We start from the raw sequence: 72,089 nt of genomic DNA on the forward strand, positions 1-72,089 counted from the left end.
CCACCCCAACCTTTTAAAACTAATCCCTTAGCTTCCCCCCCCCCCCCCAAAACCTTTTACAGGTACTCGGTGGTCCAGTGGGGGTCCCGGGAGTGATCTCCCACTCTCGGGCCGTCGGCTGCTACTAATAAAAATGGCACCGATGGCCCTTTGCCCTTACTATGTGACAGGGTATCCGTGCCATTGGCCGGCCCCTGTCACATGGTAGGAGCACTGGATGGCCCGCGCCAATTTTAAAGATTGGGCCGGCCATCTAGTGCTCCCTCCATGTGACAGGGGCCGGCAATGGCACGGATACCCTGTCACATGGTAAGGGCAAAGGGCCATCGGCGCCATTTTGATTAGTGGCAGCCGACGGCCCGGGAGCGGGAGATTGCTCCCGGGACCCCCACTGGACCACCAGGTACCTGTAAAAGGTTTTTTGGGGGGTCGGGAGGGTGGGGGAAGCTAAGGGATTAGTTTTAATGGGTCAGGGTGGGTTTAGGGGTTATTTTTGTGTGCTATTTTTCCCGCCCTCCCCCAAAACGATAAGAGAAACCCACAAACAATTTCATGGGGTTTTCCTATCGGTTTCGGGGAGCCCCCGATTTCTGATGATTTTGAAAATATCGTACAATATTTTCAATCATCAGAAATACGATTCACATCCCTAGTATCTGAAGCAATAGAGAGTGAAGTGACTTGCCCAAGGAGCAACAGTGGGACTTGAACGCTGGTTTCCTGGTTTATAGCCCATGCCTCTAACCAATAGGCTACGCCTCCACTCCAAGAGTTACAAGAGAGCCCAGCAGCAGGTGCCCTGTGCTGACGTCACTTCCTGGCCTCGTAGTCGGTCGGATTTGGCCGCCTCACTCCGTCTCCAGGCCGGCCAGCTGTTCCGGGACCTCCGTTGTTACAGGCACCAGAAGCGGCAACAAGGTCTGGGGTCTCCTCACTCCTCGACCTCCGGCTCCCAGGTATTTCTCCATCTGCTGCTGTCTTTATAGCAGCAGGCGCCCTGTGCTGACGTCACTTCCTGGCCTCGTAGTCAGTCGGATTTGGCCGCCTCACTCCGCAGGGCGCCTGCTGCTATAAAGACAGCAGCCGACGGTGCGTAGCTGCCGTCGGCGCGCTGCCTAAGCCACGCGCTCCGTAAGGGGCGTGTGGCTTGGACCGGCTTAGGCCGGCGAAGGCTGGGAGGCTGCTTGGGCTCTTCGCCCTCTGACTTGGGAAGTTTTCTTCATTCCGAAGCCAAAACGTTTGAAGTGACAGAAAGTGAGTACAGATCAATTTTGTTGTAATAATATTTTCGCAGTTACGATGCCGCACACTAAAAGAAAAGGCAAAGTGAGGCAGGATGCCTTGACCCCAGCCAAACCGAGCCTAGTGCAAACAACACTAACTGATATATACTCACATACAGATAAAAAGCCCTCAGAGTTTCCCATTACAGTGGAGGATGTAGAGCATATATCTCCACTGTCGGGAGAAGTCAGTCTAAGTCCTGGGGTGCCAACAACACCAGCACCACCAATGGGCATTACAACTATCAACGGACTAGGTTCACCCATAATACGGACCGCGTCTAGTGGGTTGAATCCGTTCGAGGAAGTAGAAGATAGGGTGGTAAGGCCGAAGGAAACGGGAAGGGCCTCCTCCCCGTTCCAATTGGTGGAGCAGAAGAGAGATAATCCTGAGAGTCAGCTAAAGGAATCTGGAGGAAATATCCTGACCCCTTCTCCTGGGCATGTTTCAGGACAGGTTTCTCCTGGTCACTTGAAAGGTTTCCCCATGTTTAATGCAAATGCCGGAAGTCCAAAAAATGTATCATTGGAAATGTTATGGTCAGCTATACTGTCATTACAGAAAAATATTGTGTCTTTAAACATTAATATAAAAGATATGCAGACCACCTTGTTAAGTATTAACCCTTTGGTAACGAGTAATGAAGTGTCTCTTGTAAAGGTTAAGGAAGAATTAAATTTAGTTAGAAAAGTACAATTATCGATTATAAAAGGAGAAAATACTCTATTAAGGAAAGTAGAAAATTTGGAAAATACAGCTCGATATAACAATTTAAGGTTTGTTAACTTTCCCACGTGCAGGATGATCTCCCCAAGGGAGCAACTTAAGAATTATTTCAGAGAAATACTGTTATTAACACCTGAAAGTTTCCCTTTAATTACGAATTTATATTTCTTGAATGAAAGAAATCAAAATTTGAATATAGCTGTGCCTCAACAAGATGACACTTTGAACGTCACAGAATTACTGGAAACCTCATGTACTGCCCAGATTGAAAGAAGAGGGACATTAATGGTTAAATTTTCCCAGTCCTCGGATAAGGAAAAAATTTTAAAATTGTTTATGCAAAATAGAACCTCTTCTTATCTGGGTCAGAAGATATGGGTGTTCCCAGATGTGGCGAAAGAAACACAGATTAGAAGGAAAAAGTTTATAAGTTTAGCCAACATTGCTAGAACATTTGGTATTCGGATATATATTAGGTTTCCCAGCAAATGCATAATGTATGTAGATGATCAGAAATATATTTATTATGATCCAAATGATCTAGAGAAATTTTTGGAGGAACGTAGGAACCAGAGTAGGGGAGTGGGGACTCCAGAAAATTGCTCAGTTGGTAATGCAATGAATGAATAATCTGTATATTTCTGTCTATATAGATAGAATTGTTTTGTTTGTTAATTGGAATTGCTCTAAGGCTCCTTTACTATTTAGTAATATGGAATCAGGAAGAGAAGGAAAAATAGTTTTGTTGTACTTTAGAAAATGTTTGAAGTTGTGAACTTATTAATATTCCTGAATCCTTAAAAATGTCAATGTAAATTGAAATACAAATATGAATGGAGTTGTATTATAACTAAAAATTCATAAATAAAGAATTAAAAAAAAAACAAAAAAAACAAGAGAGCCCAGAGAGAGACATCATGAAGAGCCCAGAGAAAATGACCATGGAGACCCCTGAGAGAGGGGCTGCCAAGGATCCAATGCATGGCAGTACATAGGAAGCTTTCAAGGTATTGCAAGAGATACAAACCCAAGTGGTGCGTTTGCAGATAAAGCTGAGAGCAGAGAAGCAGTTGCTCTACCAAGCAGAGAAGTGAGAGGAGACCCTCAGGATGGACCTGGAAGTGGTGGCATTAGAATTAAATATCTGCCAGCAGACCAGAGATGACCATGCAGAGCTCAAGGACTAGAATTCCATGCTAACCTCCCAAGTCTGGAGGATGTCTAAGTGGCCAGTGAGTAGCGGAGGCAGAAGCTGGCAGTCACAGTGCATTCTCAGCATGAGTTACTGTGGCAGCACACTGCACTAAGGAAATCATATGAGGTCACAACCACTGGCCTGGAGGTAACAAGGAAGCAAGGAAGAAAAGGAGCAGCTCTTACAGAGTATAGGCCATCTGCAGGCAACCTACTTTCCACCGGACCTGCATGAAAAGGAAACTGCTCACCTTCAAAGTAACATGGTATGACTTTAGGGACAGCTGGAGGAATTCATACAGAGCCATGGCCAAGAGCAAGCCAAGAGATAGGAATTAGAGGTTGCTAATGCTGAGCTTCAAGCCCATGTGCAGGAGGTAGCCCTCAGGGAGAAGAGTCTCTGAGAGAGAGAAGATGCAACTCAACAGACATACACACAGCTGATGGAAGCATATGTGGCTTACAGACTTGCAGCACTGGACCAGCACATAGTACATGAATGTGGCAGTTCTGGAAAGACAGGTGACACAGGCACAGGAAAGACTGGACTGTGATCTAGGGAAGAACATAAGAACATAAGAACATGCCATACTGGGTCAGACCAAGGGTCCATCAAGCCCAGCATCCTGTTTCCAACATTGGCCAATCCAGGCCATAAGAACCTGGTATGTACCCAAAAACTAAGTCTATTCCATGTTACCGTTGCTAGTAATAGCGGTGGTTATTATCTAAGTCAACTTAATTAAAAGCAGGTAATGGACTTCTCCTCCAAGAACTTATCCAATCCTTTTTTAAACACAGCTATACTAACTGCACTAACCACATCTGGCAACAAATTCCAGAGTTTAATTTATTTATTTATTTATTTTTAATTTTTATATACTTGTGCGATGAGTGAAAAATAACTTTCTCTGATTAGTTTTAAATGTGCCACATGCTAACTTCATGGAATGCCCCCTAGTCTTTTTATTATCCGAAAGAGTAAAAAACCGATTCACATCTACCCGCTCAAGACTCTCATGATTTTAAACACCTCTATCATATCCCTCTTCAGCCATCTCTTCTCCAAGCTGAAAAGTCCTAACCTCTTTAGTCTTTCCTCATAGGGGAGCTGTTCCATTCCCTTTATCATTTTGGTCACCCTTCTCTGTACCTTCTCCATCGCAATTATATCTTTTCTTAGATGCGGCGACCAGAATTGTACATAGTATTCAAGGTGCGGTCTCACCATGGAGCGAATCAGAGGCATTATGACATTTTCAGTTTTATTCACCTCCCTTTCTAATAATTCCCAACATTGTGTTTGCTTTTTTGACTGCTGCAGCACACTGAACCGACGATTTCAACATGTTATCCACTATGACGCCTAGATCTCTTTCTTGGGTAGTAGCACCTAATATGGAACCTAACATTGTGTAACTATAGGATGGGTTATTTTTCCCTATATGCATCACCTTACACTTGGCAAAAAAAACAAAGAGACAACCTTATGCCGTGGAAAGATTTATTATTAATTGTATTACAGAGCCCGACTCCGGCCGAGTTTCGCCAATTAAGGCTGCATCAGGGGATAACTTCTGATGTGAAACGGAACTGCATAAGTACATTCTTTTGTCAAGTTTCTTAATCCTGCATATAGTTATTTCCACTTCACAATCTGTCAGCATGTCACGCTCAAAATTGTGCAGAACTAGTGCAAAATTAGATCGATGTGTCTATAGTATTTTGCAATGTCTCAAACGCAATGAGACAGGTCCTCGTATGACATAGTGAGGGCAAAGGTAGCGCCGGCGCCATTTTGAAGATTGGCAATACGGCCCGCGTGCAGGAGGTCACTCCCGGACCCCCGCTGGACTTTTGGCAAGTCTTGTGGGGGTCAGGAGGCCCCCCCCAAGCTGGCCAAAAGTCCCTGGGGGTCCAGCGGGGGTCCGGGGGCGATCTCCTGGACATGTGACATCGGGAACCAGGAACCAAAATGGCGCCGGCGCTACCTTTGCCCTGTCACATGATAAGGGCAAAGGGCCACCGGCGCCATTTCTCTCAACGCAGTCGTGGCCAGAGAGAGGGAGATCGCGTCGGGACCCCCCCCACTGGACCCCAGGTAATTTAAAACATTTTGGGGGGGTTTGGGAGGGTGGGGGTTTGTTTTAAAGGTTTGGGGTGGGTTTTAGGGTTTTTTGGTGTGCCAGTTTTCCCGCCCTCCCCCGATTTATGATTTTTAACGATTTAAAAAAAAAAAAAAAAACAAAACACAACGATTAGATTTCCCTCCCCCCCAGCCAAAATCAATCGTTAAGACGATCAATCACACGATTCACACCCCTACTCTCCAACATCCTCATTTGTAAACACGGAGGCAAAGAATTCATTTAGTCTTTCTGCAATGGCCTTATCTTCCCTAAGAGCCCCTTTAACCCCTCTGTCATCTAATGGTCCAATCGACTCCCTCACAGGTTTCTTGTTTTGGATATATTTAAAAAAGTTTTTATTATGAGTTTTTGCCTCTATGGCCAATTTCATTTCAAATTCTCTCTTCGCCTGTCTTATCAATGTTTTACACTTAGCTTGACAATGCTTATGTTTTATCCTATTTTCTTCAGATGGATCCTTCTTCCAGTTTTTGAAGGATGTTTTCTTTGGCTAAAATAGCCTCTTTCAACTCACCTTTTAACCATGACGGTAATAGTTTTTCCTTCCTTCCACCTTTCTTAATGCGCGGAATACATATGGACTGCGCCTCTAGGATTGTATTTTTAAACAATGTCCATGCCTGTTGAACACTTTTAACCTTTGCAGCTGCACCTTTCAGTTTTTTTCTAACTATTTTTCTCATTTTATCAAAGTTTCCCTTTTTAAAACTTAGTGTTAGAGCTGCAGATTTACTTATTGTCCCCCTTCCAGTTATTAGTTTAAATTTGATCATGTTATGATCACTGTTGCCAAGTGGCCCCACCACCGTTACTTCTCTCACCAAATCTTGCATTCCACTAAGAATTAAATCTAAAATAACTCCCTCTCTTGTTGGTTCCTTAAACAATTGCTCCATGAAGCAATCATTTATTACATCCAAGAACTTTATGTCTCTAGCGAGTCCTGATGTTACATTTACCCAGTCAATATTGAGGTAATTGAAATCTCCCATTATTATTGCACTGCCAAATTGGTTTGCTTCGCTGATTTCTCTTAGCATTTCATCATCTGTCTGACCATTTTGTCCAGGTGGACGGTAGTATACTCCTATCACTATACTCTTACCCAACACACATGGGATTTCTACCCATATAGATTCTACTGAGCATTTAGTTTCTTGTATGATATTTATCCTGTTGGACTCTATACCCTCCTGGACATAAAGTGCCACACCCCCACCAAGTTGATCCTCCCTATCATTGCGATATAATTTGTACCCTGATATAGCACTGTCCCATTGGTTATCCTCCTTCCACCAAGTCTCTGTGATGCCAATTATGTCAATCTCATCATTTGCTGCTATACACTCTAACTCTCCCATTTTACTACTTAGACTTCTGGCATTGGCATACAGACATTTCAAAGTGTGTTTTTTGCTTGTTTTAACAACCTGCTTTTCAGTTGTTTGGGATAATTCGGAAATCATTAGCTTTGGTGATTTTTTACATATAGGTATATGAATTATGTTTGCATTTAATGGAACCTCTCTGTTGGGATGCCCTAACTCTCCTGTTTCATTAGTATCCTTCAAGGATACATTTCTCCGAACCATGCACTGCTGAGTGACTGTCGGCTTTCCCCCTTGACTGTCGGCTTTCCCCCTTTAAGGTCTTTAAGATCATGAGAGGTCTTGAACGAGTAGATGTGACTCGGTTATTTACATTTTCAAATAATAGAAGGACTAGGGGGCATTCCATGAAGTTAGCAAGTAGCACATTTAAGACTAATCGGAGAAAATTCTTTTTCACTCAACGCACAATAAAGCTCTGGAATTTGTTGCCAGAGGATGTGGTTAGTGCAGTTAGTGTAGCTGGGTTCAAAAAAGGTTTGGATAAGTTCTTGGAAGAGAAGTCCATTAACTGCTATTAATCAAGTTTACATAGGGAATAGCCACTGCTTTTAATTGCATCAGTAGCATGGGATCTTCTAGGTGTTTGGGTAATTGCCAGGTTCTTGTGGCCTGGTTTGGCCTCTGTTGGAAACAGGATGCTGGGCTTGATGGACCCTTGGTCAGACCCAGCATGGCAATTTCTTATGTTCTTATGCTCTGTGTGTGTGTGACCATGATGAGAGATTCTGCTAGCATAGGGATCTATAGCAATCTGGTTTGTTTTGTTTCCTCAGCAGGTGGTGTATTGGTATTCTAGGACCCAGTGTAATATTTACCCTTGCTTTTTCACAGGTAGGGTTATTGTTGTTTGAGTCCTTGGTGTTATTACTGTTATGTTACAATGGGATTGCAGTATAGATTTTGAGTGTCTTTTTTGCGAGGTTTTGTCTTAGTTCACAATGGGGCGGATTTTCAGACTCCGCGAATAGGCGCAAACAAAAGTACGCTGGATTTTAGTAGCTATGCGCGGAGCCGCGCGTATCTGCTAAAAACCTGGATCGGCGCGCGCCCCTAGCACCTCCTCGACAGCGCGAGCCCTAATTTAAATATTGCATTGCGCCCCCAGGAGAGGTGCCTGGGAGTGCATTATGAAAGCGGGCACTGAACACACAGCGCCCGCTTTCAGCAAAACCTTTTTGCATCAGCCCCATAGTGAAGTAGTAAAGGTGAGAGGATGATAAAATGATAATGGAAATGGAACATCTCTCCTGTGATGAGAGGCTATGTAGGCTAGGGTTCTTTAGCTTGGAAAAGAGATGACCTGGAAAAGAGAAGGCGCATGATAGAAATTTATAAAATCTTAAGTGAGGTTGAATGGGTAAATAAGGGATGATTACTTACCATTTCAAATACTAAAATGAATGGATATTCCATGAAACTTAACAACCAGCAGATTCAAAGGAAGTTGTAGAAAGTACCTTTTCACTCAGCACATTATCAAACAGGGCAATCTGTTCTTAGAGAACGTGATCATGGGCTAGTTCCTGGAGAAAAAGTCCATAACACATTATTAGCAAGGTAGATTAAAGAAAGCTATTGCTATCCCTGGGAGTGAGAAACAGGAATTAGATCTACTTCATGGGATTTGCCAGGTACTTGTGACCTGAATTGGCCACTGTTGGAGTCAGGATACTGTACTTGATGGCCCTTGGTCTGAAGCAGCAGTTCTTATGTTCTTATCAGCAGACATATCAAATCTCACCAAATCATCAAAACTACAGGCTTACAACTGATCCTGAGCTTCCCGCTATTTACCCCCCCTGCACCCTCCCCCCTCTAAATATGCCAAGCTTAAATATCGTTTTTCGTACGGAAAATGGCGCCGGCAGGAGATCGACTGCAGGAGGTCGTTCAGCGGGGGTCCGGCGCCATTTTCCATACGGAAAATGATTCGCGGCAGGAGATCGCTCCCGGACCCCCGCTGGACCCCAGGAACTTTTGGCCAGCTTGGGGGGGCCTCCTGACCCCCACAAGACTTGCCAAAAGTCCAGCGGGTGTCCGGAACGACCTCCTGCGTTGAATCGTGTTGGTCTATGGCCGCCGCCATTTTGCGGCGGCCATTTTGCAAAATGGCGCCGGCTGAAGACTACACGATTTAGTGTGCCGGTTTTCCTGCTCTCCCCCTTCCCCCGATTTAGCTACGGACCCCCAGGTAATTTAAGGCTACGGAGGTAATTTAAGGCTACGGACCGCCGCTACGGACCCCCAGGTAATTTAAGGCATTTGGGGGGGGGGGTTCGGGAGGGTGGGGGATTTAATTTAAAGGGTCGGGGTGGGTTTTAGGGGGTTTTAGTGTGCCGGGGGTGGGTTTTAGGGTGTTTTAGTGTGCCGCTGGACCCCCAGGTAATTTAAGGCATTTGGGGGGGGGGGTCGGGAGGGTGGGGGATTTAATTTAAAGGGTCGGGGTGGGTTTTAGGGGGTTTTAGTGTGCCGGTTCACGATTTTAACGATTTTCATGATACTCTAAACACCCAAACGGCGACGATACGATTCCCTCCCCCTCCCAGCTGAAATCGATCGTTAAGACGATCGAGGACACGATTCACATCTCTAATCTCTATTATGAAAAGGAAAATGGCAGCATCACTGCCAAAGCTAGGTCACCTTCAAGTGAACTTTTCAGAAAGATACAACACAGAACTGTTGTGGGTGTGGACCCTTGGACTGAGGTGGAGTTGATACAACCAATAGGGTGGAGCCCTGCTGGTCTCCACCATCAGCTGGCAGAATTGGATGAGGCAGAGTCCCAGCTGGAGCTTCACTTAATCCATCCCTCATTCCCCTTGGGTAGAGCCTTCAAGTGCTAGGGTGGGCAGTTCTTAGGTGGGGCCTCTGCTGATGGTCAGAAGATCTGTTGAAGAGGCTAGGATGAACAAATGAAGTCAGAGTCAGGTTCGGGTCACTGGTAGGCAGTGTAAAGAGATGTTCAGGAAGCAAACAGAGGTCAGAGGTAGATAGCAATCAGGAGTCTCCAGGGGTAAGCAGAGGTCCGAGGCAGGTGGCAGTCAAGGGAGGACCAGGAAGCAAGGTCAATACTGAGTATCCGTCCATGGGAAGGTGGAATAGGTAGACAGGGTATGAAGACCAGGAGCAAAACAGGAGACAAGGCACACTGAAGAACTGAGGAACTGAAGACTGACCTTGGGAACTGACAGACAAGACAAGGACCACAAGAACTGAAGAGCAAAGGTGCTGGAACTGAAGACAGGAACAAAGACCAGGAACTGAAGACCAGGGACTGCTGAGGCAACTCACAACTACAAGGACCAGGAGACCTTTTGCCGAGGCGAGGAGGAGCTGCTTCCCTGGCTGTTAGGGAAACTGCAGAATCAGCTGCAGCACTGACATTCGGCCTGGAGTAAGGATGACCTGACTATCTATCCTTGAGTATTGTTTAGACTGGAACTGCTGGCAAGGAGTAATCCTGTCCCACAAACACACAGTCTAGTTTGGCACGCACACTAGTTGACATTGGGCTATAAAGGACGAACAGCTATGGCTGCAAAACGGGGAGAGCGAGAAACATACTTTCGCTTGTGGGAATTATAAGCTTTGCCAGCAGGCCAATTCGGGGTTTAAACACTAACTTCCCTTCTCCCTGACCTTTGCGCTGAATAAAGCATCACTTGTGCTTAAGCCTCTCTGCCTAGGAGAGGATACCTGACTGTCATGTATTTCTCTGGCTTATAATTAACCCTGATTGCCTGAAAGAAAAGCTAGTTGCCCCTAGTCAGGGGCAGGACAAGACAGGAGGTATAGAATTCAGCAGCCAATGAAATGATCCATACACACCCCCTGAGCCAAGCCAATAGTGTGGTGATACGTCTGTTGCTATGTGGAAAGGAGCCAATCATGTGATGATACATCATCTGCCTTTGTATGAATGTACAATAAAAAGAGCACCCTTGGGAGTGCTCAGCCCTTTTCCTGCCTGCGATGAAACCTGCCTGATGCGTCTTCATTGCCTCCATATTCAACATCTGGTGACCCGCGCCGTGATACTCCCTGCTCATCCCGGCTGGACATAGCTTAGGTGCGCACCGTACAGCAGATTTGCAATCGTAAGTATTTTTAAAGTACTTTTTAGTATTTTTTAAGTATTTGTCAGCAAGTTTGTTCCCCACATTCGTGAGCATGGGAAGTGATTTGTCTGTACAGCAAAGGCTACATGCCAGAGAGCTGCAGAAAATCATCAAGAATCATTATTTCATCACCAGAAGACAAAAAGCACAAATCAGCTTGGGGGACTTAGAAAAATTAATAAGTGAAATAGCTTGCCGTTGCCCCTGGTACTCAGAGGCGGGAACTCTGAATATCCAGGACTGGATTTTAATAGGCAATAGTCTTCATATGGTCCCCAGAGCTCCCATAAAGCAATTATTAATATGGCAAAAATGTACAGAGGCCATAGAACACATAGGAAAAAAAAGTTTCAAGACAGCATTTCCAAACCATGTGCTTTTAGAAGCAGGTAGACTCAATCAGAATACCCTTCCCCCATCTTATTCACAAACTCCCTCAGAGACAGCAAATTCTTTGTGTCTCCCCATACCCACACCCAAGCCCATTCACACCTCCCCTTCTTTAGAAAAGCAGCCCTTTAGCACAATTAAGCCACAACCTTGCCTGTGCACAGAATTTCCTCAGAAACAGCAAAAAGAAAACCTTACAGGAAAAGAATTATTAGAAGGACTTCAAGCCTTTCCCATCACAGAAAAGACCAATGAACTAGGGGGGACAGAATATGAAATAGAGCATCTGGGGACACACACTCACAAGGCACCGTCCCCTACCATGGCTCCTGTGGCTTCCTCTGCGTCCATCTCAGAGAAAACCCCCCCGGAAATTAAATACACTGAAATCAGAGAAGCTAGCTTCCCTCCACCTTGCCTGCAAGCCCTTCCCCATAGTGTTCTTAGAGAACTCTGCACAAGTATCAAGGAGACAGAATTGCACTCCTCTTACACTCGAGGGTTACTAGAGAGATCCCCCAGGTCTTCAAAGAAATCAGCGTATAAGACCTTGGGCCAGGCAGCTGCACTCCTGCGTTACAAGCAAAGAAAATATCAATATGAAAGAAATGATTTAATGAGACAGTACAATGACCTGTTACAAACCAGACTACACCTAGTGCTGGAGCAGACACCGCAGACTTGGAAAAAATGGTTTCTTTTGGTCTTTGATATTCAGTTACAAAAAATCTGCATACTTTGAGAGCATTTCCCCCACAGAAAGTGTATGCAGAGCCTTATGTTATAACTGTACTGAAATTTGAACAATTACTGTGTAAATTTCATGTGAAAATTTCCCTTTTGCAAAGTTAATTTGGCTCACATTTAAAATGACTCCATTTCTCGGAGATTTAAGTTTATAGCTTGTATTGCCAGCGCACAGAACTTGTATTCTTATTGTAATTTTCCCTATAGGAGAAAGATAGTATCTGTCTGCAAGAAATCAGCAAGTCCACAAGAAATTAGCAAGTCCTTGCCAGTCATTGTTTCTGATTGATTGTTATCTATTGTTAAACAAAGCTGTCTTTCAGTTCCTATTGACTGAAGGATTAATTTGTTGGGTGGAGTTCTCTGCTCTGTTTCTTTTCTTTTGAGAAACACTATTCCTCCCCCTCTTACTAACTCTTGATTGCCACTCATGGGGGGGGGGGGGGGAGGGAGAACTTTTGAAAAGAAAAAACTGGACTTAGGTTTAACTGTGCTTGCAGCTTTCAAAGGGGGGCACGAGACAGATCAGATCTCCTGCTGATCCAAATCTTTTCCCTCAACCTTCAATGCATTACTACACTAGCCCTTCCTCTCACTCTGTCTTTAATCTTTTTAATACTTTCAAACTTCTTTAATACTGAACTGAGATTACTGAACAGTGTGTTTAATTTCTTATTCTAATAATTATAAGAAGAAATTCTATTCTGATATTCCACATTGAAAGTAAGCTCAGAGTATTATTGATTGCAACCTGGAACAATGGGTGTCTCCACTAGGAGGCGCTATGCTATTCTACAAGTTATATTATATTATTATTTTAATAATTCTGTTGTATACTAGTTTTTATTTTTCAGATCTGCGGTCCTCCTGTATTGAGGAAACTTCAGTTTTATTTTCTTTTTCACAAATTTTTACAGAATTCTGAACCTTAAAAATTTTACTGACAGAGGTTGCTACATCTAAAGCAATCCCTCCCAAGCCTTTTCTTGCAAATCCAAATTGATTCTATTAAATTGAATGATAGAATTGATTCTCCAAGGTTAAAAAAGTAAAAACTTCACTTTAATCCTTACCTTAGTACATTTTTGCTGTATGCCAGTTTTTAATATTTTCCAGATTGACACTGCCATGAGGAGATGTGAAGATGAACACTTTGCAGCTTATTTTAACATTTTTCAAACATTTTTCTAACACCTTTTGACTTTTGACTTTTGATCCTTGATCTAATTTTGTTTTTAATAACTTTTTGATAAGATTTTTATGTCAAATTATGTGTTATCTGTTGTCTGTCTTGATGTCAAGAAGACTATGAATGAACATTTGCAGGATGGATGAATATGTGTCAGTTTTGTGTAAATTAATATTTGCAGGATGAATATGAATATATGTCAGTCTTGTGTAACATATGTTTAATGTAATGTCTAATATACTTGTCATTTGTGATTCAGCTTACTGCAAATGACTTTTCCTTTAAATGATTAATTTTACATTTATGCTATTTTACTGAATGAAAATTGATCACTGCATAAAAACTTTCTTGATAATGGGGTTACCCTCTGTTCTGAAAACTAATAATGGCTCTGCTTACTGCAGCCATTCCTTTGCATGAATTTCGTCAATAATTGAACATTAAATGCTTGTTTGGTATCCCCTACAACACCACAGGGCAAGCCATTGTGGAGCGAGCCAATCATACCCTTAAGAGCTCTTGACAAAACAAAAACAAAAAGGAGGGAATGCCCCTGGACTTCCCCCTAAACAGGACTGGCTGAACAAAGTATTGTTTACTTTAAATCATCTAAACATATCAAATTCAAATAAGACCACAGCCATGAGTAATCATTATGGGACTAGGGTTAGTCACCCACAGCCATCAGTTTTGTATAGAATATTTAATGTCTGGTACGGTCCCGTTCCCTTAAAATGGGGAACGAGGATATGTTTCTCTGCTTGCTTCCACAGGTATATCAAGCCGTGGAAAGATGGAAAGGTGTCCAGGTCTACAGGACCAGATCCCCAACTTCTCCCTGAGCCTCCACAGCCCTCAGAAGGACAGAGACCGGACTTCTCGCAAAAAGACAGATCAAGGCCCTATCCGACCAATCTGCACAACTCTTGGAACAGCAAGGCCTTGAGAAAACTCCAGAGAACTTATTAGACGCCTTTCCTTGCCTGAATGCCAACTCATTAACAATTGTGTTCTGCATCCTCCTCCTTTGCCTTATTTCTCCAGCTATGGCGATTTCAGAACAAGGACTCTGACAGAACAACATGTACATCCTCGATGCACAGAACTTTTCACACCTGTTGAATCGACTGATGCATGCTGTACCATTTAACCTTACAGTATGGACTAATTATCCTTTACAGAGAGGTGTTTTCATTAACTCTCCAGTTAATAATACCATACTACCCATCGGCAGCCATATTCAAGAGACTGCCGCTCTTTGTTGGGACTATGATACAGGGGATGGGAAGGGGCTTCAGGTGGGAAATATCCATATTGTAACCGAACCTTTGTATTAATCACTGAACACTTACATAATTATACCACATATATGTGCAATTGACAGATTACAGGATGTGCGGTGGGAGACCCAAGCAGGTGCAGAGAGTATAGAGGGGACGAGGGATTTACCCTTTGTAGTTATATAACCCAAATGATATGAATTACAGAGACTTACACATCCTAGCTAACTGGATGACTGCCCTATTCAATCAGACAGTCCATGCATTAAAACTACTCACAACAGAAGTTTCTCAGATTAGAGAAGTAGCATTACAGAACAGCTATACCTTAGACACTATTTTAGCTTTAAAGGGTGGTGTTTGTGCATTAATTGGATCTCATTGCTGTGTGTACATATCAGTTTATAAAGCAAACCTCACACATACCATAGAGCAGATAGAAACCATGGTTGCTAATGCACCACTTTCAGGCAGAATACCAACTTCTCCATGGGATTGGCTATGGTCCTGGCTCCCTGATATTTCTGGTCTCAAAAGGGTGATTTCTATTATAATTACTGTAATTGTCTTAATTATTTGCCTGTGCTGCTGTATTCAGTGCATACCCAACCTCATATCCATATTGAAACCTTGCTCTCAGCCCGAGTACAAAGATGTCTTGTAAGATGCCTAATAGGGAATCCTGAGCCCTGCAGCTGTTGGCACACCACGCTGCACCAGCTCTGGGTGATATGGAGATTCAGGAGCTCATCGGTGGCTGGCACACCACGCCGACTCAGCTTTTTCTCTTCATATCCCCCTTCCCCTATCTCCAGCCCATACCAAGACATAACAGATTTCAGTAAGGGTCTAAAGCTTTATTGAGCTGCCTAAATAAAAACAGAAAGGGTGAGATGTGGGAATTATAAGCTTTGCCAGCAGGCCAATTCGGGGTTTAAACACTAACTTCCCTTCTCCCTGACCTTTGCGCTGAATAAAGCATCACTTGTGCTTAAGCCTCTCTGCCTAGGAGAGGATACCTGACTGTCATGTATTTCTCTGGCTTATAATTAACCCTGATTGCCTGAAAGAAAAGCTAGTTGCCCCTAGTCAGGGGCAGGACAAAGACAGGAGGTATAGAATTCAGCAGCCAATGAAATGATCCATACACACCCCCTGAGCCAAGCCAATAGATTAGAGTCACGTCTGTTGCTATGTGGAAAGGAGCCAATCATGTGATGATACATCATCTGCCTTTGTATGAATGTACAATAAAAAGAGCATCCTTGGGAGTGCTCGGCCCTTTTCCTGCCTGCGATGAAACCTGCCTGATGCGTCTTCATTGCCTCCATATTCAACATCGCTTTGCTGGCATGCAAAGTACTGCGTGTCACTTTGTAGACGTACGAAGTGACTGGGTCCCTTTTGCCTGTACCGGGCTCTCTCTCTGAGACAGGCTGATGAAAAGGGTATTTGTGAGTATTGGCCAAAATATTGTGCACGGATTCAGATGAATATGCTTAGAATTGTTTTTGATGCTTAAGAACTGTAAGAACTGTACCTTTTAATATTAAGAACTGTATCTGTATACTTTAGTGCTTAGAACTGTATATGCTTAGAATTGTATATTTTAGTACTTAGAACTGTATACCTTTAATACTTAGAATTATTATCAATAAACATATTATTTTACTCTTACCTTATTCTCGCCTACCTCACTCCTAACATTGGCCTTTTATAAGCCTTCCCTAATGAGGTCATCACAGGGCACTGCTGGCCTTTTCTCAATGTGGGCCCTTTAAATGAGGGGCCATGGGGTGTGCGTGCAACTTAGGAGGGTCTGGGAAGTATGTTGGTGGTATCTCACCATGAAGACTGTTGGTAGCATCCTCCTGCACTGAGGAGTGGTGTCCCACTGTGCTGGAGGAGAAAGCAGTCTGGCGGCATCGGAAACCAGAGACTATGGCTCGAGGTTGGAGGTAAAAGTGGCAGTTCATGAGGGAAGCCCCCAGATCTCTGATCGCAGCAAGTCTATGGGGCTTTATCACAGAGATTGTGTCAAGGAGAGCATGAATTGGGGAGTGGGCCCTTATAAGGCTTGTCAGAAATATCTTTGCAGAATGGGTAAAAGGCCTTACATAATAAAGATCAAATGCAGCTACTCACACACACAAGAGGCAGAAAACCATCAGCTGCAATGACAAGATACCCCTTCCTCCAATGGACAACTGCAAGATATTTTGTAAGGCCCATTGTGAGGATCACCAATCAAGGTGGATGATATGTTGGACACAAGGGTCCCTGCTGTCTTTCCAGTGTCACCTTTAAGTACTACAGCCTCTACGAGGTAAAGTGCCAGCTTCATTGTAAATGTACTCAGCAAGACAAACTTTTTTGGGGCCTTTCCAGGTGAGATGTAATATGTTTGTCAGAGGTGCAGAGGTTACAAAATCTGCAGCATACACATTTTCCCCAAACATGCCCAGTCTGCCTCCTTGCTCTCCTTTTTCCCTTTCCCTCATTTTTATGCTGTACACATTTTTTCCATAGCTATTAGCAGAGACACATCTAGTCCTGCAAAACAAGTAAGAGAAGGGTTACTGTTCTGGAACACCCATGCAACATGGATGAAGTGTAAAGAATTAGCAAACCATGACCCATACTTACATGCAAAGTATCACTCAATGATTCTGTAGCTCATCTGGCTCCCAGTCATCTCCCAATGACATGAAGTGGGGCACCCAGGATCCTCTTTTAGATTCTGGTTATCCTCAGCTGGGATGCCATTCCTGACTGCTATATTGTGAAGGATGCAGCAGGCAATCACAGTCTCTGCTACTGTGGGTGGTTAGGACTGTAAGGCCCCTCCATCCCCGTTTTGTTCAAACATCTGAAGTGACTTTTCAACACGCTAAAGGCATGCTTGATAATTGAGTGAGTGGATGTGAGTGTCTCATTGTACCTCCTCTCTGCTGGTGTCCTAGGGAGAGCTACAGAGATGAGAAGCCATGGCCAACATAAACCGCTTAGCAATGTTGATAGCATACAAACTGAATAAATAAATAAACATTCATATTCCGTCACCACCTGCACAAAAGAAAGATTGCATATGAAGCTCTAGCAGCTGACCTTATGAAGTGTAACCCCCCTCTGAGGTAGTTTAAGTTTGCTGGGCCAAGGGAGGGGCAGTTAGCCATCGAAGAAATGCTATGTTAAATTCTTGCAGGTTCGCTCACCTGGAAAGTGGTAAGACAATGTCCCAGGAGCCCCCCCAAATACCTCACCCATACAGATTGTCTGAGCTGTAATGTGTCCCCTTGGTTCAGCAGATCTAAATATACTGACAACAGGCATAAGAATTCTAACTTTAAATGGAAGCAAATCAAAATAAAAACACTTGAAAAAACTGTGAAGTGGACACCCACAAGTAACAATAAGAAAGGACAAAGGAAAACACAATTCAATGAAAGACACTGAAAAAAACAGTCAAATATAGCAACTGGCTGATTACTTCATTCAACAATTTTATCAATAAACTTTTAGCATAAATATGGAAATGTTAGGTGCCCTAACATTCAGTCGCTCTTGGGGCCCATACTGAAGTGGCTTAGTGGCAAGCTGGGGTTTTATTTTTCCTTATCTTTGATACACACTTCTCAACCAGCTTTGGATCACTCTGCAGACAATTCCCAACATACTCATAGCTTCATGGGCAATTCCTTGGACAGCCAAGCAGTGCAGGAGAGTCAGAATGTCTGTGAGCCCAGGCAGAGCTAGTGGGGTTATTTTTCCTCTTTCCCAAAGCCGGCTCTGTACTCAAGCAGGCAGAGAAAGGCACAAAACTACTACCTTGTAGCATGTACCCCCCTCCATTAAAACTATGATCACTTAGCTGTTGTTTTCACACTTGGCAGGGTGCAAGTCAGATACTCTTGTCAGTCCAAACATGTGGGGTAGGACTAGGCACTCCCCTCCGGTCTCTGGATTCATTTGGAACAGCTGGTGAGCAGCTTCTGCAGCTGCTACCAACAGGAAAATCTGACACTCCTAGTCCTTCACAGCAGAGCTTGTCCTCTCTCTGCCCTTAGCTGCCCATAGGTTCTCCATGCAGCTTCCCCCTCCCTTCCAGCTATTTTATTTTGCCTATTAATCTTTAGTGCTCATTCACACGCAGTATAGCGGATCTCCTAACATTTACATGTAGGTATTTCTATGTGATGGTGACGGCAGTCCAACCTTGCAGGTGTCATAATGTTTGTTGCATTTCAATAGCACACACCAATGACACCTGAAAGAGAAGCCTCCTGCTGAGCCAAGTTTTAGTCTTCATCAGATTTGTTCAACCACTGCAGATTTTCAGACCCAGCCTATAGATATGGACCAGCATTTTTTAATTTATGGCTTATCCACAGGTCTGTATTCGTAGAGCATATCTTAAGATTCAGAGATTACTTGTGTTTTACGCTCATTTCAGAGACGTTTGTGATTCTATTTTCCAGCAATGGCATGTTTTACAATTGCATTCAGTTTTTCATAATTTTCCTTACATTGCTTTTTTTTTTTTTTTTAGATTTATATTCCACTTTTTGCAGCACTTCAAAGTGGATTACATTCAGGTACTGTAGGTATTTCCCTATCCCCAAAGGGCTTACAATCTAAGTTTGCACCTGAGGCAATAGAAGGTAAATTGAACACTGGTCTCCTGGTTCTTAGCTCACTGTTCTAAACACTAGGCTACTCCTCCACTCCATCACTTTTTCTTGCGGTACTAATTTAAGGGATCCGTTGATACATTTGGATTTGTGGAGTCTATTCAGTGTGTTTGTTACATTTTAATGCATACAAATTGCACATTGAAATCTTATTAGACTGTGTTTTTAAACTACTTGCCAGTCTATATATGTGGTATATGTCATTTGTTGAAGTTGTGACAATGTTGAGAAGACTAAATGTTCAGTCAGCACTAGAATGATCGCACATAGATGTTTAGAGTCCTTCTGGTTTTACATTGCTTGGAATATCAACATGCTTTTATTTGTAACGTTTGGCAGGTTGCAGGATGGCCCCATAACCGGCCACACTTACCCCGGACACCACCAACCCTCCCTGACACTGTGTGGACCTCTGCACAGCAGGAAACACCTCTGTTGCTGGCAATCCTGACCACACCATACTGACCACTAAGGCATGCGTGCACTCACTAGCCCGACTCTCATAAGCCTCGCGGTGGGAAACCCGCAGCAACACAGGATGATGACATCAGCACAGGCTGGAGATTTAAACCCCAGCTGCGCATCTAGATGCTGCCTCAGCAACAGGTCTTCCTGTGTTGCAGTGCGTGTTGCTACCTCTTTGTGACTTTTTCTTTGTTGTCCTTCCTTGCCTTGTCTCATTCCTGCCTAGCCTCATTGTCTCCCTGCCTTGCCTTGCCTCTCTGTTACCTTGTCCTGTCCAGCTGCCTGTGTTGAGGACCCCGGTGACTTGTCTTGTTGTGTCCGCCTGTATCTGCCTGATTTGGACCTCTGCTACGAATATTGACTTCTCTTCTGGACTGCCGTCTGCTCTGACCACAGCTTGGAACTCAACCTGCCTTCTTGCTGCCTGCCCCAACCTTGGCCTGGACCCGGATACCGCTGCTCCCGTCTCGACTCAACCTGAATGCTATTTGAAGGACTCTTGCCTTAGCACTGCCAGACCCTGGAAACCAAAGGCTCAATCTGCGGGGAACAGGACTGATAGGCGTGAAGTCCCAGCCTCAGTCTTAGCAAGTCCGAGTTGACCAGCTGTCAATGTGGACCTAGCTGGTTTGCTGTTAGGCTGTGTCAACCAGGCCACAGTCTAAAGGCTCATATCTGAAACATTATTCACCTGTGTTTTGTATTGTAGATTAGATTGTATCCCATTGGCATGAGGGAATGCCTCCAAAAAATTACTTCAGAAAGAACAATGTTGGATATACTGATAGAGTACTATTGCGCTTGGAGGTGTGAACTTGATTCAATTTTTATCAGTGTTCCTGTGATCTTTTTTTTTTTTTAATATAAACTGATGTTTTGTTACACTTTCTCAATGATCATGTTCATTTTGAATCTTGACAGTGGCAGATCACCTGATCCTGATTTTACATCATTATGCAGTTTCTAGACATAGCTGTGAAGAGTGGCGTGGGTGTGAGTCCTTTGTGCTGTGGCAGAGTTGACACAGCCTTGTAGGTGAATCTATGAAGCCTATTCCAATAGCTGGATAGTCTGGAGCTTCACCTATACCATTGGCTTCACCTGCAGGTTGAGTCCTTGGGGTCCGGTGGCCGGCAAGACATAGGTGGATCTCTTAGGTGGTGACTAGAACAAAAGTTCAATGGCACACGCAATCAGGGCAGGCAGCGGGTTAAAGGAGTCAGAGACAGGCCAAGTTCAGGGCAGGCAGAAGACAAGAGTGGTCAGGTCCAGGCAAGAGGTCAGGTTCAGGCAGCTGCCAATTGTGTTCAGTTCTAAGTAAGGCATCATAATCTGTAAGTCAGACCAAGGGTAGATGAAGACACATAGAAGATACTGGATGAGATGGACAGGATAACGCAAGGCTGGACAAAGAAGGCTGGATGAGGCTGGAGAGGCAAGGCTGGATGAGAAAAAGCTGGACAAGGCAAGGCTGGATGAGGCAAGGCTGGACAAGGAGTCAGGAATGCAAGATACAAGAACCAGGAACTTGAAGGCCACACACACTACTAAGGCAGGAGACCCGTTGCTGAGATGAGGTAATGCTACAAAACCCTTGCTTGAATAGGTCGGTTAGTCTAGCATCATTGGAGAGCACTGCTCAGCATTTCCTGCCTCAGGGCCTCCATTATATCACATATGTGCGCATACCCAAAGGAAGGCGGCGGGAGTGATGGCTGGTGGTGTTAGGCTGCACTGAACAATGTGAGTGAGGTGGCTCGTAAGGCATTCCCAAGAATGTAACACTAACCCCCCCCCCCCCCTCCAAAGCCCCTGCCCCAGTCTTCTGGGTTTGGGTTTCCAGGGGAATCTTCAGTGGAATCCACATGCTAGCTGGGAGGCTTGGAGGTTGAAGGCTGGCTCCCAGGAATTCTCCTCTGGTTCATAGTTCTTGCATGAGATCAGATACTGCAACTGATTTTGGACCCATTTTGAATCCAAGATCTCCTAGACTTCGAACTGAGTGTCCTCTTTTGTAGAGACTTCAGTTACCTGGAGAGGCAGTGGCCCGGCAAAGAAAGAATATAAAGTTTTAACAGAGATACACGGAAGATATCATGGATGTGAAGAGATGGAGGTAATTTGAGTTTATAGGCTACTAGACTAATTTGTCGTTCAATGGGGAATGGACCTATGAATCACGAAACAAATTTCATTGAAGGCATTTTCAACTGTAGGTTTTTAGTGCTGAATTAAACCAGGCTTCCTGGGTGAAGATGAGGTGCTGGGAAATGTTTCTTGCACTGGGAGGTGGACTCTTGGCCTGGTGCAGGATTGGTAGGCTCCCTGGTCAGACCCAGAGAGCGCCTGCCACCAGGAGGCAGAGCACAGGAGGAGACATAGGCTAGCTGGAGCTTCACCAATAGCAACTCGGGGTTTCCTCAGGTTGAGCCCTTGGTTACCTGGGTCACCTGGTCTTAGGTGGGCCTCGCAGGATATCCGAGAGATAAAGTTCAAGGGTGTGCCCACCACGAACAAGGGTGCATGGTCGATGTTCAGGTAGGGAGTCCAGGAGCCAGAGAAGGCCAGAACAGAGTCTCTGAAAGAAGTGCGAGGATCAAGGCCAGAGGTAAGGATAGTGTGGTCAGCCAAAGCAGGGGTCAATACCAGTGGTCAGTCTGAGGATGGTCAGTCAGGCGAAGGTCAGGTTCCAGGCGGCGGTCAGATGTAGTCAGTGATCAGGCAGAGGTCAGTTCCAGGCAGCATGCAGATGTGATCAAAGAAATAGGCATAGGTCAGTACTGAGAAGACAGTCCGAATGGTACAACCTGGGTAGACGTAGGAACAGGATGCTGGAACAGGAGGACACTGGAACAGGAGACTCGAACAGGATGCAGTTAGTATAGCTGTGTTTAAAAAAGGATTGGATAAGTTCTTGGAGGAGAAGTCCATTACCTGCTATTAAGTTCACTTAGAGAATAGCCACTGCCATTAGCAATGGTAACATGGAATAGACTTAGTTTTTGGGTACTTGTCAGGTTCTTACGGCCTGGATTGGCCACTGTTGGAAACAGGATGCTGGGCTTGATGGACCCTTGTCTGACCCACTATGGCATTTTCTTATGTTCTTATGCTGGAACAGAAGACTGGAACAAGACACTGGATCAGGAAGGCAAACTAGCTATCACAATGTGATTGACCCGATTGCCAAGGCAAGGAAGTGGGGTCAGGCCACTTCCTTTTAAGCAGCGATCAATCAGGGCATGCCTCGGAGCTGGATCCCACCCCTGGCCCTTTAAGAGGCCGGGCAGTTTACGTGCACGTGCCTAGGGGCAGGGCCGACACCTCAGAGGAAGCCGAGCCCCACCATGAGGCCTGGTCCAGAGCGGGAACACAGGGGGACCGTTGATGCTGCGAGCTGGAGCAGCTGTGGAGGGGACGTGCCCAGAGCTGGTAGAAAGCATAGCGAGGTGAGCAGGCCTGGCCGTGGAGCATACGCGGCCGGGAAGCACAACAGTATCCCCCCTTCTAGGCCTCCCCCTTACCGGCCTTGGTTTGTCAGGGTGGTCTCTGTGGAAGTCCTGGAGGAGTTGTTTATCGTAGATGTGGTAGGAGGGTTCCCACGAGTTCTCCTCAGGCCCGAAGCCCTCCCACGACAGGAGGTATTCCCAATGGCCATGTCTCGTGTGGACATCTAAAACCTCTCGTACTTGTAAGGTTTCTTCTGGTTCTGAGGAGACTTGAGGAGGAGTCCTGCGAGATGGCCATGACAGTATGAGAGGTTTTAATAAGCAAACATGGAAGGTATTGTGGATACCCATGGATCTAGGTAGCTGGAGTTGGTACGTTACTGCTCCGACATGGCAGAAAATTGGGAATGGCCCAATAAATTTAGGTGCTAGGTGCTGAGAGGGTAATGGTTGAGCACCAAAATATATTTGGTGCTCAACCATACCTTCTGTCCTGGTCGGAGGAGTGGGGCTGACCATCTGTGAGTATCTGCTACTCTCTTGGACCATTCGGCGGCCTGAGTTAGACGTTTTTTGACTTGTTTCCATACACATATGATGGTTCGCGCCGTGAGCTGAGCCGCTGGTGAAGGCATGGAGAGAGGTACAGGCAGAGGCAAGCGTGGGTGGCGGCCAAACACCACAGAGAATGGAGAAACATCGGTGGCAGTGGCAATGTATGTGTTGTGTGACAACTCGGCCCAGGGTAACAGGTCTGCCCAATTATCCTACTGGTCATTTGCATACGACCGTAGGAAGGTTTTCAGCATATGCTTGGTTCTCTCCACTTGGCCGTTTGCCTGAGGGTGGTAGGCTGATGTTGAACTTTTGGCATAGTGATCGCCAATACTTAGTGGCAAATTTCGGCCCTCGGTCTGAAATTATTTCCTTGGGCAGGCCATGCAAGTGGAAGATGTGTTTCAAGAACAGCTTGGCAAGTTGTGGAGCTGATGGAAGGCTTCATAGAGGAATAAAATGACCCATCTTAGAGAAGCGGTCGATGATGACCCAGATGACGGTGTTATCTTGAGGTAGGTCAGTAATGAAATCAATTGATATACTAAGGTTTGGTGGGTGCTGGAAGAGGTTGGAGAAGTCCCCAATGTCGACCAGTTAGGGGCTTCTGTTGGGAACATATAGTACAAGAATCAACTTAGTTGCGTGAATCTTTAACCATACTGGGCCACCAGTAGAACCTCCTCAGAATCTCGGGGGTTCTAGCTTGGCCAGGGTATCCAGCTAGCTTTGAGTCGTGGTCCAGCGGAGTACACGCTCATGTATTCAGCGTGGGACGACTGTCTTTCTGGCGGGTACCGTGGTGGTAACTGCGAGGGACACACAGGCTGGATTGACTATGTGTCTTGGGGAGTCTGGCGTATCTTCTGGTTCAAGGTAACACGAAAGTGCATGTGCGCAGAGGTTCTTCGATGCTGGCCATTAGCGCAGCTTGAAATTGAATCATTCGAAGAACAACGCCCATCGGGCTTGTCTTGGGTTCAGCAATTGTGCTTCTTTTAGATGTTCAAGATTTTTATGATCTGTAAATATGGAAAACCTGTATTGTGCTCTTTCCAACCATGGACACCAGTCTTGGAGTGCTAGCTTGACAGCGAGAAGTTCACGATCTCCAATTGTGTAATTTTTCTTCGCTGGTGAAAATTTGTGGGAATAGAATGAGCATGGTACAAATGTACCCTTGGAGGAGTACTGATTCAACACTGCCCCAGTTCCGATGGCAGAAGTGTCGACCTCAACGACGAATGGGTGGTTTGGGTCTGGATGTCACAGACAGGGACCGGAACAGAAAGCCTCTTTTAATGCATGAAATGCAGCTTGAGCCTTGGGACTCCATACCCAGGGATTGCATACCCGGGGATTGGTTCCTTTTCTAGTCATAGCTGTGAGTGGGGCAGCTAACGTGGAATAGTTAGCGATAAAACTTCTATAGTAATTCGTGAATCCGAGGGAACTTTGTAAGGTGCGGAGGCCTACTGGCTGGGGCCAGTGGTGGATCCCTTGAAGCTTTTCAGGATCCATAGTAAATCCTCGATCAGAAATGATATATCCCAGGAAGGGCAGACAGTTTTGTTCAAAGATGCACTTTTCCAGTTTAGCGTAGAGATGATTCTCTCTGAGGCATTGAAGAACTGTCCTGACGTGAGTGCGATGGGACTTCAGGTCTTTTGAGAAGATCAGGATGTCATCTAAATATATGATTACAAATAAATAAAGTAGATCTCGGAGGATCTCATTCATCGGGCGTTGAAAGACCACAGGGGCATTACAAAGGCTGAAAGGCATCACTATGTACTCGTAGTGGCCATCCCTGGTGTTGAAAGCGGTCTTCCAAATGTCCTCAGGCTGGATGCGTACGAGATTGTACACCCCTTGTAGATCTTGTTTCGTGAAGATCTGGGCCTCTTGCAGGCAATCAAACAATTCACTGATGAGGGGTAACAGATGGCAATCCTTGCGGGTGATGGTGTTAAGCCCACGATAGTCGATACATGGACATAATCCTCCATCCTTCTTTTTGACGAAGAAGAAGCCCGCTCCTGCTGGAGAGTCAGAAGGTCTGATGAACCCTTTCTCTAGATTTTCTTTGATATACTCGAACACTGCTTGCATCTCAGGAAGGGAGAGTGGATATGTCCAGCCTTTGGGAAGCATGGTGCCTGGCAGAAGTTCAATAGGGCAATTGAACTTTCGAAGTGAAGGCAGCGTATCAACCTTTTGCTTCGAGAAGACATCCTCGAAGTCAGAGTACTGGGCAGGTAGACCGGTGAGAGTCGTAGTCTTCAAGATGGTAACTGCTGGAGACACTTGTTTCAAGCAGTGTTTCTGGCATTGAGGACCCCACTGAACCAGATGGAGGGACTGCCAGGCAAATTGGGGTCCATGTATCTGGAGCCAGGGAAGCCCTAGGATGACTGGGTGTGTGGAATGTTTCAAGACATACAAGGATATTTCCTCCCATGGAGGGTTCCCATGGCGAGGTGGAAGGCCACTGTGCGATGATTGATTCATCCAGGGAGATGTTCCCCTTGGATTGATGCGATGTGGAGAGGCACCCCTAGGAGTTGCAGTGGAATCTTCAGGAGGTTGACGATATTGTCCATGATGAAGCTGCCACTTGCTCCAGTGTCAATTAGAGCAGTGGTGGTGAAGGAACAGGATTCCATGGAGAGGGAGATTGGAAGTAAAAGTTGGGGGCCAGAGACTGTGGCGCCCAAGCTCGGGACCCCCGCCGGATTAGGCTTTGAAGTTTTCTGGGCAAGCTGGACAAGACTGCCGCAGGTGTCCGGAGGCACCGCAGTATAAGCAGAAACCTTGCTTCTTGCACCGAAGATGCTCTTCGGGAGACAAACGCCCAAGGTTAACTTGCATCAGTTCTTCTGTGGATGGAGGTGGTGTCGGTAGAGCCTTCAACTGAGGGCTTGGGGCATGTGCTGGGCGTTGAGCAGGTCGGGGTGCTTTCACTTCTTGGTGCCAGTGCCGGAGGTGATGGTTGATTCTCCCAGCGAGGAAAATCAGGTCCTCTAGAGACATGGGAATCTTATGGACAGCGAGCTCATCTTTGAGAGCGGGAGTCAGGCCTTCTAGATAGAGTGCCCATAGACAGTCTTCTTGCCATCCCAGTCCTGTGGCCAATGTGCGGAATTCCACTGTAAACTCAGAGAGGGATCTTGAGCCTTGATGGAGGTGGAGAAGATGATGGCCCACAACCGCCTGACGACCAGGGTCTTCAAAGGTTCGTTTAAAGGCGGCAATGAACTGAGACAGTTGGGTGAGGATAGGATCAGAACATTCCCACAGTGAAGAAGCCAAAGCCAGGGCCTTCCCCTCAAGGCATGAGAGGATTAAGGTGATCTTGGTGGATTCCTTCAGGAGCAATGAAAGCTGAAGGGAGAATTGCAGGAAGTACTGGTTGAGGAAGCCTCGGCAGAGGCGTGGATCCCCATTGAAATGAGGAGGAGCTGGCAGAGCCAGTGATGCTCTCGGTAGCAGTGTGGAAGTTAGGCCCACAGGATTGGCCATTACTGCATCCTGCAATTGAGAGCGGAGCTCTTCTACTGAAGATGCTAGAGTCTCTAGGGCTCGTCGTTGCTCTTGAATAGTTGCGGCCAGACCCGGGATGGTCTGTATGGTGGGAGACTTCACTGAGTCCATGGCCTTGGCAACCTGTTGCACCGGGAGGTGGACCCTTGGCCTGGTGCAGGATTGGTAGGCTCCCTGGTTGGACCCAGACAACGCCTGCCACCAGGAAGTAGAGCACAGGAGGAGACAGAGGCTAGCTGGAGCTTCACCAATAGCAACATGGGGTTCCCTCTGGTTGAGCCCTTTGTTACCCAGGCCGCCTGGTCTTAGGTGGGCCTCGCTGGATCTCCGAGAGATAAAGTTCAAGGGTGTGCCCACCATGAACAAGGGTGCACAGTCGATGTTCAGGCACGGAGTCCAGGAGCCAGAGAAGGCCAGAACAGGGTCTCTGAATGAAGAGTGAGGATCAAGGCCAGAGTCAAGGATAGCGTGGTCAGCCAAAGCAGGGGTCAATACCAGTGGTCAGTCCGAGGATGGTCAGTCAAGCAAAGGTCAGGTTCCAAGCAGCGGTCAGACATGGTCAGTGATCAGGCAGAGGTCGGTTCCAGGCAGTGTGCAGACATGGTCAGTGGATAGGCAGAGGTCAGTTCCAGGCAGCCTACAGATGTGGTCATTGGACAAAGCAGAGGTCAGTTCCAGGCAGTGTGCAGACATGGTCAAAGAAACAGGCAGAGGTCAGTACTGAGAAGACAGTCCGAATGGTACTACCTGGGTAGACATAGAACAGAAGGACGCTGGAACAGGAGACTGGAACAGGACACTGGAACAAGACACTGGATCAGGAAGGCAAACTAGCTATCACAATGTGATTGACCCGATTGCCAAGGCAAGGAAGTGGGGTCAGGCCACTTCCTTTTAAGTAGCGATCAATCACCTCGTGCCGCGGAGCTGGATCCTACCCCTGACCCTTTAAGAGGCCAGGCAGTCCACGTGCGCATGCCTAGGGGCGGGGCTGACACCACGGAGGACGCCGAGCCCCGCCGTGAGGCCTGGTCTGGAGCGGGAGCGCAAGGGGACCAGAGACGCCGTGAGCTGGGAGCAGCTGTGGAGGGGACATGCCCGGAGCTGGTAGAAGGCATAGTGAGGTGAGCAGGCCCAGCCGTGGAACGTTCTCTGCCCCTGAAACAGAAGTTATGATCTGGGTGGGACTTTGCCAAGGAACAAGTCAATGGTACAGTCGTAGGAGTGATGAGTTGGCATCTGCAAATTCTGTGTATTGTGGCAGTAGACCGGAAGCTCAGAGGTAACTGAGAGAGGACATTACCAGCAAGGATATCATAGGCAACACTTTGGTAAGGCATCACTCATAACAGGTAGAGCTCCATTTGGCGATCTCTAATGTGGCCCAATTGATGTGAGGTTGATGTAGCATGAACCACAGTAGGCCCAAGAAAAATCCATTGACTGATTTGCTTCCCATGTAGAATCCCTTTTTGCATGGTGAGGGGTACAGTGGCTGTCATAACATGTCCAGCCAAGGACATCACAGGAACACTTTGGTATGGCATTACTCAAGACTATTGCCTTTTCAGAGTGTTATCTGTTCTTGGAAAGGGGAAAGAGAGGATAAGCCATATAGATAACTTCAATGATTGGCTCAAAACTTGGTATAAGGAACAAAGATTTGGATATATTTGAGGCTGGGGCTGTGTATGAAACAGTGAAAGGCTCTATGACAAAGATGGCTTTCATCTGTCTGTGGCAGGAAAAAGGATCCTAAGAGAGAAATTCAAATCCTATGCCATAAGACATTTAAACTTGACGATGGGTATGGCAGAAGAAAATTAAAATATCACCCCCCCAAATACAAATTCAAAGGAAATGGGAGAAGGGGATAACAAAAGTCATCTGAATAATACACAAAAAAAGTCCAAGAAAAGCAGTAATTTGAATGAGAAAAGATGTAAAGATATGAGCACAAATGCTCATAGTCTGGGCAATAAACTTCCAGCCCTGCAAGCTCTAATGGTGGAGGCAGACTTGGACATTGCTGCTGTCATGGAGACATGGTTCACAAAATCTCATGATTGGGATATAGTCATACTGGGCTATAACTTGTTAAGGAAGGACAGAAAGGAAAGAAAGGAGGAAGGAGTAGTTCTTTATTTCAAAAACAATATCCAAGCAACTGAGCTACAAGGAAGATGGGGTAAAAAAACGAAACATTACAGGCTGTCCTAAAAACAATATGATGGTGCATCCATTTTTACTGGAGTGGTTTACAGGCCTACAAAACAAATGGAAGAACTAGACAGAGATCTGGTTGAAGACATTCAAAAGGTGGGAAAGAAGGGAGAATTGGTGATTGTTGGAGATTTTATTTTGCCGGATCTTGACTGGAGAATCCCTTCTTCAGAATCTACCAGAAGTAGACAGATCGAGGATGCCCTGCAAGGGACTCTGTTCAAACAAATGGTAATGGAACCCAAGAAGGAGGGAGCTAGACTCAATTTAATGCTCACTAACGGGATAATGTCTCTAATGTCCAGGTGGGTGCCCACCTCAGCACTAGTGGTCATCAAATGGCATGGTTTGATATCACAAAAAGGATACAGAAAAGTCACACAAAGACCCGAGTTTTGCATTTCAAAAATACAGACTTTGTTGTAATGGGGAAGTACCTAGAGGGAGAACTAGAAGATGGGGAGAAAATGAGAGAGGTGGAACAGCAGTGAGCCAAACTAAAAGGAGCAATTACAAAGGCAACAAATCTATATGTTAAAAAAATAAACAAAAGCAAGAGAAATAAGAAACCTATCTGGTTCTCAATGGAAGTGGCTGATAAAATAAAAGCAAAAAGAACAGCATTCAAGAAATATAAAATATCCCAAAGGGAGGACACAAGGAAGAATATCTGGTGAAACTGAGGGAGATGAAGAAAGTAATCAAGAAAGCAAAAAGTCAAGTGGAAGAAAGGATTGCCAAAGAGGTAAAGTGAGGTGACAAAACATTTTTCAGATACATCAGAGAAAGGAGAAACGTCCAAAGTGGTATATTGAAATTGAAAGTTGAAAAGGATCAATTTGTGGAGAAAGATGGAGAAATGGCAGAAATATTAAACAAATACTTCAGTTCGGTGTCACTAAAGAAAACCTTGGAGAAGGACCATCACTGGTTAACAAGAAAATGGAGTGGGTTGGAGTAGACAAAACTGTTTACAGAAGAGAATATATGGGAAGATGTGGACCCCTGGGCTAAGATGAACGATGTCTCCGCCAACAGAGAGGAGCCCTGTGAGCCTCACCGTCAGCAGGCACAGTCTCAATGATGTGGGACACAGCTAGGAATTAAGACTTTATTAAATAGGAAGGAAGAATTAGTCTCTACAGAAATGGAAATGTTCGTACAGTCCTGGGCAATGGGAATTACCCAGAGAGGCACAGCTGAGAAGATCCGGTAGTGGCCCGTGGAGCAGGGTATGCCGGGAATCCCCTCTGATGAGCATAGGCAGCTTCAGGAATACAGATCCAGTAGTGGCCCGCGGAGTGGTGTATGCCGAGGATGTCTGTACCGTTAGATGTTGAAGAACTGGTAGCTATGCCGGAACCCGGAAGTGACTCCTGTAGATGGTATATAGGTATTCTGTAGAGCAGGAAGGTGAATGACTCCCACAGACGGAAGGCGGTAGTGGCCTGAGGATTGGGGTACACCGCATGGAATCTTCATTGCAATCTGTATAGTAGAAGTCAGTAGAGGTACTCACAGTGGGGTAGATTTTACATAATTATGCACACGCATACTTTTGTTCGCGCACCAAGCGCAAACAAGAGTACGAAAGATTTTAATAGACACGCGCGTAGCCGCGTGTATCTGTTAAAATCCAGGATCGACACGCACAAGGCTGAGTAAAATCGGCAGCCTGTGTGCGCCGAGCCATGCAGCCGGCCTCTGTTCCCTCCAAGGCCGCTCTGAAATCAGAGCGGCCTTGAAGGGAACTTTCCTTCTGCCTCCCCCCACCTTCCCCTCCATTCCCTTCCCCTCCCTAACCCACCCCCCCAGCCCTATCTAACCCCCCCTACTTTTATTCCAGAAGTTAGGCCTGCTCGAGGCAGGCGTAACTCGCGCGCGTGGGCTGGCTGCCGGCTCGCCATGTTCCGGTCCGGGGGCTGGTCCAGAGGCCTCGGCTCTACCCCCAGAATGCCCCTGGATGATATGCTGCTGCAACACGCCCCCCACATGCCCCCGACACGTCCCCCAGGAAAGCCCCGGGACATACGCGCGTCCCAGGGCTTGCACGCACAGGGGGGTTTGGGGTAGGTTTTCGGGGGCTATGCGCGTAACCCTTTGGAAATCTACCCCAGTAGGAGGTTCCTGGGGCGAGATAGAGACCAGAGAAGCAGGTTCAGTAGCAGTCGGGCAGGAAGGCCCTCCGAGGAGCGGTTAGCTGGGAACACAGGGGAGCGGATACTCAGAGTGTACATATGCCAAGACTGAGTCAGGAACAGGAAGTCCTTGAAGTGGAGAATTCAGCAAGAAAGAACTCCTTGCTAACTCAAGGAAGGCAAAAGCATGTCAGATAAAATACACTGGCAGGTTGATGTCATCGGGTGGGGATGCCCCCGAGGTTCCCGCCATGACATGTTCAAATGAGACCCTTGCGCACGCGTCTAGGTAACTCCGGATCGAAGATGGCAGTCGGCAGTGCCCACACTGTCCCGGGAATGCCAGAGAGGTCGGCATGGGCTGGTAGAGACTGCTATTCTTCCCAGACTTGATGGAGCGGGGAAAAAAAAGAGGTGAGCATGAGAGGTCACAGCCATCTGCGACTGACAGGCATAACAAGAGCTAGGAAAACTGAAAGTGGACAAAGCCATGTGGCCTGATGAGGTTAATCCCAGGATGCTGAGGGAGCTCAGAGATGTGCTGGTGGGTGCTCTGCATGACCTGTTCAATAGATCCCTGGAAAAGGGTGTGGTGCTGAGTGATTGGAGAAGAGCAGTGGTGGTTCCATTTCATAAGAATGGGAGCATAGAGGAGGCTGGAAAGTACAGGTTAGCCTCACGTCGGTGGTGGGAAAAGTAATGGAGTCACTGCTGAAGGAAAGAATAGTGAACTATCTACAGTCAGAAGAATTGGTGGACCAGAGGCAGCATGGATTCACCAGAGGAAGGTCTTGTCAGACAAATCTGATTGACTTTTTGACTGGGTGACAAAGGAATTGGATTGAGGAAGAGCACTCGATGAGAACTACTTGGATTTTAGCAAAGCTTTTGATACAGTCCCACATAGGAGTCTTGTGAATAAAATGAGAGAGCACCAAGGTGGTGGCCTGGATTACAAACTGGTTGATGGATAGAAGACAGCATGTGATGGTAAATGGAACCTACTCTGAAGAGAGAGCGTGTTAAGTGGAGTGCCGCAAGGATCGGTGTTGGGACCGGTCCTGTTCAATATCTTTGTCAGTGACATTGTGGAAGGGATAGAAGCTAAAGTATGTATTTTTGCGGATGATACTAAGATTTGCAACAGAGTGAACATGGAGGAGTAGAGAGAATGAGAAGTGATATAAGGAAGCTTGAATGATGGTCAAAGATATGGCAGCTGGGATTCAATTCCAAGAAGTGCAGAGTCATGCATCTGAGGTGTGGTAATACAAAAGTGCTGTACATCTTGGGAGGGCAAAGGGCTGTAGTGCATGGAGCAAGATAGGGACATTGGGGTGATAGAGTCAAGCGATCTGAAGACGGTGAAGCAATGTGACAAAGCGATAGCTAAAGTCAGAAGAATGCTGGGCTGCATGGAGAGAGGAATAACCAGTAAGAAAAAGGAAGTGATAGTCCTCTTGTAAAGGTCCTTGGTGAGGCCTCTCCTGGAGTATTGTGTTCAGTTCTGGAGTCCGTATCTCAAAAGAGACAGAGATAGGATGGAGGCAGTCCAGAGAAAGGCAACAAAAATGGTAGGGATCTCCATCAAATGACTTATGAGGAGAGGATGGAGGACCTAAATATGTATACCCTGGAGGAGGGGAGGTGCAGGGGAGATATGATATAGACCTTCAGATACCTGAAAGGTTTGAATGATGCACAATCGACAAACCTTTTCCATTTGAAAGAAATCAGTAGAACTAGGGGTCACATAATGAAACTCCAGGAAGGATGCCAAGAAATAATTCTTCATGGAGAGGGTGGTGGATGCCTGGAATGTCCTTCCAGAGGATGTGGTGAAAACAAAAATGGTGAAAGATTTCAAAGGGGCATGGGATAAACACCATGGATCCCTAAAGGCTAGAGGATGGAAATGAAAAAAAGAATGCATGGGGGTAACTTGCTGGTGTGGTGGTCACTACCCTTAAGCAATAAGCCTTCATACTGTTGATACAACTCCATCAGTGCTCTTTGCTTTTATGGCAGGGTTAACGAGGAAAAGGGAAATTAGATTCAGACAGCAACCAACAAGGACATTGGATTTTACAGTCTGGGAAAACAAACAAGCATGGGGGTAACTTGCTGGTGTGGCAGTTACTACCCTTAACCAACATGCCTTATAATTTGAATGCAACTCCAGCAATGCTCTCTGCTTCAGTGGCAAGAGGTAACATGGAATTGGACTCAGAGAGCAACCAACAAGGGCCCTGACTTTGACAATTTGGGAAATTACATAAGGAGGTGACTTGTATGGCACAGCAGATGCTTCCATAAGCTTGCTGAGCAGAATGGATAAACTGTGTGGTCCTTTTCTGCCGTCCTTTTCTATTTTTCTGGGTTTCTATGTTTTTATGACAGCTAGAGCTCCATTTAGTGATCTGTAATATGGCCCAATCGATGTGGGGCTCATGTAGCATGAAGCATGGTAGGCCCAAGATAAGATCATTGAATGCTTTGGGTAACACAGAGACAGATTTGCTCCACATGTAGGATCCCTGTTTGCATGGTGAGGGGTAGAGTGGCTCTTGTAACGTGTCTAGGTAAAGGTTCTCTGCACATGGATGACATTGAAAGTGGAGTATCTAAAGGGACTGTGGTAGTGATAGACCAAAGCCTCATGGATGAAGCTGCCACCAGTGCTGGTATCCAGAAGGCAAGAGAATCCACAGCAATGTCCCCAAGAGAGAGACCTACTGGTACTAACAGTTGTGGAGAGGTGCAAGGATGACCCAGGGTGGCCTTTCCACCAAGCCTAGGTCCTTGAGTTTCCCGGCTTATTTGGACAGCGACTGTGAAGTGCCCAGATACAGCACAATACAACCACGAACGAAGAGCAATGAGCACAGAAACTAACATGGAGACCTGTTGCCAAGGCAAGGAACTAGTGGTGGGACCTGCCTTAAGTAGCAGGGCACGATGATGTCAACATTCGGGGCCATGGGCTAGTTTCCCGCCGCAGCCCCTTCAAAGGTTGGAGAGGTGCGCATGCCTAAGCGAGGGTCCGCAGGAGGCTGGACGGTGGCGTCTCCCCGGGTCCCACGTGGGGAGACCTGCCGGGTGCTGGGGAGGTCTGCGGAGGAGCCAGGAACGGCCGAGGAGGTAGCAGGGTCTCGGGAGCGTAGGCGGCTGTCCACAGCCATGAACGAGGATGGACCAGGTCCTGGAGCAGTGCAGCGAAGGTGTGTAGGCCCGGACATGGGCGTACCATGGACGGGACATGCAACAGGATGGATGTTCAAAATAATTTTTCCTGGTATTGATTGTAGGAAAATCATTAAAGTGAATAAATACAATGTCCAAACACAGATTCCTTGCCTTTGATGCAGTACAAATTTCAATTATGTATCCTTCTGTGGAAGTGTCCCTTTTTACTGAAACTTGGAACTTATAATCTATCCATGGTATGGAATGAATGTTTGTCCCAGGGGCTTGAGTATCATAACCAGGGTGGTTGTCCCTTTTCCCAAACAATACCTGACTCCAGAAAGGCCCTCCAGATCTTCATCTGCTTGTATCCAAAGTCCCAGGATGGAAATTCCGGTTGGAGTTCTCCTGATGGCCTTTTTCTCCAAATTCATCTTTGAAAGAATAGCTCACTGACCCTACTAAGCGAAGGGCTGATTCTTGAAAAGATGTTACAATCCTTATCTGGCAAGGAAGGGAACAGTAAAAATACTTCCTTCTCAAAGATGGAAATTCAATCTGGTAAAATACTTAATCTACTTCACAGTTCTCTCCAACCGCCTCTTGTAGTAAAGAAAAAGTGTACAGATTCCCTCCTGCACCTGTGGGGAGAGGGTTACAGCCTCCCAGAAGTTGCAGGTCAAAACATCAAAAATCCTAACTCTCAGATAAGAAAAAATGGAAACACTCTTCCTAATTCCTTCTTTCCTCCAGTCTATCACCAAGAACTGGCAGGGCAGCGTCTCTCCCTTTCTTTGCTGAAGGCCTAATCTTGGGGAGTACACTGAAACATGTTCTTCTCCCTCTAAACCAAAAATCGCAAATGAACATCATACTGCTGGTCACATGGTCTACACCCCGCTAGTCACATTGACTACTCCCCCCTCCCCCCTTGTGCCTAGCATTCTGCCTATTCCAGCAAGCCTCTGGGGCAGGAATAGTACTTAATAGAATGCTTGTAATGATGTCTAAACAGGGCTGTGGACTAAGGCCATTTGGTGGAAACCTATGTATCTCTACATTAGTTTCATGTATTATTTTTTAATTTTCCCATATTAACATTGGACATTCAATTAGATGTATGCATTTATGTGATACCAGAATTCCCTGTGGCTGACCCAATAGTGAGCCTCTAGGTTTAAGCAGTATGATCTATGCAATTATATTCAAATAGTGCTCTGTGTTCTTTCTAGTGCAGAAAAAGTATTTGGTTTTGAAAACATCAAATGAGTGCCTTCTGGTCTTGAAAGTGTGCGAGCAAGTTATGCTCCCCTGATGTAGTGAACGTAAATCTCTGCTAGGGACAAGTGATGCTGAGCTAGGTGTGATTTTAGTTAGCAAGCAAACATTCTAAAAAGCATATATAGTAATATGGGCTTATGACTATACAAATTGATCAGTAACAGAATTTGGTTTATCTCATATTGTGTTTGACAATCCTAGTTAACAATAAGAGATTAATAGATATCTTGCCATACCATTATCTAATATCTATGATGTTGAACGTAAATGTGGATATTGGTTAAGGTTAGAATTTATGTTTTGTAGTTCTACATGAAATCTTCAGCCAGCGCTGGATAGCTGCCTGTGTTGCTTCTCTCTGTTACCAAGTCAGTAATGAAAGAAAGCACATGAACATATCCTTAACATCTCAAACTATACATCCTTAACATCTCAAACTATACATCCTTAACATCTCAAACTATAACATCTGAGAACTATACATATTTCATAAATTTTTCACTTTTATAATGATAAGTGTGAAAAGCTTATAAAATATACTGCTCTCCCAATATCCCTTCCCTCTACCTCAGCTGCTGAATCCAGTTTTTCTGGCAGGCCTTTCAAAGATGTCAGGACTCAGTACCTCCCTTAATCGCTCCTCCACTGGGGTCAGTGCAATAGGCTGGCATAGTACTCCTATTCTGACATCCCTTTGGTAGTTCTTTATTTTTCTTATATAAAAAAGTGTATACATTTGTTAAAGCATCAAATATCACTAAACTAGGACAAAGTGTAAAAACTGTAACTTATAATAATACCAGATACTATAACGGCAAAACAACATCATATAATTCACAAAACAAACACCAACCATGAGGGCAATTATTTACTATAAAATGGGAATCATTATCAGAACAAAATGTGCTCTTTCCAAGAATAATCCACAGGCTCTTGCCCGCAATGTGCTACAACCAGTATCATATATGAGCACTTAATTCACGTCATTTACTTCTTCCCAAATAACTAAATACCACAATCAATATTGCAAGTAAATAGCAAGAAGTATTAATAAGCCAGTGATGCAGATCTGTTTCAACCACTGCCAGTGTTCTCTATCATGGACCTCACAAACGTGTCTATATTTTTTTAGCAAATAAAAGCAATCAATTGTGTCAAATGGTTCTTCACTTGTTGACATTAATATCCCCTGTATTTTTTAAATCAATGAAGGCAGTACATTGCATCTAATATTTCACACTCATAGGGATCAATTTCCCAGATACCAGTCAATATTTTGTCCATGGGAGAGCATTGGGAAAAACCTTAAAAATTGACTTATCTGGTCATAATGCTCTGACTTTGACAGAAGCTTCTCACATTGTCAACAATTATGTGCCAACTCTGTATAATTTTGCCAACTTTTGCTTTATTGCAAGGGCAAAACATAATATAACCACTCTCAATATTTTACAATCTGACACCTGGTATAACTGGACTGTATAACTAGCAGCAGGAAAATAAGGAGTAGCAGGATTAAAAGATATATTGCAACTACATAAACGATGTTGTCACAGTCTACGTTCTCTGCCACCTTGATAGCTAAAATCTGATTTCACCAACTATCTCATAAATTAGCACTTCAAGAAAAAGCAATTCTGGATAATTCAGCAAATTCAGATGAAGTTGTAAAATGTGCCAGCATCACAATATTGCTAAGCGCATTGTATAAATCCCTGCAAAAAAAGGTAAAAGATATGTTAATTTGTTAATCTCCTCAGTCCTGCATGGTAAAAATAAATAAGCTTTCTTGATCACTGAAGATGTATACCTTTTTTGCATAAACTGACCTGTCAAGATTCGAGTTTCATGCATGGAAGTACATGCAGAAAACCGACTTTCAGATTTCTAAGGTGTGCACTATCAAAGCATAGCAAGTTGTTGCAGTCTATGATTTTACAGAACACTGTGGTCATAAACCTTGATTCAATCTTAATAATGGTTAGATCAAAAAAATAAATATGCTGCTCATGTATAGACGCTGTAAATTTCAAATGTGGATCGATGAGATTGAGCCAATAAACAAACTGATTGAATACCATCACAGACAGACACTTTTCATAAAATGAACATGTAATCTATGTACCATTTCCATATAAGTAGTGAAGACTAGAATGGATGTTGATTCATCCATAAAGATTCAAAATGACCCATGCACAAATGAGGAAAGGCCAGTCCCATGGTGGCTTTACCAACAACCTGTTTGAACATTTGTCTGTCAAAGGCATAAATTTATTTTGTCAATGCAATTTCCAATAATCATTTTACAATTCTAGTAAGCTCACGCGGCAGCCATGGATGTAGCTTTAAAAATGAAACTGCTACCTCAATTGCCAGCTGTTGTGGGATATTAGTGTATAAAGCCTCCACATCTAAAGAGGCCAAAAAATTGTCAGACATGTCATGTTGTATTGTTGATAGTTGAGTAACCAAATGCTTTTTAGCCACTAGCTGTTTTATATCCTGTGATTCGGGAAATCCAGGATATAAATCCAGGATCTAAATCAGTTTTTGTAAATACTGCCTCCATTAACTCCAAAGCAGTAATCATGTAGGAGTGTGGTTCTGATTCTGGGTGCTGTGCTTCTACAACCCTTACCTTTTGCTGTGGTAATCCATCACAAGCTAAATTCTCCCCTGCTTCAACGGCAGGGGAGAAGAAAAACTGATACTTCACGCACAACCAGCACAGCTCTCTGCTTCAACGGCAGGGGAGAAGAAAAACTGATACTTCAAGCATAACCAGCACAGCTCTCTGCTTCAACGGCAGGGGAGAAGAAAAACTGATACTTCACGCATATCCAGCACAGCTCTCTGCTTCAATGGCAGGGGAGAAGAAAAACTGATACTTCACGCATATCCAGCACAGCTCTCTGCTTCAACGGCAGGGGAGAATAAAAACTGATACTTCACGCATATCCAGCACAGCTCTCTGCTTCAACGGCAGGGGAGAAGAAAAACTGATACTTCACGCATATCCAGCACAGCTCTCTGCTTCAACGGCAGGGGAGAAGAAAAACTGATACTTCACGCATATCCAGCACAGCTCTCTGCTTCAACGGCAGGGGAGAAGAAAAACTGTTACTTCACGCATATCCAGCACAGCTCTCTGCTTCAACGGCAGGGGAGAAGAAAAACTGATACTTCACGCATATCCAGCACAGCTCTCTGCTTCAACGGCAGGGGAGAAGAAAAACAACCAATAAGGGCTGAATAACATAGTCTGGGTAAAACAAATAAGCATGGGTGTAGCTTGCTTATTGTGGCGGTTACTACCCCTAACTAATCAAGCTTGATATTTCACTTGGATGCAGCTCCATCACTGCTCTCTACATCAATGGTGGGGGTGGAAGGGAAATAGAACCAAAGAGCTAAGAGAAACAGATAAGTATGAGAAAAAAATGTGTGAAGCTTGCTGGGCAGACTGGATGGGCCGTTTGGTCTTCTTCTGCCGTCATTTCTATGTTTCTATGTTTCTATAAGGAAGCAGAGTTTGAAGAAAATGTCCAAGAGGGCATGAAACTGTTAAAGATAACTGGGTGGATAAGGTTTGTGAAAAGAATTGAATAACCAGGGCAAGGCCAAGAGTTGGTAAGTACTGTAGGGGAAGGGAATTTTGAAAGCACCAAGAAGACAGTTGGATCAGTGAAGGAAGCACCCTAAGGTACCAAGATTGGCTTGGAGTGGCAGCAATGATTAAAAACAGAAATGGTAGGAGCAGAGCAATGTAGCAAGAAGAGTACCCCCCCCCCCCCCCAAAGTATAACTCTTGGGCTGAGTCAAGAGAAATAATGATATCAAAAGCCTGAGACGTAGTGCAGCAAGTGTGCAAAGCAATGGATGACCAGGGAAAGACCAAGAGATGGCATGTACTATAGGGGAAGAGGATTTGGAAAACATAAAAAGAGCAAGAGTAGTGGAAGAAGCAGCCTAAGGTACCAAGACTGACTTGGAGTGGTGGCAACTAAAGCAGTGGTGCAGGCAATTAAAAACAGAAAAAGCAATTGATGGCTAGGGCAAGACCAAGAGTCAGCAAGTATCATAAGGGAAGGGTATTTGAAAAAAAAAAATTGAAGACAATCAGAGTGGGGTATGTCTATATCACTAGGAGGAATTTGATTGATCCTACTAGTGGAGTAGCATATGCTTCTGTCAAACTGTAAAAATTGAACTATGCACATGTCATGTAAATATAGTAACATAGTAATGACTGCAGAAAAAGACCAAAACGGTCTATCTAGTTTGCCCATCAAGCTTCCCAAAGAGGTAACTGCCACTCTGTGCAGGTTACCCCTATGTTTCTCTTAAGGGTAGTAACTGCCGCTCCGTGCCAGTTTAGCTTTTTTATTTATTCCCATCCTCTAGCCTTTTACGGATCCACAGTGTTTATCCCATGCCCCTTTGAAATCCTTCACAGTTTTAGTTTTAACCACTTCCTCCAGAAGGGCATTCCAGGCATCCACCACCCTCTCAATGAAGAAATATTTCCTGAAATTGGTTCTAAGTCTTCCTCCCTGGAGTTTCAAATCGTGACCCCTAGTTCTACTAAATTGTTTCCAATGGAAAAGGTTTGTTGTCGACCATGGATCATTAAAACCTTTCAAGTATTTGAAGGTCTGTATCATATCACCCCTGTTCCTCCTCTCTTCCAGGGTATACATATTCAGGTTCTTTAACCTCTTCTCATAAGTCATTCGATGGAGACAACCCACCATTTTGGTCGCCCTTCTCTGAACCGCCTCCATCCTGTCTCTGTCTCCTTTGAGATACGGCTGATACAGTGAAATCGTGAATGGCTCATTAAAATAGTTATGGTTCTGTTACTTGTATAACTTTGGTAATTATAGAGCTTAAAAAAGCTGACAAGTACTGACCCCTAAGGCTTGGAGTGTGAGGAATCACAGCTAGCACAAGTACATAAAAAAACCTTAAGGTATACAGTGCTGGGAATTGCCAACTGCACAAAGTTGTCAAAACCTCCAAGGAGAACAGAGTAGAGAATTGCAAACAGCATAAGGTTGACAAAACCTCCAAGGCATAGAGTGTAATCGATTACAAACAGCACAAAAGTGTCTAAACCTCCAAGGCATGGACTGTGTTCCATCACAAACAGCATAAAAATGTCTAAACCCCCAACCATTGAGTGAAGTCCATCAGAAAAAGCACAAACATGTCTAAAACCAAAAGAAATGAAGGGAGATCAAATAACAAACAGCACAAGGTTATCCAAACTGTCAAGGCATAAAGTGCAGTTCATTTCAAACATTACAAAGATGTCTAAACCCCCAAGGCTTAGGACCTAAGTTTCAAAAGCATTTACATGCTTAATATTGGGTTTTACATTTATAAATATACTTCACCCTTGTAAGTGGATTTTGAAAATAGCTACAGTAGTATGTTAAATTTACATGTGTTACTCCTTTGAAAATGTATCTGTTAGAGTTCACTTCATTGAAAAACCCCTAAGGCTTTAAGTGCAGTTCATCACAATCATCTCAAATATGTCTAAAGCCCCAAGGCATGCAGTGTGGTCCATCGCAAACACACAAAAGTAACCCTCAAAGCATAAAATGCTGTTAATTACAAATAGTGCAAAGGGCTCATATTTCTTTTTCTACATTTCATATTTTGATAATTATTCAATGAGGAAGTTGTCATGAAACCTGTGAACTAGGATTGCTAACTGAAGAATGCACACACAGTGATAAAATTTTAGTGATGGGGAAATTCTCTAGAGGGGACTTTTTTCATTTTTCTCATATGTTGTGTTTGATTGGGTTTTATGAGATTTTTTTCAATTTAAAAATAAATAGGGAGTGGTAGGGTGGAGCCCACCAAGGACAACCATGCTGGCTATGGAGACCTGGAGAAGCTGTATACTATATTTGGGGTTAGGGTTTTTAGTTACAAAATGCCCCCCCCCCCCCCGTAATAACAAGCAACATAGAAAGATTTTTATTTTTTGTAAACTGTAGTAATAAGGATTCCAATTTGGGGTTTTTACTGTTTATGCTTATACAACTCATATTTCTTTTTCATATTTCATATTTTAATAATAATAAAGTTGTCATAAAATCTATCAACAAGGATTGCTACATGAAGAATGTGCACACACTGCTAAAATTTTAGGGCCTGATATTGAAAGCATGTTTAGCACTGGATAGCCGACTTGAAAATTTGGCCATTAGTGAATATTAGCAGGATGATTCTCTAGAGGGATCTTTTTTCTATTTTCTGATATCTTGTGTTTGATAAATTTTATTGGGTAATTTTTTAATTTTTGACATGTATCTTCTACAGAAGATATGTAAAAGGATTGTGTTGGTCGCACTGTTGTGTCTGTTTGTGGCCACCAGATGGCTAACTTTAGGACAGCCCTGCAACCTGACCAGACTTAGCTGCATAAGTTAAGCAGCTAAACATAGCCGGATAAGCTGTTTAGATGGATAAATATTACGTTATCCATGTAAATGGCTTCTGAATATGGAACTCAATATGCTCTGTCAGCAAAGCTCTGTCTCTCTGGCTTCCATGCACAGGCACAGACAGACAAACACACACAGACACACAAGCTTCCCCCAATACACACACACACACACACACACACACACACACACACACACACACACACACACACACACACACATACTGTTATTGCTCCGGTCCGGGCGTATCATAAGGAATACCACACTTGTAGTGGTGCAGGGTGGTTGGGTGAGGCTGGAGCAAGGCTTGGGCCTTTTGGTAAAGCTGAAGCAAGGCTTGGATAGTCTGGCAAAGCTGAAGCAGGGCTTGGACTACCTAGTACAGCTGAAAAAAGGCTTGGACATGATGCCAAGGCTGGTGCAAGGCTTGGACTGCAGCAGAGTATAGGTAAGTCTGGATGCAAACATTGGAACAGAGTTCAGGTAAGGCTGGAACCAAGGCTTGGACCGGAACAGTGTGCAAGTAAGGCTGGACATGACAAGAGAAGACAAAGACTAGACAGAACATAGAACATACAGGCCCAAAGGCAGCAATAGGGAAGGCCCCAAGAGGCAGGACAAGGAGAGGCCTAGAAAGGCCACAGAACAAGGCTAGGCCTATACAGGCCAGAAAGCAGGACAATAGGCAAGAGGGACCAAAGGGCATAAGGTGAGGCAAGGGTCAGAAGGCCCAAAGGTCACAGGGCAAGGCAAGGTAAAAAAACAGTCAGAAGGCCCTGGGGCAAGACAAGGCAAGGCTGAGGTCAGAAGGGTCAGATGCTACAAGGGAAGACAAGGCTGAGGTCAGAAGGCCCAGTTTCAATGAGACAAGGCTGAGGTCAGAAGGCCCAGAGGTCAAAAGGCTAGATGAGGATTGGCCTGAGTAGGCTGCAAGGCAAGAGTGGCTAAGCAAGGAGCCAATGGAGACTCGATGCAGAAGCATTGAAGTAAAGGACAGTCAGGGTTATGTAGGACTGGAGTCTGGGTTTACTGCAGGCCCAGAGGATGAGCCGACAAGGACAACATGGAATAGCTCTTCAAGGTGACCTCTGCTGGCAGGGAGGAATCACTCTTAGGATATGATGAGGCTGCATAGCAGCTGGAATTGTAACTCATACACATACACACAGGCATAGAATGTCCTGCACACATACACACACACACACACACACACACACACACCACACAGAGGTTTCCTCTTCACATATAGACACACACATAGACACACGCACTGCTCTCCCCCACACAGGCTGCCTCCCAACCACAGGCTCCCCCTCCACACAGACACAGAAGCCCAAATACACACACACATACAAATACACAGGCACCACCAAATATATACACACAGATATCCATATACAGGCTCCCCCACTTCCACATCCACAAGCTCCTCATAAACACATACACTCAACCACATATACCCACACACAGGCTCTCCCACCTATACTTTTTGCATTCTGGTTCCAAGTGTGCCATGACTCTTGGGCCTCAAAAGGGGAGGAGGGAAGATGCTCTCTTCCTCTTCCTTTTTCACTGTCATTGGAGTCAGTGTCTGAGGGAATATGGGTGGGGTAAAGAGAAAATAAACTTGGGATTTCAGCGGTTGGGGAGGTAGTGAATGCCCAGAATAAGGATCGTGGGAACCATGGGGATTGGGCAGTGAGTAAACTAGGGAAAATGGGGTCTTCATGTAGTGAGGGAGAGAGTTACCTAAGGTGAGAGGGGATGGATGGAGTGGAGGCAGTGTCTGGGGTAAGTGAGGATTCTCTGGGATGTGAGGAGGGAGTGAACAGGGGTAATTGAGAGGTTTGTTGGGGAGAGGAGTGCATACGGGTAAGTGAGGGATTTGTGGGAATGAGAGAGTGACCTGGAGTGAGTGAGGGGGTTTTAGGGGGGACACCAGGTGAATGAGGGGTTTGTGAAGAGGGAGGAGTGAATGAACTTTATGGGGATCATGAGGGGGGAGATGAGATGAGGTGATGTGTAAGCAAAACTTAACTATATATAACTAGAAACCAGCTGAATAAAAAGAGTACAAAATTCAACATTTTTCCTACTGTGTTTAGGAATACAAGAAATTCACCTGCAAATTATGTAAACAAACATTAATTTGCCTTTAGAGGCTACAAAAAAAGAAATGGACTAGTGAAAAATAAAACTTTGAATATATTTGATTCTCAGCCATTTAAATAAGTACTTAAAAGGTTCAGAATAGGAAAAATGCCAGTGATATTTGTTGAAAGTAGAGTTAAGCTCTGAAAAGAACGGAACTAGAAAAAGGTGAAAACCATGTAATACCATATGGATGCTGCATTTGTATATCGGAAGAATCACTGACACATTTTTATTCATTTCCGTCAAATATACTACAAAGAAAATATCAGAAATCTAAGTATATCTAGGGTTGCCAACTTTTCCATAGACCAGGACTGGACACTTGAGGACCAGGAGGGGGATGGTACCCCCTCATTTGCATACATTTTAGATCCTGCCAGTGAACTGCCTAAACAATGTATCTATGTATCTGAAGAATCACTGGGAACTGAGGGCTGTGATGTGCACCACCTCCTCTCCGGAAGCTGCACTTTCAGTGGTGGTTAAAGCTTATTATCTACACCAGGCTAACCAGGTAGATGTACCAAATGTAGATTTAAATATAACAGATATATTAGAACAATATTTCGAATTAGAAATATCTCAAAGAAAACCTCTACTTATTTCTTTTGCCTTTTTTTCAGAGAGAAATAATGTGCTTCTGCTGTTTTTCAGAAATAGACAGGTAAAATTCTATGGTTTTCCTATCTGAGTTTATCCTGATGTGGTAAAACAGACACAACAATGTCATAAAGAATTCTTGTTGATGAGGGGAGTTGTAGTTAAGTTAGGAGCCCGTTTTACATTAAAGTACCCTTGTAGGGCTTGTATATTCTATAAAAGCAATAATTATATATTTTTGGAACCTATACAATTAAATGAGTTTTTGGTTGCACATCCCCCCCAAGTAACAGCAGCAGTATCAGAGTAAAATAAGAATGGTTCATAGCACTGTTCAGTTTAATCAGGCATGTTAGATTCATTTGTAAATTTTATTTCCTTAATTATACACTCTATTTTTCATCTCCGTATTATCTTATAATTATGATGTCTAAAATTTAGCAGGAAGTATATGTTTAGTTTCTCTTTTGTCTGATTTCTTTGTTCTAGACATCAATTTTTCTGTATAAGAGTCTTATCTTGGTATAATTTTCAAAATTGAAAATAAAGAATTAAAAAAAAATGTCTTTCTATATGTTCTGTAATTTTGATCTTTAGAACACTTTTCACTATTTTTCTTGGCACTGAAGTCAGGCTAACTGGTCTGTAGTTTCCTGGATTGCCCCTGGAGCCATTTTTAAATATTGGGGTTACATTAGCCACCCTCCAGTCTTCAAGTAAAATGGATGATTATAATGATAGGTTACAAATTTTTACTAATAGATCTGAAATTTCATTTTTTAGTTCCTTTAGAACCCTGGGGTGTAAACCATCCAGTCCATGTGATTTACTATTCTTCAGTTTGTCAATCAGGCCTACCACATCTTCTAGATTCACCATGATTTGGCTCAGTCCATCTGACTCATTACCCATGAAAACCTTCTCTGGAATGGGTATCTCCCCAGCATCCTCTTCAGTAAACATCGAAGCAAAGAAATCGTTTAATCTTTCCATGATGGCCTTATCTTCTCTAAATGATCCTTTAACCCCTCAATCATCTAATGATACAACTGACTCCCTCGCAGGCTTTCTGCTTGGGATATATTTAAAAAAGTTTTTACTGTGAGTTTTTGCCTATACGGCCAACTTCTTTTCAAATTCTCTCTTAGCCAAAATTATCAAATGTCTTACATTTAGCTTACTCACACTTATGCTTTATCCTATTTTCTTCTTGTTGCAGGAGCGCTAGGGAGTGATCCCGCTTTCGGGGAGAGTGGTGTGCCCTTGGACCACAATGTGACTGCAGAGAGGAATTCCTTAGAAGCGCCAAGGCAGGTGAGACATATCCCAGCATAAGTGGACAGGCAGTAGATCAAGGACTCCCACCTCCGCTGAACCTGATGCATCAGTAGAGAGCCAACAACGCAATTCTGGTCTCTGGGGTAGCCCTCTGGCCACTTCCGTACAGGAATTGCAAATGCACCTGGATGGACAGAGGTCGAGGGCAGACGATGGAACTGGAACAAGACAAAGACTAAAGATGATCAGACGATACTTGAAGACGAGGATCAGACGAGGACTTGAAGACAAGGTCAGATGATACTGGATAAGGATGAGGCAAGACTGAAGAGAAGAACATCAAGGACATTGATGAAGACACTTGCTGAGTGGAAAGATGACAGAAGAGTTAAAACTCAGTAAGAAGGTATCCGGCCATGACTCGTAGTCATCCTAAACTGAGGCTAAGGGGACCTGGCGTGATCGGCGTGGTCAACTAAGGGAAGTGGCGGCTTCCGACCCAATGTAGATGATGAATTAGAAGGTCAGCCGAAGATGAAGAGAGGACGGCCCACTAGGAGGTAGCTCTGGAACCATGACATTCGAGAAGGAGGCTACCCTGACGAGGGCACCAAAGAGTCAGAAGACTTCCTAATCATAGGAGCCAAAAGGGTCTGAACACTTGACAGCGAAAAGGACTGAAGACTGAGACATCAAAGGATTCTGAAGATGAAGACAACTTGACACGAAGACTCAGGCACGTCAGGACATCTGGACTTCAACCCTCAAGACACTCAGTGAAGAGCATCCAGGAGATGTCGAGTGAACTGAAGAACAAGACATCTGAGACATCTGGACATCTGGACTTTGGACTCCCAGGTCACCCAGCCAAGGGCATCAAGGAGGCTCTGAAAGGCAGAACAACAGGATGATGGACTTTAGGAAGGTCATGACATCGGAAGGCAGGACTTCAGGAGGATCTTAAGGTGAGGACATCAGGAGGGTCGGACAACAAAGACATCTGAAGACAAACATGGAACGAAGATGAGATGAAGGATCAAGAACCACAAAGGAAGAAAAGGGAATTCCCACAAAGAACAGAGTGCCTTGAAGAAGCAGAGCTGGACGTCAGGAACTCCTGGACCAAAGAGCTGGAATGGGGGATCCAGGAGCAGTCCGACTCCTTGACTGACTTCTTGTGAAAGCGAAGAGGAACTGAAGGCTGAGCCCTTTTGTAGGGCTGAAGAGGAAAAACCTTGACATCATAAGGAGGAGCCAGGATGACTGGCCCTTTAAATCTTGAGAAGAGGCACAGCCCCGCACCAAAGGAGGCAGAACCAGGCACAGCAGCCTTGCTGTGGAGAAGGAACTGAAGCGGCACTAGGCCGTGAAGCAAGGCCCTGCATCAAAGGCGGCTTCCTGCCACAGGAAGGGAGACTGAGGGCAGCTCCAGCCGTGAAGAGACAGCGTCGGTGGCCCCCTGGCCATGAAGGAGAAGAAGGCAGTGGCTCCAGCCACATGAAAACAACGTCAGCGGCTCCTGCCACAAAGGAGAGAGGACGTCAGGGTCAGTGGCCTCCAGGCCACGTGAAGAAGATGGTCATCGTCGTTGGCAGTGGAGGCAGCTCCCTGTTGCGTGAAGGCAGTGTCGGCGGCCTCCTGGCCACAAGGAGAGGCGACAGCGGCTCCAGCCACCCATAGCGTGGCGATGAGGCAGGCAGGCAGACGGCGGGGAGCAAGCAGGCTGGAGGTAAGAGGCTGCTCGTAGCTAAACCCACGAGCAGAATCGAAACACTTCTGTTGGATCCTTCTTCCAATTTTCGAATGAACATCTTTTGGCTAAAATAGCCTCTTTCACCTCATCTTTTAACCATGCCGATAGTCATTTTGCTTTCCTTCCACATTTCTTAATGTGTGGAATACATCTGGACTGTGCCTCTAGGATGGTATTTTTTAACAATGACCATGACTCTTGCACACTTTTTACCTTTGTAGCTGCACCTTTGTTTTTTTCTATTTTTCTCATTTTATCAAAGTTTCCTTTTAGAAAGTTTAGCACTAGAGCCATGGATTTGCTTACTGTCCCCCTTCTAGTCATTAATTCAAATTTGATCACTATTGCCAAGTGGCCCCACCACTGTTACCTCTCTCACCAAATCCTGTGCTCCACTAAGAATTAGATCTAAAATTGCTCCATCTCTCATCGGTTTCTGGGCCAATTGCTCCATAAAACTGTTATTTATTCCATCCAGGAAATGTATCTCTCTACCATGTCCTGATGTTACATTTACCCAGTCAATATTGGGGTAATTGAAATCTCCTATTATTACTTCACTACCAATTTGGTTAGCTTCCCTAATTTCTCTTAGCATTTCACTGTCCATCTCACCATCTTGACCAGGTGGATGGTAGTATACTCCTATCACTATACGCTTTCCCAACGCACAAGGAATTTCTACTCATAAATATTTGATTGTGCATTTAGTCTCATGCAGGATCTTTATCCTATTGGACTCTATGCGCCATAAAGCGCCATCCCGCCTCCCAGATGCTCCTCTCTGTCATTGCGATATAATTTGTACCCCGGTATAGCATTGTCCCATTGGTTGTCCTCCTTCCACCATGTCTCTGAGATGTCAATTAAGTCTATATCATCATTCACTGCTATACATTCTAATTCTCCCATCTTACTTCTTAGACTTCTGGCATTAGCATACAAACATTTCAAAGTGCGTTCTTTGTATTTTCATTCTGCTTTTTAATTGATAGGGATAAATTGAATCTTTTAGCTTAGGTGAATTTTAATTACAGGTACTTGGACTACTTTTGTTATTATTGGAACCTCACTGTCGGGATGCCCTAATTTTAATGCGTCATTAGTATCCTTTGTAGATACCTCCCTCCGAACCATGTACTGCTGAGCAACTGTTGGCTTTCCCCTTTGTTCTAGTTTAAAATCTGCTCTATCTCCTTTTTAATTGTTAGCGACAGCAGCCAGGTTCCACCCTGGTTAAAGTGGAGCCCATCCTTTCAGAAAAGATCCCCCTTCTCTAAAAGATTCCCCAGTTCCTTACAAAACTGAACCCCTCTTCCTTGCGCCATCCATGCATTGAGATTCCGGAGCTCTGCCTGCCTCTGGGTTCCTGCGCATGCAACAGGGAAAATTTCAGAGAATCCTACCCTGGAGGTTCTGGATTTCAGCTTTCCACCTAAGAGCCTAAATTTGGCTTCCAGAACCATCCTCCCACATTTTCCTATGTCATTGCTGCCCACAATTACCACGATAGCTGGCTCCTCCCCAGCACTGTCTAAAATCCTATCTAGGTGACGTGTGAAGTCCGCCACCTTCACACCAGGTAGGCTTGTTACCAGGTGATCCTCATGCCCACCAGCCACCCAGCTGTCTACATTCCTAATAATCAAATCACTAACTATGATGGCCGACCTAACCCTTCCCTCCTTGGCAGAAGCCCTGGGAGACATATTCCTTGGTGTGAGAGGACAATGCACTACATGGAGAGCAGGTCCTTGCTACAAGATCCTTTCCTGCTGCACCAGGTTCATGATCTCTGATCATGAAACCTTCTTCCTCCAAGGCAGCACCTGGGCTGCCAGTCTGAAGTTGGGACTTGGCTACTATGTGTTATAATTAGTGAGGTTTGGGTGGACCCTTGGACACTGTAGCAGCTGACCACGCCCACAGGGGGCAGTCCCGTGAGGGGCCACAGGTCAGGCTCAGCTTAGGACACACAAACACAGAGATTGATCTTTTATTAGACAATTTGATGAAGCCACCAGAGGTGGCAGTAGTGAGTAGTTGAAGTAGCCCGGCTGGGCTAGTATCCCTCAGGCACTGGACAGCGACTCCTCCGGTAGCAGTGCTATAGTGGAAAGAACTGAGAATAACGAGTACAGTGGAATAAGCACAAGCCCCCATATGGAGAACCCCAGGATAGGGAGAGCAGACCCTCGAGGAGTGAGTACCTGGTCCCTGAGAGCTGAGAGGCTTGAAGGTAATGTACTTACACAGCGGTTCCACATAGGAGATGGCACAGGGCTGGAATGGAGGCAGGCCCTCGAGGAGCGAGTACCTGGTTCCAGGGAACAGCTCTGAGGTGAAGATGGTAGTGCTCACTGGTGTTGTAGATAGTGAATCCTTCCAGGCAGAAGAGAAGGTAGGAGCAGGCAGTGAGTCAGGAGCTCCTCGAGGAGCGAGTACCGGTTCCTGATAGTGACCTGAAAAGCAAGTGAGGCCCCCGAGGAGTGGGTATCCGTTAGCATTAAGAGTCCAATGGAATTGGAGGCAGAGTAGCTGAGTACAGAGAGTGAATCTCATCCTTAAGGTATCCCTTGCTAACTCAAAGGCTAGCAAACATTGTAGGCTTTAAATATCCGGGCAGCGTGATGTCATCACAGGGGGACGGCCCTGAGGTTCTTGCCAAGTAGGAAATAAGAGTGAGGGCTGCGCGGCGCACGTGCCCTAAGGTACAAGCGGAGCATGGCGGGAGGCAGCGCCCAAGCTGGTCCAGGGACGCTGGAGAGGACAGCAGGCAGACACCGCGGCAACCAGGCGTCCATCCACAGCAAGAGGAGGTGCAAGGAAAGAAAGGTAGGTGGTGTGAAGCCATCGGGAAGGGACGGTTGCAACACTATGTCCCTGAATGTCTCATCTATATACCTCTCTGTCTGCCTCAGCTCCTCCAGGTTTGCCACTCTAGCCTCCAGATATAGGACTCGTTCTCTGAGAGCCAGGAGCTCTTTGCATCGGATGCACATGTACAACTTCTCACCGGTGGGTAAAAAATCATACATGTGACACTTGATGCAAAAGACTGGGAGCCCCTCTTCTTGCTGCTGGACTGCTGCCTTCATCTCAAATTTGTTCAGTTCCTAGTTAAGTTTTAGGTTTCTATAGAAGTAGGAATTTGTCTAATTAGGGTCCTTTAAATATAATAGTATATTCACTGTATGTCTGGTAGTGGCCTACAAGGGAAAGATCAAACTCTCAATAAGGTATGGAGAATTCGTGAAGTGAATTTAAAAGACTGATTTTTTTTTTGTGTGTGTGTGAAAGTGGCACCTGCCTTTAAATTAAAGGATGAGCTAGGGGTGGGTGGGAGGTTTGGGAAATAGAAACACACTAACTTCTGTTTATTATCTGCCTTACTGACTATTTAAAGCAGAAACACAGTCAACTAAGTTATATAAAATTCCCACCTGAGCTGATTAGAAAATCTCACAACATTGAAAAAGTTAGAAGCATGCTTTTGACTTCGATTAATGCTGATAAAACAGGAAGTGTTTTCAAAATGTTTTGAAAATTGGCTGAAACCAAGAGTCATCTATTTTCATGAATAATCTTTTTAACAGTTTTATGTTAATGAGCATGTAGAGTGGAGAATCTTGCTGCAATGAACTTGGCAGAAAATTCTCTGTTGTCTTGCTTGTAACATTTAAGACATTAATTAGGGACTAATTTCTATTGGGAAAATATTTTCCATGCTGTAAACAATTCACTGCAATTTTAATAACATTTTGCTTGAATGATAGATACATGCAAAAAAATACATATCTGCAAAATGTTGTGGCATGTGACTGTGTATTTCTTTTATCATATTGCACATTATAGGAATTGCTCTGAGGCCACAGAATACATTTGGCAGAAGTGAATAAAAATGTTTTTAGTAGTTCTTCTGATGTACAAATGTAACGTCGATATAGTAACACATGTGGTTTTCACCTTTTCCTAGTTCCTTTCTTTTCAGAGCTTAACTACTATATAACTTCAACAAATATCACCGGCATTTTTCATAGTCTGAACATTTTATGTGCTTAGTTAAATGGCTGTAGATCAAATATATTAATCTTTCTTGCTCTAATTGGACTGTAACCCCTTCCCGCCTTCATGGGATATAGTAAATTTAGGGTGTCCCTAAGTTTCCCAGGCTGCAGTTCTATGTCCTGGACATATCCTTTTCTCACACATTGCCTTGCAAGAGCTCCTGGAGACCCCAGGGTTCATCTGAGGGTGGTGGTGGTGGTGGTGGGGGGGGGGGGGGGGGGGAGGTGAAACCTCCTGGGCCCCTGGAGCAATCATATACAGTCATAAAAATCACACTCACCCCACTCTTCCTTCTCACTGGTTACTGGTATTCTCAGATGGGGAAATATGTCCACTGGGGATTCAGGTAGCAAAGAAGCACAGATCAGTAGTGTAGCCACGGGTGGGCCTGGGTGGGTTATGGCCCACCCACTTTTGTCTCAGGTCCATCCAACCAGGACTGTTTGATACTGGAAAAAGGCTGGAGCAGCCAAGCATCGCGAAGAGGAGGACCGGAGCTGCAATGCCATCACAGGATCCCATCCCTGTGATGGCAATATATCTCACTTATCCCAACAAAAGAACTCAGAAAAAAGAACTGTTCCATAGGCATAGGATCTCTAAGGACTCTTGGATAATTACTCTGATATGTCAAAATATTCTTCCTTCTATATCCGTTCCGAAAATAGAAGTACTCAAACCAGTTGAAGTAACAGAAATTAGTATACCTAGAAATTAAATTTCTAAAAACTTGTAAAAGCTGTAAACTTAAACTGTACTTGGCATTGATTCAACCTTGTGATAAAGTCCTAAAATTAGGACCAAAACAAATAATGAAGATATCAATGAACTATTTCCACAATTTTACAAAGACTAACAATGAGCGACATACATTTGTTCATATTAAGCTACATGCAGATAATTATGCCACAGATGGAGCCATTAGCATGCTCTTGGTGGTGCCTTTAATTTGTTGATAATATATGTCCTGGAACATGACATAGTTATTTTCCAAAGCTATTCTTATAATATCTGTCAAAAACACTTTTTTTGCTTGAAGATAATAAATAGATAAATATGATGTCACTATATGATTATATACCATTGGTAGCAGTTACCCATTTTTGAGATATTTTGTATATTTGAAATTGCTTTTCTAATTTTTTTTTATTATAAGTTCTATATTTTTTTATTATAATTTCCACATCTTGATGATTTTTTAATGATGTTTTCCGGATTGCTCTGCTTTCTCTCTTTCACACTCTAGTATGCTCTCCAAGACAATATGTTGCACAGGAGGTGGATCCTTGAGCCGAGGTGGGGTTGATGCTACCCACAGGGCAAGCCCTATGGGTCCCCACCGTCTCTAGGTGGAGCTGTCTGACTGACGGAGGCCGACTGGAGCTTTGCCAATAACAGCCCTCGTTCCCCACAGGTTGAGCCCTTGGATACCGGGGCCAGCTAGAGTGGCTGGGCCTCCATCCGAGGTCTACCGATGGATGAGGAGGAGGTCAGCCAGGAACCAGCAGTGGTAAGAGTAGGTGGTCTGATCTGGATGAGGTGAAGTTCCGGAGACCCGGGCGTCAAATAGAACATGAGGCAGACAGGGGGCGCCCGAGTAAGAACAAGCTGAAGCCTGAGAAGCCAAATCCAGAATGAGAATAGCAGAGGTTTCATTGAACAAGCTGGAATCAGAGCAGGCAGGTAGGTAGAATGGAAAGGCAAGGCAATGGTCAAGTCCAGAAGATAATCAATGGCGTAGTCAGACAAAGCAGAGGTTGGATCCAGGAGATGATCAGTAGCGTGGTCAGGCAAAGCAGAGGTTAGGTCCAGGAGATGATCAGAAGCGTGGTCAGGCAAAGCAGAGGTCAGGTCCGGGAGATGATCAGTCCATGGAACAAGTAGTGTAACACAGGAACACAGGAACAAGGGAAGGTACCGGAACTAGGATCAGGAACACAAACAGATAGGAACCAGTAACATGAAGGAATCACCAGGAGAAGCAAAGAAGTACACGACCAGCATGGAGACCTGTTGCAAAGGGAACTAACTGAAGCTGGGCCCGGCCTTATATATACCGGGACCCAGTGACGTCATCATCTGGGGCCTCGGGTTAGTTTCCTGCCGCGGCCCCTTTAAAAGAAGAGGAGATATGCACGGCACAGGATGGCGGCATGTCCCCGTGGAGCATGGATGTCCGTCGCGGAGAAAGGAACACTGGGGGTAGCCCGAGGTCATAGGCAGCAGCATTTAGCCGCGAGAGAAGTGGAACCAGATGGTGGAGCAGGAATAGAGGGTAAGAGGGCTGGCACACACAACAGTACCCCCCCATGCCCCCCTCTTGGAGGTCTGGGTTTGCCCGGATGGGCACAATGAAATTGCAGGAGGAGGCCTTTATCCAAGATGCTGCGAGCTGGCTCCCAAGAGTTTTCTTCTGGGCCATAACCCTCCCAGGCGAGGAGGTATTTCCACTGACGGCCCCTATGGAGGACATCCAAACTTCAAGGACCTTGTAAGTAGTTTCAGATTCAGCAACCAAGTCGGATGTTTCTGGTACTTTACAAGATGGCCAAGAAAGAATCACTGGCTTCAGTAGTGACACATGAAATGTGTTGTGAATACCCAGAGTTGGAAGCAACCGGAGCTGGTATGTGACAGGTCCAATACAACGGGTAACTGGAAAAGGTCCAATATACCTAGGTGCAAATCTTTGAGATGGTATCTTGAGATGGATGTATCGCGTACTTAACTAGACTTTTTAGCCAGGAAGGAATTCAGGAGCAGAGCATGGACTTCTTAGCCTGGGCCACTGCTTGACGCAACCGGAGATTGGTCTGATTCCAAAGGGCCTTGAGAGCATCAGCAGTGGTTTGCACGCCTGGTGAGGGCACTGCCAGTGGGATAGGTAGTGGAGACCATGGCTGCCTACCATAGACTATGGTGAATGGCGATACTCCTATAGCAGCGGCGATGGGGGAGTTATGAGAAAACTCCGCCCAAGGGAGGAGCTCTGCCCAGTTGTCCTACCAATCATTTATATAGGTGATAGAAAGGCTTTCAGGGAATGGTTCATATGCTATGCTTGACTGTTAGCCTGTGGATGGTAAGCTGTGGTAAGGCTGATGCTAATGCCGAACTTGCAGCATAAAGCGTGCCAGTAGCGGGCCACAAACTGGGGTCCTCTGTCCTAGACTATGTCTTTGAGTAAACTGTGGAAATGGAATACATGAAGAAAGAAAAGGTGTGCCAGTTCTGGAGCAGAAGGTAGGCCAGGCAGTGGAACAAAATGGGCCATTTTAGAAAACCTGTCAATGATGACCCATATAATAGTGTTTCCCTTAGATGGTGGCAAATCCACAATGAAATCCGTGAAAAGGTGTGTCCACGGCTGCTCCAGAGCAGGAAGTGGCTGGAGAAGGCCCCAGGGCTGACCGACTGGGGGTTTCTGCTGGGCACAGGTATTACAGGAATCAACATACGCTCTGGCATCTGTGGCCATGGTAGGCCACCAGAAGAATCACTGGAGTAGAGCTAGTGTTCGCACCCGTCCTGGATGACTGGCGAATTTAGAATCATATGCTCATCAGAGGACTCTCTCAAGAAGGCTACGAGGCATGACTGTTTTCCTGGCAGGGACAGGGAAAGTTGCAGATAAGCAGATTCATGTGGGATCGATGATGTGACTAGGTTCTTCGGGAACATCTTCAGGTTCAAAGGAGCGAGAAAGGGCATTGGCCCGGAGATTCTCCTCCTCTGGCGGATACCGGAGTTTGAAATTATACCTGGGGAAGAACAAGGCCCAACAGGCCTGGCAAGCATTGAAGTGCTGGGCATGACTCAGGTGTTTGAGGTTCTTGTGATCGGTGAAAATAGTAAACTTGTGCTGAGCGCCCTCTAACCAGGGGCACCATTCCTGCAAAGAAAGCTTAATTGCAAGTAGCTCCTGATCCCCGATACTGTAATTCTGTTCTGTGGGAGAGAACTTGTGAGAGAAAAAGGAACATGGAGTCAGGGTTCCAGATGTTGCATGCTGGCTCAAGCCTGCCCCAGCCCCAATAGCAGAGGTGTCTACCTCAACCAGAAAGGGGCGGTTTGGATCCGGGTGACATAGACCTGGTCCAGCGAGAAAAGCCTTTTTTAGGTGTTGAAAGGCTACAAGGGCCTTGGGAGGCCAGTTTCAAGTGTCACAGCCATTACGGGTCATAGCCGTGAGAGGAGCCTCCAGAGTAGAGTAATTGGAAATGAAGTGGTGGTAGTAATTAGTGAACCCTAAGAATCATTGTAGGGTTTGGAGACCCACTGGTTGAGGCCAATCTTGGATTCTCTGGGTCCATGGAAAACCGTCGTTGAGAAATAATATACCCTAAGAAGGGCAGACTAGATTGCTCAAAAAGGCACTTGTCCAACTTGGCAAAGAGATGGTTCTCATGAACGTGTTGAAGGACCGAATGAACATCAGCATGGTGAGTAGCCAGGTCCTTAGAAAAGGTGAGAATATCATCTAAGTATGCCACAGCTTTGACATACAGGAGGTCTCTGAAGATCTCGTTTATCATTCGCTGGAACACAGCAGGGGCATTACAAAGGCCGAAAGGCATTACCAGGTATTCACAATGCCTATCCCTGGTTTTAAAGGCCGTTTTCCAGATATCTTCCGGGCATATGTGCACCAGATTGTAGACTAAACGTAAGTCCAATTTAATAAAGATGGAAGCCCCTTGGAGGCGATCGAACAATTTGGAGATCAGAGGCAGGGGATACTTGTCTTTATGAATCATGGCATTTAAGCTGCGATAGTCAATACACAGCCTTAAGGATCCGTCCTTCTTCATGACGAAGAAAACTCCTGCTCCGGCGGGAAAAGTTGAAGGTTGAATGAACCCTTTAGCCAGGTTCTCTCAGATATATTCCGTCATGGCACGGGTCTCAGGCTGCAACAAAGGGTAGGTCCGGCCTCGAGGATGTGTGGTACCAGATTAGAGTTTGACTGGACAATCGAACCTATGGAGAGGTGGAAGGATATCAGCCTTCTGTTTTGAGAAGACATCCTCAAATTCCGCATATGGAGCTGGAAGGCCGGAGGATGTGGTAGCTAGAGAAAATGTAGGGGGTGGTACCACCTTTTTTCAAGCAGGTCTGATGACAGGATGGGCTCCATTCAATGAGCTGGAGGGACCCCCAATCAAACTGAGGGGAATGATGCTAAAGCCAGGGTAAGCTCAAGACAACTGGGTGAATTGATTTTTTTAATACAAGGAGTTCGACCTCTTCAACATGGAGAGCGCCAGTAAGGAGATGAACTGGCTCAGTGATCAAGGAAATCCGGCCAGGTAACAGCTCACCATAAATAGATGCAATACACAAAGAGGTCTCCAGGGAAAGGGTAGCAATACCCAGGAGCTGAACTAAATCCTTGAGAATAAAATTCTCTCCTGCTCCGGAATCAATCAGAGCGAAGTCCCAGGTTAACATTACTGGAAGAGACAACTGGGGGGCCGGAGAAGTAGCGCCCAAGTTCAGGACAGACTGGACAAGTCTGGAGATGATGGCCTGAGCTCCACAATATAGACATAGGCCCAACTGCCTCCGCTGGAGGCGCTCTTATGGGGACAAATGCCCATGGCCCAACTGCATGGGTTCTTCCACTTTCGCAAGTGAGGTAGTCCTGCCAGAGGCTGGACTCGTGGTGGGTGGTGAGATGGAGCACTCCAAGGTGGCCCTTTGGGGTGTTCTAGCCTCCCGATGGCACTCTTGGAGGCAATGGTCGATACGGCCTGTCGGGTCGATGAGGTCTTCAAGGGAAGACGGGAGCTCACGGGCAGCCAGTTCATCTTTGAGCTGAGGAGATAGTCCGTCCAGGTAAATGGCTCGAAGACAATCTTCTTGCCAGGAGAACTCTGTAGCCAGAGTCCGGAATTCTATGGTATAGTCAAACAGGGTCCGTTGACCTTGTTGCAAGTGCAGCAGATTGGTGCTTGCTACAGCCTGTTGTCCAGGGTAATCGAAGGTCCGAAGGAAGACGGACACAAAGCAAGAAAGTTCTTGGAGGAGCGAATTTGACCGCTCCCACATGGGCGAATCTCATGCCAATGCCTTACCCTCCAGTCAGGACAGGATGAAGGTAACCTTCGTGAGTTCATCTTGGAAGATGGATGGCTGCAGAACAAATTGCATGTATCATTGGTTTATGAACCCTCTGCAGAGCTTGGAATCTCCATTGAAACGAGGCAGAGCTGGTAGGGCCAGCAAGGCCCTGGAAGAGGAGGGAGATGGCTGTTGGTTGGCTGAAGCTGGTACAGGAACCAAATGACCAGACTGGGCATCAAGCCGAGCATGAAGACGTTCGATTGAGGAGGCCAGTGCCTCAAGGAACCGCTGCTGTTCTTGTACTTTAGAGGCCAGGCCAGGGATGGCCTGGAGGGCACACGGATCCGCTGAGTCCATGGCCTTTGCAGCCTGTTGCACAGGAGGTTGACACTACCTGCAGGGCAAGCCCTATGGGTCCTCGCCATCGGTAGGTGGAGCTGGCTGACTGATGGAGGCCGGCTGGAGCTTCGCCAATACCAGCCCTCATTCCCTGCAGGTTGAGCCCTTGGGTACTGGGGTGCGCTGGAGTTAGGTGGGCCTCCCTCTGAGGTCTTCCGATGGATGAGGAAGAGGTCAGCCAGGGACCAGCAGTGGTAAGAGTAAGTGGTCTGATCTGGATGAGGCGGAGTCCCGGAGACCCAGGCGCCAAATGGAACAGGAAGCAGACAGGGGCACCCAAGTAAGAACAGGCCGAAGCCTAAGAAGCCAAGTCCAGAATGAGAATAGCAGAGGTGTCGTTGAACAGGCTGGAGTCAGGGCAGGCAGAAGGCAAGGTAGAGTGGAAAGGCAAGGCAATGGTCAAGTCCAGAAGATAATCAATGGCATAGTCAAAGCAGAGGTCCGGTCCAGGAGATGATCAGAAGCATGGTCAGGCAAAGCAGAGGTCGGGTCCAGGAGATGATCAGTAGTGTGATCAGAAAAAGCAGAGTTCGGGTCCAGGAGATGATCAGTAGCATGGTGAGGCAAAGCAGAGTTCGGGTCCAGGAGATGATCAGAAGTGTGGTCAGGCAAAGCAGAGGTCGGGTCCATGAGATGATCAGAAGCGTGGTCAGGCAAAGCAGAGATCAGGTCCAGGAGATGATCAGTCTGTGGAACAAGTAGTGTAACACAGGAACATGGAAAGGTTCCGGAACTAGGATCAGGAACACAAACAGACAGGAACCAGGAACACGAAGGAAGAAGCAACGAAGTACACAACCAGCGTGGAGACCTGTTGCAAAGGGAACTAACTGAAGCTGGGCCCGGCCTTATATACCGGGACCCAGTGATGTCACCATCTGGGGCCATGGCCCCTTTAAAAGAAGAGGAGATGCGTGCAGCGCAGGATGGCGGCATCTCCCCACGGAGCATGGACGTCTGTCATGGAGATAGGAGCACCGGGGGTGGCCTGAGGTCATAGGCGGCGGCCCATAGCTGCGAGAGAAATGGAACCAGATGGTGGAGCAGGCAACAGAGGGTAAGAGGGCCTGGCTGTGGGTCTGCCGCAGCCGGCACACACAACACAAGATTAGCTAATTTACCACTGAAGCCTTTGAATACATAACCAGCAAACAGACTCATTATAGAAGGCTAAAATGTTTAATGAGAAAGATTGGTGGGATTCTAGCACCATGAGACTTTATTTGCAAGTTAACTACCAGATTTTTTTCCCCCTATTTTATTAAACCTTCCCTCCTATTTTATTAAACCTTCCCTCCTATTGTCCTAATCTGATCATTGCAACTATAGTCTTAAGTCCAGGAGTCATCTACCAGTTACTTTTAACAAAGACTATGGCTCCCTTTTCCAGAGCATCACTAGCCTAGGGTACAGAAGACCTGATCCAGGAATTGAACTAGGGACTGTTCACATGACAGTGCACAACACTTTCACTACTAAGCCAACAGGTTAGCCCAGAATATAGAATTAAACCATATTTTGCTTTAAAGCTCTCCACAGTAAGCTATATCTTTAAACTTAAACCATAATATTGCTGAAGGCAGATAGGAGTTCCAACAGTGACCAATATAACACTTGGTGCTTTTAATTACTTAGACCATAAATTACTCAGAAGTGTCCCCCAGGAAGTAAATGATTTTCTAAAACATGGTGGAACATTTATGAAATTCAATTAATTGAAGGAATCTATAGAAGGTATACATTGTTAATAACTGTATAATAACCCTAAGGGAGCTGATTGAGCTCTAAAGTCCGACCTCAAAATATGACAGAAATGCTTGCTTTAATTTTTGAATGTATTCAGATCAATGAGTCAGTTGAAATTACTTATATTCTTAACAACTATTTCATTTTGTTAAAATATGATAGAAACAACTGAAACAAGAAAAGCCAATGAGATCTGAAAAAAAAATAGTTACTGCCCGTCTTCAGAAGAAATTAGTTTTATGAATTTCTGGTTGACACTAGATTAAGAGGTAAATCTAACATAAAAGTAAAGTGATACAATGCATAATTAAATGCTGTTACTAAATTTTAACAGTTTTCTGTAAACATTTCAGGTATAATCATTTTCCATGATTTCTAGGAACAGAAAGTACCAAGGGTTTTTTTTTCCTTAAATGTATTAATTGATTTACATTCTAAAAATCTTGAAAAGAAAGACCATACAGGCAGAAAATATCTATTTATTTATTTTAATCCATGGTATTTCTAATTAGGTTCTAGTTTTATAACAAACACTGGGAAGTGAATTTTAAAAGGGGTTCTGCACATGAAAATAGCATATATGCACAGAAGGTAACTTTCAAACAACGCCGTATATGCATGTATATATGTCTGTGCAGAGATCTATAACAGTATTTTATAACCTATGCATATGAGGTACACGTAGATTATAAAATACGCATGTGTCTACCCCCATACATAAGTGCATATACATGGTTATGTGCAAATACCTGCAATGCACAGAGAAAGGATAACTTTAAAACATGCACGAGCATGCCCATATATGCAGCTATACGGATGCGTGTGTGCATGTACACATATTTTAAATTGTGTGCCCAAATGTGAAATATGCATAAATCTACCCAACAACATGTTCATGTAGTTTCAACATGGCCGGATAAATCAAAATTTATAAGGTTAAGTGGCAATAAAAATTTGGCTAAGTAGCACTGTGGCATCTTATTTGGCTAAGTAGTGTCATCTAAGACTTATCTGGCTAAATAAGATAAGCAAAAGAAAAGTGCTATTTAGCCGGATAAGTAAGATATGAAGACTTATCTGCATGGTTAGGGTAATTTTCCAAGCTGAGTTACTGACTAGACAGCTTTTATCACATTTTAGGCTGCTGGGGAGAGGGAGAGAGTGAGGGAGAGAAAGAGAGATGGAGAGAGAGAGAGAGAGAGAGATACACACACACACACTCTGTAGAGGTGCACCAAAAAGTTAACTATTTATACCACTGTAAGAAAGGGCATTATTAACTCAAGGTGAGGTTTGAAGGGGGGGAGGGGATGAGTTGGGTTTTGGGGAGCAGTTTAACATGCACAGGCATACGTATGAACGAACAGCAAAGTTACCATCAATGAAGATTTAATGTGATTTGGAGTAATAAAAGGTGAAAGAAGAGTAGATTTGTTCCTTGTTCTCTCTATCTAGCTTGATTTTATAACATGCACACATGAAGAAGATTTACCAGTTTTACCAATTAGTCCATCAGTTGGCCCAATCTCTCTCTAGGTCATCAAGACTCTCCTGGCACTACAGGCTACACTCACTCCAGTTTACCCAGACCCCTTACCCAGTCAGTATTTGGCTATAAATAATTTTATTCTGACTTACACCAGATAATTTACAGGTGTAAATATGCACAGGTAACAACTGTACACATGTTGCTTTTGCAGGTTATAAAATAGCAACGTATACACAAAAATGTTGGCCCCAACCAGGAACACTCCTGGGCCATTCCTAGCCCACCTTTTTTTTCTACAAGCAAATTTATTCAAGCACCATTACTTGCACTGCATGTTTAAGATTTATAAAATAGCCTTTGCGTAAAAATGCACTATTTGAGGTGAATTTTCAAAGAAGTTACACATATAAATGTAACATACTAGTAGAACAATTTGCAAAAGTCATTTACGCAGGTAAAGTGCACTTCCATGTACATATCCTATAGACAATTCAATGACATATAGAGTAGCAATTTTCAAATGCCTACTTAGATGGTTTTATGCATGCACATTCTTTTAAAAATTACCCCCATGTGTGTTCATGTGATCATTTTTACATGCGCAGCTCTTTTAAAATTCACCTTAAAGTGTGTATTTCAGTGCTGGCTTCATATCCCCAAGCACATTGTGGGAACAAAGAAGGTAAGTATGGAGATAGAGGGTGCTAGGTGTGGGGATCGGGTGGAATTGTGGCAATTGGGGTTAGGGGTGGGTTTACGGGTATTAGAGGTGGGTTAGGGACAATAGGGGATCAGTTGGGATTGAGTACTGAGTGTTAGGGGTGGGGGTGGCTTGGGGCAATTAGGGTGGAGGCATATGTTAGGCTTGTTGAGTAGGTTGAGGAATGGGGGGGTTTAGGGGTGAGTTTGGGCAATTGGGGATTGAAGGTATGGGTAGGGAGAGGGACAATTTGGATTGGGGTGTGGGTAGGGGATGTTAGAGGTTGGTAAGGGGGCAATTGGGATGAAGAGGGTTATGGGGTAGGGGACAAGGTGTAATAATTGTAATCATGAGGTAGGCTAAGAGGCAATATGAGTATATGAATGCTGAAACTATTTTACATTACATTACTGGCATGACCTATATACGTGTCTAGCAAGTGAATTGGCCTGAAAAACTTTAAAAAATGGTTTGGGAAGAAAAGAGTCAATTATAGACAAAGGCTTAGGTATTGTAAAGGTTCAAGTAAAGGAAATATAATCCTCAGGGTCATGGTTCTGGTTTTGTTACTGGCCCCTATTGTAGAGCTGACCAGTTTCTCTATTCTAGAAGTGAGACAATTGGACCAGTTTTACTTGTAAACTAGCATCTGTTGTCCCAGATCCATCCCTTTGAAATTATAATACACCTAACTAGGGTAGTCTGAAAGACTGCATTGACTTACTAAATCTCTCCTGAAATGGGGTACCTTAACAGTTTAGGGTTTGTCCCTGCTCTGGTTTAATTCCTGGCCTCATAGCAAGACACCATGTATAGCTGCATGAATGGAGAGCAAACAGCCATGAAACAGAGGTTTCAATTAAAAAAATGTAATCATGCTTTTCTGAGGTCACTGATTCACCTACATTGAAATAATTGCTGTCTATTACTTTTTATCTGTATAGATTGAGGACCTTAAAAAGAAGGCCTGGGAGCTGAGATACAAGGAAGGGGAGTGGCTGGACCAGTTGCATGCTGGTAGGAGGGGCATGGAGATACATTCATAACAAGACCATCAGAGAAATGTCAACAAGGTCTGGCAATTTGCAGCTTCTTTCACTGGTCCCATGTACCCCTGTCATGCTACAAGACCCTGTCTCTGCCTCATGCAGAGTAACTTCATCCTTGCCTATTCCCTGGTCATGGGCAGCATTGTAATGAAGCACTACTTGTAATGACATCAAGGGCTAGTATTGAACTCCAGATGGTGTCTGATCCTACTCCTTAAACTCTTTCCAGAGAAGCTTAATTCCCCTTCACTGTGATCTTGGAGGAGTAATTTGTGTTGTTTAGCAACCAAATCATTTTGAAAACTTGGGTGTTCAGCATAGAGTCCTCTGGGATAATACTCTCAGTCTTTTCACACACACTTAAGGATTGATTCATCCTTAAGGCTTCCATCCTCGGCCTTGAGGCTCAGGGCAGTCCCCAGAGCTGCCTGACATAACTGTACAATCTGTAGCGTTCTGCAAAGGAATGACTCAAATCACTGTTAATACAGGAGGGTAGGTAACTGGTGGATGCACCCATGCTGCCCTCTCCCTCAGGTTGCATTCAAGTCATCAGTACCAGGTGCAGGCTACTCCTGCTGTACTTTAACACTGTTTAGGATGGCCAACTTTTCCATGGACTGGTGGGGTGGGTGTGTGGTGGGGGTGAGGAAGCGGGCTGTGTTCCTATCTGAGTGTCAGCACTGGGAGGAGGGCTATTGTCAATGATTGATCCACAGCTCTCTCATCACTTGTGTTCCAAGCACCCCATTAGTACACTTTGTTTTATAAATGGTCGTTAATTATTTCAAAAACTGCTGACTAGTCAAATTTATCATGGGGAGTATTCAAAACCGGTTGAGTCAAACGCAGAAGAACTTCCTTAGAAAAATCTATTCATTTTAAACTAAAACACCAGAAAATAGAGAGCCACAAAGACAAGAATGACGAAAGTAATAATCAAAACTTGAAAATGTACCCAATGAAAGAATAAATGAGGTGGAAAATTATCATTTGAAATCCCCATACTCTTTGCCTTAAGTATTAGTTATGGATATGTAATAGAAAACTTTCTAGAGAGATATTAATGCCCTATAGGGGTGTGCATTCATTTTGAACGCATATGTAAAACGCAACTTATATTTTTAAAAGAGAAAACATAGCTATGTTGAATACGTTGAACCTAAATAAACACTTAAAACCCCCACCCTCCTGACCCCCCCAAGACTTACCAAAACTCCCTGGTGGTCCAGCGGGGAGTCAGGAAGCCATCCCTGTATTACTTTGCGAGGAGCACGTGACGTCGGCGTCACGTCGGAGTGACGCGGACATCACGTGCTCCTCCGTGCCTCCGCTCCCGGACCCCCGTTGGACCCAACCGGAACTTTTGGCCAGCTTGGGGGGGGGGGGGTCAGGAGGCCCCCCCAAGCTGGCCAAAAGTTCCGGTTGGGTCCAACGGGGGTCCCGGAGCGACCTCCTGCCACATGACCTACCTGTCACGTGGTAGGAGTACAAGATGGCGCCGGTGACCTTGTGACAGGGGCTGACCAATGGCACGGCAGCCCCTGTGACACAGGCTATCGGCGCCATGAGGAAATCGCAGACGAGTGCAGGGATGGCTTCCTAACTCCCCGCTGGACCACCAGGGAGTTTTGGTAAGTCTTGGGGGGGGATTAAGGAGGGTGAGGGGTTTAAATTTTTATTTAGGGAACCGGTGAACGTATGGACAGACCCTCAACTTATGGAATTCTCCATATGTCCATATTGAACGAAATCGACCCTCAACTTCAACTTATCAACTTATCAACGAAAACCTTTTGTCTGCACATCCCTAATGCCCTGTACAGGAATGCTACTGTTGTAAATTTCAGGAATTCCAGCTTTGAATTCCTATCCTTTACTAGTTATGCAGACAACCATCATAAGGTTTGAAACTGCACTGTTTAGCTAGATAAGATGGCAGAGAAATTGGTAATGGCGAGAAAGTTAGGTAACAAGTGTATGCTAAGTTTAATAAATAAATAATCCTTAGGGGCTAAAGTATTACTTTATATAGAATAAGAAAGTTGTTTATAGCAAAATAGGACTGTTAGATCATGTAGATAACACATAAGCTTATGCATAAGTATTAGTTACAGGATTTTAAGATAAATTAAAGGAATTTAATGAATATTGAAATAGAGTAGCAAATGCTGACTGCTGATTTGTTTAAAGCTTATTATCAATGTCTCTGCATCATACATACAGTGTTACTATCATCTGTGTCACTTAGAGATCTTAGCTTTTGGTCCTGGATTGTAACCTGTTTTATCAGTCTTCAAGCAGATCTGATAAGGGTAATAAATAGAGGAATTCTCTCACTGCTTTCTGCTGATTACAATTATTACAAATTTTACTTTTTTACTTTTGCTTAGAGTTTGACAGAAATATACAAAGCCAACCTTGGGAAGGGCCGTCAGGGAATCCAAAAGAGTTTCCTCCTTAGGGATTTTCCACAATGCACACCCACCACACCCACCCTCCTCACACACCCATGCACACTCCCAAACACCAACCTCCTCTCCCATATACACATATGCATCAAGCATGTTTCTCTCACCCTCGCACTAGCTAGTAGCTTTTCTCGCCCTCTACCTTCCAGATCTCCCTTCCACAAACAGTCCAAGCTTGGAATATAGATGTCAGGGAGAAAGAGTTTGGGGATCACCAGGGGAGAATCAAAATGTACAGTGTGTGTGTGTGTGTGTGTGTGTGTGTGTGTGTGTGCAACCCCACTCACGCAAATAACAAGACATAAAGCTAAAATAGCAGACCAATGTAAACAGCTGAGTGTTAAAACTGCACTGAAATTCAGTGCACAGGTTTTTAATGCACAAGCTAAGCTTTAAGTTAATGGTAAGCTAATGCATAGGGAGTTAAAAAATGTGCAGACACTAGAAAATGTGTGCAAAAACATAGAGCCTGATTTTAAAAGCATTTACTAAAACTGAGTTTTACTCGAGTAAATGCACTTTACTTAAATAAGTGGGCATTTGAAAATTGCTATGATAGTATGTTACATTTACATGCATAACTCCTTTGAAATTTCATCTTGTATTTGGCAGAATAGAGGTATTTGGCACCTTTCCTCTATTACCCAGGATGGCACCTTGATATCTTTTAAGCAATTGCGGAAACAGTTTGGGCTGCCCAACTCCCAGTTTTATGCCTGGCTACAACTGCGTAATGCTCTGCAAACCCCCACCACACAGAAATTAATTTCGACAGAGATACCCTATCTTTTCCACCTATATCACAAATTCACAACGGAGGGACATTTAGCATCCCAATTCTATAAACTCATCAAATCCCTTTTCCCCCGACAGTCCACAGACTCCCTATTCTCCACTTGGGCCTCCGAATTTGCTGAGGACCCTTCCAAGGCGACGTGGACTTATGTCTGGACAACCTCTGTAAAAATGTCATTGTCTGCTAGTTTAACACAGACCTCTTTCATCACCATACATAGAGCTCTCTGGACTCCGTGGAAGCTTCACCGAGCAGGTTTACTTCCCACTCCTGCATGTTGGTCTTGTTCTGCCACAAAAGCCACTTTAAAACACAAGCTTTTTCAATGTCCAATGTTCAAATTTTTTGGGGACAGGTCTGGTCCACGACTTCAGTCATTTTGGGATGTTACCCAACCCATTACCTACTCTTTGGTTATCCTTAAAGGGGCAAGTTCCTCCTTAGCTCTCACTACCCCTCAAAAAAAACTTTTGGATTTTTTAACTGTTGCACAACATAACATTCTGTCTAATTGGAAGCACTGTGATTTATTATCTGAAAATCTATGGTGGAATTCTGTATGTTTATATTATAAGTATAAAAAGGCTATGGCTGTTAAATTCAATAGATTGCGCAAATGGTGCCTTGTGTGGAAGCCGATAGACCGATATATTGCCTCTTTGTAACTTGTCTATAGGCATCGACTGATGATTGGAATGCTGTCCAATAACAGATGCTAGATTTTCTTCTTCTCCTTCTCCCTTGATCCCTCTTATCTTCTCTCTCTCCTAGTCTTCTTTTTTTCATTTTTATATCTGGATGTATCCTTTCATTTTGGTGATCGTATGTTCATCATTATTCTCATTGTTGTTTCTTATTTTCTTTTGTCCTTTTCTGTTATTCCACTTTCTTACTTAATACAGTGGCTACTTAACTGTTTTAAAGTGTATTTTGCTTGATTTTACTGTTTAATAAGGTTGCCCACATGTTTGTATTGCTGATATAGTTGTAACCGCTGTCATTCTTTTTCTCAATAAAAAGATTTAAACACAACAAAAAAAAAAAGAAAATTCATCTTGTAAGTGTACAACAAACATGATTTATGCACAAAAAAAATGGTTTATGTGCACAAATTATGTTTTCTGCAAAGAAAGTTTGATTTTTGTGCACAAAAAAATTCATTCTGCACAGTGAAATATATAGATTACAAAAAAAATATATAAAATCATTAAAAACTTTCCAGCCACATAATCAGATAATTAACTGGAAATGAAAAGGCACTTTTACCTTTACCTTTTCTCCCCAAATCATGCTATTGTTGTTGCGTGTCCTGCCTGTGGCAGGCCCACAACCAGGCCCACTTACCTCCGGCGCCCGGCTCCTGGACCTGGTCCGTTCTTGCTAGCGGCAGCGGGCAGCCGCTTGTGCTCCCGAACCCACGTTGCCTCCTCGGCCATTCCTGGCTCCTCTGCGACCCCCCTGGCTCCCGGCGGGTCTCCCCACGTGTGCAGTGGGGAGATACTACTGTCCAGCGCTCTGCCTCTCCTAAGCGCATGCGTGCCTTGCCAGCATTTAAAGGGGCCGTGGCGGGAAACTAACCTGCGGCCCCAGATGATGACATCATCGGGCCCTGCTACTTAAGGCAGGGCCCGCCACTTGTTCCTTGCCTTGGCAACAGGTCTCCACACTTGTGTGCTCGTTGCTTGTTCCAGTTCCTGACGTCGATCCTGGTTCATGTTCCTTTCTTCGTTCCTGGTTCCTGTTCCTGACTTCATTCCTGGTCCTTGTTCCTGACTCCATTCCTGGTTCCTACCTAGCCTTGTTTGGACTGACCTCTGGCGTTGACCCTTGCTATATCTGGTCCCTGCTCAGGACTGACCTCTGGCTTTGATCCTTGCTACGTTTGGACCATGCTCAGGACTGACCTCTCACTTTGACCCCTGCTACGTCTGGACCACGCTCAGGACTGACTTCTGGCTGAGACCCCTGCTATGTTTGGACCACGCTCAGGACTGACTTCTGGCTTTGACCCTTGCTTTGTTGGAACTCTGCACTTTGACTAGCTCTGCCTCCTGCCCCGACTGCAGCCTGTTCTCGACTACGTCTTCGGTATCACCCTGGACTTGGCCTACTCAGGCTCCCGCCTTCTACTACCTGGGTGTCACTTGTTCTTGTTCCTGGCCCGTCCTTGGTGCCAGGGTCTCTGGATCCCTGCCTTGTCCGGACCTGCTTCGGTCCCTCTGTTACCTCTGCTGGTCCCTGGCTGCCTGCAATAACATCCACTGGGAATCATCTGACGGAGGCCCACCTAAGACCAGGCAGGCCCGGCACCCAAGGGCTCAACCTGCGGGGAACATGGGCTGGTATTGGCGAAGCTCCAGTCGACCTCTGTCTCCTAGTCTACCCCACCTCGGGCCAAGGGTCCACCTCCGGCACAACAATTCTCTTTCCTCCACTTTCATTGTCTGGCTTTTCTGGACTTTTTTCCCTACTTTTCATTTTTTACTTTTCCCTTCAATGACTTTCCTCCTTTTTCTAGCTCTTCTTGTATAGCTGACATTGTTTCCACTTCATACCATTTCTCCCCATCTCCTCTTTCATCCATCATGTCACTCTACTCAGCCCCAGCGACAGTACTCAAGTCTGCAGAAAGGGAGAGGAGGACACAAGAAATCTGGGATTGGGGCAGTTCAGAGCAAAGGAGGACCCATGTTTTGCATAGTACATTCACTGCTGTAGGTGCATTAGCAGAGGAAAATTACTAGGCCATGTAGCAAACAGTGACATGCAACATCATGACAAAAAAGAATACCCATTGGCATGGTCTTTAGGGGAATGCATCAGTATAAAGCTTGGAGACCCCTATCTGACAGTCAAAAAAAGTAGTAGAAGCAGCACTATCTGCAGTAACAGCACAAAAAACCCTAAAATAGTGGAAGTTAGTCTTCCAAGCTGATCCCCTGGCCTCTTCGGCCAGTGAGATGACAGGCAAGCAGCTCCTAACCCTGCATCAACCGCAAACTGAGTAGATGGAGTGTGTCACTACCTCACTGTCTCTACTGTGGCAGCATGGTTTTAATGATGTACCAAGAGGGGTGGGCAGGGCTAGTGCAAGGGTATTAAGCACCATAGGTGAACTTTCTGCCTGGCACCCACCCCCTCCCCCCCAGTCCAGTCCCAGGTTCCAGTCCTACCTCATTCACTCAGACAGGGCCCTCCCTTACACACACACTTAGGTTCCTTGTCTCATTCACACAGGCACCCTTACACAGGCTCCCTCCCTCTCTCTCACTAACACCATTGCTCTCTCATACACATAAAATCCCTCTCACTCACACACACACTCAGAGGCACTGCTCGTGGCCCACCGAGACTCTGCTTCTCTCAGCCGCAAGCAGGATGGGTGCTGCTCGCAGCCCACTGGCCGTCTGCTTTTCTTGGCCACAAGCAGGATGTGCACTGCTCGCAGCATGGTAATGTTTCTGTTTTTCTATTGTTTTGCATATAGAGACTGGCTCGTTGTGGGTTCTAGTTCAGTTCTTCTGCGTACATTTTCTATGTATACTTTCTGGTCTCTTTATTCTATATTTGTCAGGGTCTGTCAGTGATATGCATATGTGACCGCAGTGAGGTATTTGATGGCATGTACTTTTTATATAAGAATCTATAGCAGTCTGATTTGATTTTTTTTCTTAATAAGAGGTGTATTGGTGTTCTAGGGCCTGGTGTAATATGTGCAGTACTGCCTTTCCATAGATAAGTTTGTTACTGTTTGAGTGCTGGCAGTCAGGTTTGTTTTGGTATAGGAGATTTACTATATTGTAATGGTAATTCTGTTTATTCATGGCTTTCTGAGGGCTAAGCCAACACCCAACATGCAATATAAAAAGGCTAATTCCATATGAGTTTCTAAAGTCTTTTTTTTTCAGAGTTTTCTGGTTGGTACCACAGCAGTGCATGTAAATATAATATGCATGTTATAAGTGATATTTTTGCCTCAGAAGTCTGTACTTTTGTACTGTTCTATTTCTTGTAAAAACTGTTTTAAATGCCTATTTTAATTGTGTGTGTTTGTAGAGAGTGTGGGAGTGTGGGGTGTGTGTGGGCTGCACGTGTGCAAGACTATAAGGTTTGCCTAGGGTACTTAATACCCTTCCCTTGACCATGGGTTCTGGGAGAGGGGGTCTAGGTGTCAGTTTTTAAAAATAAAGATTGCTTTTTTTGACAGGCCCAGGATAGAGACTGAATGAATCAGAGGGGCAGCTCAGTAATTGTTTGCACAGGGCAGCAAAACAGCTAGCACTGGCTCCTTTAAGATTCAATGTAAAAAGTTCAATATCATGTTTTATTGTACCTGCCCTGAACATAGGAAGGGCGGGTAATGTTTTAAAATAAAATAAATCAAGCATTTATGATGAAAAAATGCAAAGGTGAGATAAATGATGTTGGGGGAAGATGCTGATGTGCTCTGATATAAATACCACTGGATAAAAGTGTCTGATGATTTCAAAGTGGCAAAACAGTGTGACAACATGGTGGCTAGAGCCAGAAGGATGCTAGGCTGCATAAATATAGGCATAACCAGTATACAAAAAAGGAGGCAATGTCTTCCTTAAAATACTGTGTTCAGTTCTGGAATCTATATCGCAAAAAGGGAAGAGAGAAAGGCTAGAAGTGGTCCAGAGAAAGGCAACCAAAATGGTGCTGGGTCTGCACCAAAAGACATGTGAGATGAGAATATGAACATGTATATCCTAGAGGAGATACAAGACAGAAAGATTATATGATATAGACATTTAAAATCCTGAATGAAATAAAAAAAACATTTTCCAATGGAAAGGAAGCTGTGGAACTCAGGATGAGTTTGAAGCTACAAGGAGAGTGACTCAAGAACAATGTTAGAAAATATTTTTCCATGAAAAGGATAGTGGATGTATGGAATGCCCACCCAGAAGAAGTAGCATAAACAAAGATGGTAGCAGAATTCAAAAAAGCTTGGGATAAACATAGAAGATCTTCATAGGATTCCCTATTAGAAAAAAGATGAAACCAAAACACTAGTGTGAACAGGTTA

Source organism: Rhinatrema bivittatum, chromosome 2, assembly GCF_901001135.1.
Source record: "Rhinatrema bivittatum chromosome 2, aRhiBiv1.1, whole genome shotgun sequence".
NCBI lineage: Eukaryota > Metazoa > Chordata > Amphibia > Gymnophiona > Rhinatrematidae > Rhinatrema > Rhinatrema bivittatum.